Raw genomic sequence first — 72089 nt, 5'->3', positions numbered from 1 at the left:
TTATTACAAATTTGTCTGGCATTATTTTATTAACCAAATAATATTTTTATTAATGCTTTTATAAAATTCCTGCATCGCTCTCTCAATTAACATTTAATAAATTCACGTAAATTTGTGGTAGTGGCTTTCAATATAGGACTTCTGTATTACTAACAACAAATGAATAATTTAGTACTCTTTTATGTGCTTGAAGTAATTGTAATTAATTTCAGAATTGCTAATTGGAAACTTAGTTAAACTGACTTTAAGAAGGAGAGGTTTATTTTTAATTCCACGTATTTTTAGTACGAGTATATTAGATTAATATTAAATAAAAAAGTATCTTTCTTCATCAATGTTTAAGAAAGATTCTTTTTCGTGTCTTTTATTTTTCTTACTGTCGCCGCACACGGGCCACATGCCACAGCCACAAACGCCGCCACGAGAAGCTAAAAGCGGCTACAAAGGTAGCTGAAGCGCGCGACAGCTACTTGTGGCCGGTGGTCGACACTTGCGGTCGGTGGCTGCTACTTTTTTTAACCCTTGCCTGCAGTATCATAATGGACTCTGACGAAGAAGGTTTAATTGCGCTACTTTTGATAAAAAGACGTCGTCGTAGAAGACGAAACCGTAGTTATTGGATACACAGAAAGACATTAAATATCCCCTCACCACAACAGGTCGGTAATCGATAACCATTGAACTATACATGATGAAGCATTTGGCCTCATCATATTTTCATATGATGAGGCCATATTCTGGAAAATATTTGGAAAATTAAAAATAAAACTATCACTTTTTGAATCCCAAATCGCAGGACGGGATTTATCTCTGATATAAATAATTCTATATCCATATTTATCTACCTATATGAAACACAGACTACGTGCGTGCGTTACCGTCGACTTCAGGTTAACTGAGGTAAGGGTGAGAGGGGCGCGGAATCGCGCGAGTGGCGTGTGGCGGCTTCTTGTGTCGGCGTTTAGTGGCCGGTGCAAGCCACAAGAAGCAAGCTGCGACGATTTGTAGCGTGTGGCCGCCACCGGCGCCACCGTGTGCGGCGAGTCCATATAAAATGTATGAAAACTACAGGAAATATGCCAGTGGCGGCGTTTTGTGGTTGTGGCCGGTGGCCCATGTGCGGGGACCCTTAGAGCGAGTGAAACACTATATATATTTTGTACAATCGTACAATTAGTATGACTCCTACTAGAACAAGAGCCCACAACGGCTAGACCTTCGTTATTTTGTAAAAGCTGAAAGGTTTTTTTGAACATGTAAGAAAGACCAGGGACTATAGAGTTTGGGTTGTGGTTACTTGGTAGATAACAGCTAGTAAAGGTGTATAAAATAGTACCCTTAATTCTTTAAACTGTAAAGCTTAATTTTTTTTATTTCATAAATCTTATACTTTAGAAATCTCGTGATCCATTGCCGGACACTTGTGACAGTTGCCCCTGCCAGACACCCCTAAAATTAGGAAAACGTAAATATACAAAATAAATAAAACTTTTTCTTATAGAACAAAATGCATACGAACAGGAGGCTCATCTGATATTAAGTGATACCGCCGCCCATGGACACTATCCCAGAGGGCTTGCAAGTGCGTTGATATACACCTGTGATATCAGGTGGCACTATTTGTAAAATCATACAGCCATTTACCAGCACGCAGAACCAATAAGAAAGGATACAACTAGGAATCCTGTTCAATCCAATATCGTGATGTTAGCAAAATGTTCGAGTCAAACAAAGAATATTCCGAACAAAGGAACTCGACTACAAAGATCCTATTTCACCGAAGATATGAGCCCATAATCGTCCAAGTAATATCTACAAATGTAACATTATAATATAAAATAATATCATCAGTTTGGGTGGCGGCCAACTTCACTTCAAAGTGGTACAAATACCTCGCTAAGTATACGGGAATTCAGGCTATCAGTTGACTGCTCCAAATGAAACCATTAAAGGCGATGGAGTTTATTTAGCTTTCCTTTAAATCCTTGCTTATCTTGGCATATTATAGGTTCTCTACCAGGAGGAAAAACCCTTATTCAATAGCGACTTTGATTGCAACTTCAATATTGAGTTATTTTCATCACAAGATGCTCAGTGGTGGGTTTGACTCACCCTACCACATGTTGTTAACAAATTGTTTCGGATTTACAATAAAACTGTGATGGACATTGTCAGTAGCTCTATAGAGACGAGAGAGTTCTTTCTGCAACCTTCCTGTGTTGATTATTTGCAATATTTTATTCCTACATAATTATGTATTTACATTGTATATTCGCGGATGCTTGGCGGGACCATGCGACTTCTTCAATACAAAGAAAATACGTGAGTTGTGTGCTACTCAATTGTAAGGATGTTGCATGGATCTGGTTTGGGCTGCGCTTACTAAATTCTCATGTTATTTTCCCGTATATCCTTTCTATTTTGATAATTATCTGATTGTCCTCATTTTAACACGTATGATGTTTCAGTGTAAAACTAAAAAAAATAAATGTGCAAAATTTCCCAAGCTAAATATGATCAAGATATGATGTAATTCGTTCGATTCGAATTAAAAGGGCTAAGTAAAGAATTTAGTTAGCACCTCATTGATAGTACCTGTGACCCCAGAGCTGGTGCATTCCTCGCTCAACGAATAAATATAATATAATATCGCAATACAGCGAGGAAATGTTACCATCGTTAAAGGTACAGGGTTTTAAATTTGTTTTAGTTTTCTTTTAAATAATTTTTAATAATTTTTATTATTACTATGTAGGTTAGGAAATTGTAAATAATGTACATTTAATTGTTATGATTAAAAATATAATCAAAAGTTATTCGTAATTATCTATTTAATAATTACGCTACGGATAAATAAACATTCGTATTGCATATTATTCGTTTAATAAATATTTAAGCAAGCTTGTGGTAGGTTATATTTCTATAATATTTCTTAGTCACTGCTATCGTTTCTGTCATTTAAGACTGTTTAAACGTGAAAGGCAAACAGCGCACTCACGACCCACTTTGTGGTTTTAATAACGGCCAACGTCCCTTTCTGTCGCCCCTTTCTTACAAAATAATTAATTGTAGTTAAAACTGTAGTTTATTACAAAAATACGTTTGTTACACGCCTATTCCATTTAACTATTGATAATTACCAAATTTTGATAACCCTTATCATTGCTATAATTATTATGTAAATAAATATGGTCTCTATAATCTATAATCTGTGGTGTCTTAGTCAAGAGACAATCGTGGTAACAAGATAAAAAATAATAGTGTATGCCTTACTAATAAACACAGACTTATGTTAGACCAGGGAATGGAAAAGTAAAGGTACAAAGGAAAAAAAGAGGAGAAGTCACCCCAAAAACAGGTGGATAGAAGAAATAGCAGTGTTAGAAGGAAATAAATAGAGAAAGAGAGCTATGGGCGAAGATATTTGGAAAAGCTTGAGGAGGCCTTTACCCGTAAAGGGGTTCCGATTAACGGTACTGAAGGAAGCTAGGATATTAGGATAACAAGAAAAAGAAAGTGTATATAACAAATCTAAGCTGTATATTCTACTTTTGCAATGATTGGAAATTAAACGGGATTTTATTATTATTATTGAAGTTATACTTCTTTTGGCGCGTTAGGAGAAATTATGAGAGTAAATTGTTTCTATTGTTAGAGTCGTTTTTTATACAAACGTAGAATAAGGCGAAAAACAAAAATTTTTGAAAACATTTTTATCTTGTTACGCCAAATAAGTATATCTAATACCGCGTGCACACAAGTACACACACGTTTTTTTTTAAATTTTAGACCAGGTTATAAGATAAAAAAACATAAACATTTAATATAGCTATCTTTTTCCGTATTTGAGAAAAAAAGAGGACAGGAATAGTTTAAACCTAAAGTAAATTTATTCCGAGTTTGGAGAATAATAGTATAATGCTCTTAGCTATATGGAATTCTCCAATACAGTGTAATAATTCAGTGATAAGGTACGAATATGACAGCCCTCACCTTTCTGCAAATCAAACGTGCATAAATCCAGGCCGTTCCCTTCACGCTATTATGTCAACCAAAACGATTTACGATCGCATCTAGAGGTTTTGTCGAGAATATCGCGAATACAGTTGAGTAAATCAACGTAGAAAAACCATTTCTTATCTCTCGAGTTTTTATAACATGTTATAAATGTGTAGTTTTTTCTTAAAAAATAAAATAAATCAGTGGCGCTACAATCTTCTTTGGGGCCTGTTTCATGATCATTTGTCAATCTAATAGGCAAGTAGGCTATATCCTGTGCCGTCGCATTTTTGGGCCTAAGGCAAGTCACGATGTTTTCCTTCAACGTTCGAACGAATGTTAAATGCGCAGTGCGCACATAGAAAGTAAGTCAGCCAGGAGTCGAACCTACGACCTCAGGGAAGAGAGTCGCATTCTGAAGCCACTAGGCCAATACTGCTCGTTTTCACATGGTGTATTTATAATGTATGGCATATCAAGTTTTGCACTTTTGCTGTACAGTTTTTATCTAATAAGTCTTCTGTCTCTTGCCTGCTGTTGTACTTTACAATTGTAATATACTATTAATTAATAAACGTATGTATTAGTATATTTTCTCCAGAAAGTAAATGTTATGTGCTTAGTAAGAAAAAAATATTTTAATTCGTAATAAGAAAAACGAACCAATTCTATATATATGCGATTTTTAACCTCGAAAACTTTGAACCCCAGTTTAAATGTCCCCAGTTTAGGTTTAAAATCAACAATATCTTCCAAATTCCTTCTGCCAAAACCAACCTAGGAGTTCAGGCACCTCTCGTTCGAATTCTTCGCCATTTCAACAAATTGAACACAGCGTATCCAGAGCTGGATATATTCGGTAGTGGGCTGATCGGTTTTAGAGAAAGCATTGTGGGTTGCCTTTCTCAAACCTAATTTCGATGTTTTGATGATGATTTTTCTTTTTTTTCTGCTCTAAGTGCCAACAAATTTCTGTAATTTTATTTTATTTTATTGTGTGCTTTTACTATCGTATATGTTTTAATTGTAAATTTTATTTCTATTTAAATTTTTTTTTGTGAAACTTATGCTTACATTAATTGTCACACATTTTAGATGTGAGATTTTTTGTAAAATAATTAGTAATTTTAGTACTGTGTGTGATGTTATAAGCTTAATAACTAAATAAATAAATAAATAAATGTATTTACTTGGTCGCGCAATTACCAAATTAAACAAAAAATAAAATCGATGTAGTCTGCTAAAAAAGGTAAGTCTTTAAAGAAGAATAATCTATGGCCTAGGATTACATAATAATAACCAATGAGGAATGATAAAAACTATTTTTTTTAGAACAGGGGGCAAACGGGCAGGAGGATCATCTGATGGTAAGTGATACCGCCGCCCATGGACACTCTCAATGCCAGAGGGCTCGCGAGTGCGTTGCCTGCCTTTTAAGAATTGGTACGCTCTTTTCTTGAAGGACCCTAAGTCGAATTGGTTCGGTAACATCAGTGGGCATCTGGTTCCACAAAGTGGTGGTTAGCGGCAAAAACTGCCTTGAAAAACGCTCAGTTGTGAAACGGCGGACGTCGAGGTGATACGGGTGGAATTTCGTATTCTGCCTCGACGTCCGATGATGAAACTTAGCTGCAGGTATTAATCCGAATAATCCTCTCAACACTCTCCATGGCAAATGCGGTAGAAGATGCAGAGTGATCCCACAACTAATAATAAAATTACAACAAACAACTATATAAATTACTAGCCGTTTCGCGCCCGCTTTGCTGAACGAATTAAAATAAATTTTGTGTTTCATTATTTTATTTTTTTTCATATTTTTATTATTCTTCTTTTTAACATCCCGCTAAGAAAATTGAAATATTTCGAAAATCGAGTTTTTAACAGATGTTGACGTTTTGCGGTTCTAGGAAGCCTCTTTTGTTTTTATTAGCGGGAAAAATTTTCATAAAAGTCAAACAGAAATAAAAAAATGAAGAAACGTTGGAATTATATATATAGCCATAAACCATCTAGGAAAAATTTCGCATCGAATGGTGGTAGTTTCATGTCGATACGATCTGTGGTTTAAGCGTGAAAGAGCCTGAAACGAACACCATTTTCTTTTTATATATATAGAAGATACAGGAATATACTGAAAGCCTATAGTGTACTGTCTAGGATATCTTGTATTAACATTATTACCAAAATACAAACCTAATATAGTAATTAGTTTCTGTGCACTTGAACCTCACGGCCTCCAAAGGGAACAAAATCAAAGTTGGAGGAAAGACTTATGTTTGAGCCGTTTATTATTTTCCGCCTGCGCCAACTTTTGTGCTTGTCCGAGCGAGGTGAGACGGGGCTAACGTGTCCAAAAGTAGCATCCCATACAAAAGCCCGTCCCATCCTCGAAGGGATCAAAGACAACCCATCTGGCGGCTTGACATCGTCTCTAGCGATGTATGGCTTTAAAATAGCTGGTACATTAACAGAGGCAATAGAGTATGTTGTCGTTGAGCGCGGCGAGAAAAATGACCTCTCTATTGGCAATGGATGCCGTGATGTCCAAAGTATAAATAGATAATCAATAATTTGATATCGAAATTTATATATGCAGTTAACATCTCGTTACTATAGAATACTTTTGAAGTGAAACTTCTTTTGGCGCATAAGCTTAATTTTTTACGGATGAAACGCAATAATAATAATATGAGCGTTACGAAGATGACCAACGTTTTTGTCAAAGAAAAGGGAGAGAGCAATTGAGACCGGTTGAGAGAGAGTGAGAAGGGTGAATATAGAAATACCTTTTAGAAATTATATTAGTAAAATTAAAATTTCGTAAAGAGAGTTTATGAAATATTAGCATTTTATATTTTATGCAAAATAATTTACTGAAATCTCAAATGACGAATTGTAATTTAAAATGCCGTGTTTTTACTATCGAAGAAATAAATTCAAAAAAATTAAATTTATAATTTGTATTAATTTTCGACACTTTTAATATTTTAATAACAATTAAATTTCTAACATATCTTCCTTTTCCCTCCCTCTAAGTCTCGGAAATCTAAAGTTTTAGATTTGTATAAATATGAACAAGACGTAATAAATTAGTTTTGCCAAAGAAGTTTCACTTCTGATGTGTACTTTGTACGCATGCACTTTTTTTTAATTACAAATCAAGACCGCAATAATACCCTATGTTTGTCCTCCAGTTCAAAAGTTCGTATAAAGAAAAACGTAAAAGAAATGAGTGACTGCAATATACCAAGAATAATTATGAATATTACAGCGATACAGAGTTTTATTCAGCGCGTCAATATGAAGCTTTCTGTAAAAGCGAGGTTCGTACAGCGCTCTATTGATCAAAAGTTATTGGCCTCATAATAATTTTGATATTATTCATTCCCTCCAATAAAAGAGCCGTATCTTTTACGTTCGATTTTGTATATTTTGCGTCATTCTAGTAAATGAGATCGTATTATTGAATTTGCCGGCTCAGTATTGAATTAACACGTTTATCTCGGGTTCCATTCCCGGCGTACCAATAATAGTACTTTATTGTTATAAATTGTTATTTGAACCAGTTACTCTTCATTAAGTCTACACGACACAAAATATAGAGAAGTCACTAATCGTCAAAAACTAAAGCATATTTCAATAAATTTCTACAGATATTATATATAATATATATAGATCATATAATAAACCATCTTTCACGTGTCAAAAATGATAGTCAACTGTCAATGTAGTTGACGTTTCAAAAGTTACAATGTCAAATGCTAATTGGTGTCAAATCACGGGAAATAATCCTGGGAAATATAATGCATACTCATAATTTAGATACATTTAAAAACGTTTCTATTTCAATCTTCTTTTAGTGTATCTGTGTGCCCTAATTTGGCAAAGGCCTCCTCCAAATCCCGCCATTCCTCTCTGCACTGTGCCCCTCTCTGCCATGTACCACCTGCTGTTTCTTTATTTTGTTCTATCCACCTTCTAAGTGGTCTCCCTCTTTTTCATTTGCTGTACCTTGGGCACCAGTTTAGTACTTTTTTTGCTCCATTTTTCTGTTCCTCTCGCCATGTGTCCCGCCCATTTCCACTATAGTTAATTTTTTTTATTGTATCATCTGTTACCTTGGTTGTTATTCTTAAAGCTGTATTCTTTATTTTGTCTATTCTTTTCTTACCTATCATACATCGTTCCATCGATCACACCTGTAGCTTTGTATGCTGTGATTTAGTGGGCGCCCAAGTTTGAGATCCATATGTTAGTACAGGTAATGTACAAGTATTGAAGAGCTTTCTTTTAATTACCTGGGAAATATAAATAGGTCTTAATGCCGCTTTAAAATAAATTATGTAGCTTACTCATACATATTTAGCAGAATCACTGCTGTATATAGCGTTGTGATTTTTTTATTGTAATATATTAATATTGATAAGGAAATAAAAAGTAAGATATAATCAAACCTATCACAAGTTTTACTGTTAGTAATACCCTTTTGTTTTAATTTACCTTGCCTTTTATTAACAATTATTGCTAGATTCTGCCTTAGAACTTTTTTCTTGCTTAGTTATTTTGCCTAGTTTTTTAAGGGTTAGAACTCTTAATTAAACGCACCTATTAAAGCTATGAATCAAAATAACTATTATTTATCCAATAGTATTAGATATATTGTCATCAAGCAAGAGGCTCTTTCAAAAAATCAGGTGTTACAAAGATAGGAAGGTAGTACAGTTTTTATCCACATGCACTACCCTCATTTTCTAGCAACGCAAATGACTGCGCAGTTATCGCACCAGCTTGCGCTTACACAACAAATACTGAATTTAAAGACACAATTTTGTTCTGAATCATCGTGATAATTAAAGTGACGTGCATGACGCAGAATACAAGCAACATTAACTTCCTTAGTAGCATTACGTTAAAGGGTATAGTGATCATCGTAAATGATGTCGGTGGAAGGAAAAAATCATGACATTTTATCATTAGGGAGTGGACGTGTATTGTGACTGCGGAATTGCTGCATCTGGCCCAAAACAAGACACTTAACGAGAGTGATGGTCAACCTCCAGTGATGGAGAGGTACCAAAAGAAATGGACCGTAAGTTTTTCTTCACATGTGTTGAAGTTATCCAGCCAGCCCTGTTTATAACTAAATAATATTAGAAATTGGTGGTTTAGTTTCAGTACGAACTGTTTTTTTATAAATTGATCTGTGGCACTACAACCTTATTAGGTCTAGGCCTCAGATTTCTGAATCTGTTTCATGATCTTCTTATAGGCAAGTAGGTGATCAACCTCCTGTGCCTGGTACACGTCGTCGTGTTGGGTCAAAGGCAAGCCGGTTATGTGTACGTAACATATTATATTGATGTCCTTATTATAGGTTTTTAAAGTAATCCTTGGAATTAATTTGCTCTAGTTCAAACAATTTGTATGACTCAAAACTTGGCGATTAAAGAGTGGCGAAGAGTTTCTTGCCAGTTCTTCTTGCCTGCTTTACGCCCTTGACTTGCGAACTGGTAGTAAATGTAAATTTAGGATTAACTTAACATCTTTTCTGTTGACCTTCAAAATGTACTTGAGTACCTATATGATAAAAGTTATTTTGAATTTGAGTTATAAGAAAAAATAAGTATTATTTATTATAGCTTATATAAAACGCTTTCAAATCACTGAATACACGCTTCACCTAACAAACAATAACACGTATCTCATTCGGTATATTGATGACGTGATGAAAAAAGGATCACGTATAGTGCCAAATTCATAATCGACCGTTCACGCTAACCCGGGTTTGGGAACTGTATGTTTATGGCTTTATGATATCTCTTCAAATGGAATCTGTAACTTTGTAAGGAAAATGAGTATGTTACAATCTGTGCTACGGAAAATCAATGTATATATGTTATGAAACTTTTGGGTGTGTCTCAGTCTATTTCAATTTCAGAAATGTTAAATATATGAATATTATTTGTAAGAAACATTGTTTTAGTTCAATAAAAATAACTATCTCCTATAATAAAAAATAGGGGTTGATAGTTGAGGGCAAAATTTAGGGTTGTATGTATTTTTGTATGCTGTATCATAAAAACAAATAAAATTCTCCAAAAAATAAAAATATTATACTACTATTTTTTTGGATGGGATGGACACCCCTTATAACTTAAGGTTTTGAAAGATAGATAGTAGCCGAAAAATTTCATAAGAATAGGTCGAGCCGTTTCGGAGTATAACATATAACAGTCGGGTCCGCTAATATAACATACACGTATAAAAAATCTAGGAGCGAATATGAATATGTTAGGTATTTTAAAATAAATTATCTTTTACGAAAACATTTGCAGTTTATATTTGTAGTTGCAGAACGAATTGAATTAAGTTATTAACATACTTCCTGAATGAGTGAAGTTAGACGGTTTCTCGAACTGAAAATTCTTGCATTGATATGAATAAACTCGACAATTAAAGAAACAACAGATCATAAATACAACACTTATACACAAACATCAACAATCCAAGATTAATTAATTTTGTCTATTTTTAGAACAGTTAAAAAGCATTCTTCCTTAGCTTAAGTCTTCGTGTATAAATTTCGTATTCCATTTATCATATTTTTTAGTACAATATTAAAGTCAGAGTAAAAGTAAAAAATCATTTAATCATATAGGTAACACAATGTACATTTATGAACGTCAAAAAAAGAAATGTATATGAAATGCTTCTAACTTTACATTTGTGCCAGTTCTCAAATCAAGGGCGTAGAACGGAAGAGAAGGACAGGTAATAGACTCTCCGCCACTCTTTTTAATCGTCATGTTTTTTTACACAACGTTTGTAAGGAGCTGCAACCATTACACCATGTTCCACATGACAGCTTAAGTAATTAATAGTAATAACATTTAAAAGAAAGACTTGTCCTGAAGCAGAAGGAAGCATGGTGAAATAGGAGCACGCACTAACATTCTCGTGGGATACTCATTGTTTATATATGAAACAAACTACAGGCATATGAAAGAAAATAATTTAAGAATAAAATTAAGAGCCTATAGCGGGCCATAGATGGACCCGGTTTGCTCAGGAACTGCTCGAGCGACCCGTGTATTGCGGATATGAATTTAGTATGGAAACTGCAGATCGCCGTGCGGCGACCGCATATTGCAGTCGGTCTTGATTGCACCTGAGGTCGAAGGTTCGATCCCTGGCCGTGCACCAATGGACTTTATTTAAATGTGCGCATTTAAAATTTGCTGGAACGGTGAAGGAAAACATCGTGAGGAAATCGACATGTCTTAGACCCAAAAAGTCGACGGCGTGTTTCAGGCACTGGAGGATGATCACCTACTTAATTATTAGATTTTAAAAAAATGATCATGAAACAGATTCAGAAATCTGAGGCCAAGACCTAAACAGGTTGTCGGGCCACTAATTTATTTTTTTATATAAATAATAACTGCAGTCAAAAATTTGTCTTAAATTCCATGTATTTTATAAATGTGGACTCCGAATTGAAGTTTTGAAACCTTATCCTCTTAAATGTTGTAGCGCGACAATATTTTTGTTCAATTTTTTTGATAGATTAATGTAAACACAACGATATGGCTTTTTGGTCATACTCATCAGTTGATTAAAAAACCAGGCTAAAATAAAGAAATAAACTTAGAAGTTAATAGCAACTATGTATGAAAACAAAAACCTTTATAATATGTGTTTGTGAGAAAGTAGGTTATTGAAAAGATTATTTACAACGTAGCTTGTAAGGTTAAAAGGTTAGGTTATTTAAATTTCTTTTGATCGTTATATCGGTCATTTTGACAAGGCTGATTTAAGAAATCGTAAAATTATAATTTAATAAAAATACCCTGGGAAAGAAGGAGTAGATATCAAAAGGTGGATATACAAGAGAAGAAGATATAGAAACGTTAGTTGGAAGCGAATGGAGAAAGAAAGACACGTACAGAAATTTTTTGAAAATACTTTAGAAAGTTTTTACCCGTGATGGTGTTCCGATCAATGGTACTCAAGAAAGTTAGGATATCAAAAATCGAGAAAATAAAATTAATGTAACAAATCATATTCATATTGTCAACATTTTTAAAGATTTGTAATAAACGGGCTTCATTAGTATTATTATTTTAATATATTTTATACTTAAGTTGCAACATCCAGAACAATATAAATCACTGTAATATAGTATTAGAAATTAGTTATATTAATTTTTCAATAACATTTAATAACCCCTAATGATGTATTGAGCAACGAGGTATTCAAAAGCTTGATGAAACACAAAGAAACGTAGCTTAGACTGTAAGCATAAGATCATGAAAATGTAAAAAGCCTTTGTGACCTCGGCCGGGTGCGGGGCAGAATAAGCATTAGCCGGCAGTCGTGCGCGCGCTCTCCATGGAGATAGACGTATCTATGAGATTAATATAATATTATCGTGTACGCATACTTATTAGCGCGTGTTCTGTGTAACTGTGTGATATGTGATCAGATAGTGAGACAAATTTAAGGATGTATTTCATTATTATTTTGAGCTTATTGATAAAAGGTATGATTTAGTATACATAATATATAAGGACATTTAAGAATATTTTAGTTTGTAGCTTTTCATAGGATTGGTCTAAATATGAAAATGTGGAAATTGGTTTTGATGTGACAAATTCTATTTGGAAGTTATTTGTGCGTGAACAAATCTCATTTTTATAAAACTTATTTATTGTTTTGAATAAAAAACAATCATGACCAAAATCAACACAAAAAACATGAGTTTGTGAAATCGATTAATTACTTTAGAGTCTTTTTATACAATTTTTTCTTATATACTTAAAATATGTAATAGCTTCCGAAACGAGAAACATTTAATGTCCTCAGCAGGTCACTCGATCCAGTAATGTCGAGCTCAAGGTACTCCATCCTGCGTTGTCAATGGGTTTATAATGATCTGTACTTTGCTATAAAGTTAAAAAGAAATACGCTTCCTACAAGGATTGCTAGGTTTCTAAGGATTTGCGTTTATGCCAACAAATGCGACCTTGTGGGTTGATTAGACAAGTTATACCAGACCAAATGATTTCAATATTATTATATAACAACATGAAAGTTATCAATGCACATTTTTCAACTAATCCTGTAGGGGTACATTTTAAAGCTCTATTTGTTAATATTATAAACCAATATCCTAAAACATAGAAGTTCTTGTAAAATTAGTCAAATTTAAATTAGTTTATTCGTTCTTATAGTGTTTTCTCCTTGAAAAGGTTGGCGATCATCGTGGCTAGTTTGATTTTGGATGGCCAAATCAATGTCTTAGGTCTTTCAATCAAGCGTCTGCAGCCAGGTCTCCTTCTACCTGCCACTTTGCCTTGTACGATTAGTTGAGAGAGCCGCTCAGTTTATTATATATAGTTCAGTTTATTAAGCATACTAAATAAATGTTAAAATTTCGACCTTTTTTCTTAAGTACATTAAAAATGATTCCGAACTTTTTAATGCAGGTTTTATATTTAAAACAAACTTAGTCTTATTATTGTTTAAAAACAATTTAAGTAAACAACAGTATTGGTTATATTGTTTTTTAGTAGTAGTACTAGTTTTCTTTCAACAAATATAGCATTTATTTTTATAGATATACAAACAGTCCCGAGATAATCTAAATATGCTAAATAATTTCAATGGAGCCTCGGTACGGACGCCAAAAACTTCATAAAAGACATTTAAATGATCGCAGAAAATCAGTCATTGCTTTTTACCAATAAGCTACAATAAATAATTACCACGCTACAGCAGCTACACTTCGTAGCTTCTCGTAGCCTTAGCTACGATTTACTACAAACCGTTAGGTTAAAGTTTAACATTCAATGCGTTTCCATGAGTTGAAATTACGAAAATCTAATATATAAAATTCTTGTGTCGCAATGTTCGTTCCCATACTCCTCCGTATCGGCTCGACCGATTCTTATGAATTTTTTTATGGATATTGAGTAAGTCTGAGAATCGGACAACATCTATTTCACAACCCCCTAAATGTTTTTATTTTTTTATGATACAGCATACAAAAATACAAATAACCCTTAATTGTCACCCCTCTACCCCTATTTTTATTATAGTAGATAGATGTTTTTATTGAACTAAAAAAATGTTTCATAGAAATAATACACATGGTAAAACGACGTTTTCCGGGTCAGCTAGTTACGTATAAATTTAATACAGAGATAAGACAATAACAAATCAACTTGAAAATCAAGTTAACAATATTTGCACGCATTTTTGTCAACCCCATGTCACAATTGGTACTTTAAAATACTGGAAAACTCTTCAACCAAAGACTTCAAATAAAAATCAATATGTTAGTAACATGCTATATCAATAAATTGCATAATTGTACAGAACATTGTAAATCCATTGGATGTAGTTTCATTATGTCTTAACATTTCTATCCTTCTCAATTAGTTCTCAACCGCAAATGCTCCACGTCGTTCATATGTTGTCGTCAATTGCGAGCAACTATTCACTGAGAAGCTAATGATCTATTTCGTCAAATAGGGTTTGTAGTGAATAGATCTGGTTCAGACAATTATTATATAAAGCTAATGATACTACAACGGCTGAAATTCTCAGAAATCTGTATCTGTCTATCAATTGTTTTTCTAATACAAAAATGTATATCCTTCTATATCTGACACATGGTGTCGACTTATTTTGGTCTAAATCTCGATGCTTTCATTCACAGCACGAGCGAGTGCACCATAACAATGCGCACATATACAGAAAGTCCATTGATGAACAGCAAGGTAACGAACCTATGAGGGATGAGAATCACACATTGAAGCTACTATTTCAACATGTTCAACTTTTTAATGATATCTATCTATGTAACTATCTAAGTAAATTTATCAACCAGTTTTTCGCGGTCAAAATACTTACACTTTTACAAACATGTAATAAATAGGAATAATTCAGATAACAATCCTTTATGAAACAATTATTTTAATGTACTAATGCCAGATTATATTGCAAATAATGTTATGGTAATAGGACATATTATTTGCTGGTAAATTTTATTATAAGTCAACGCAGACGACGTCTTGGGTTAAGAATAACTTCTTCGGTCGTTTACCTTTGTAACTATAATACCCTATGTAGAACGTTAAAACGTGGAATATCGTTTTTTAAATATTACGGCAATAATCAACATTTTTATATAGTATTATTTATATAATATATATATATATATATGATGTAAAGGTGAAATACCGCAAAAAATATTTATGAACGGACTTAAATTTATATTATGAAGTGTGTATAATCATGTTTTAATATGATTAACCACTTGATTATATAGTTTATCTTATATACATAATAGATAGCTACATATTCATTTAATTAATAATACCATCCTTAACGATTACAGAAATTAATACTCATTAGAATATTGTATAACAACTATATAACCACTAATAAATAATATGTACGTACTGGTAATATAAACAATGAAAACTACTGAATATTTGCGAAACACTGCCTATTTTCTAAACATGAGTACCCGAAGAAATGTATTTCAAAGAAAATAAAGACGTTATTGTGACCTCACAGCATACAAAATTCAGTTTCAAAGGTTAAAAGTGAATGATCGTATTATAAAGAGTGTTAACGTAGTGCGATCAACATATTATATATGAAACTCGGTGCGCGGTGAAAAAAGGGCCCAACATTTCGACCCAAAAATCAGCGGTGTGTGTCCGGAACTAAAGACGTAATCAAATGATTAATTAATATGATGTAGAAACCTGAGACTAAGAGCCTTGATAGAAGATTGTAGTGACCATAAGGTCTGGTTTTTCAAATAAATCGCGTTTACATGAGTTACTAAAGCGGCTTAACTATCATGGTTTTTAATCACAAACATTATCCAAAGAAAACGGCAGCGGCCCTTGCAATTTCTTTCCACGACTAGTCTTATATTCACGGGCTAGATATATGACTAGTTATTAAACTTCATGCATGCAAACTCTATATTTAAACAGGGTTGGTCATTTGGCATTTTAATTTGCGCTAAAATAATTTTGTATCGAGTTACCCTATAATTTAAAGATGAAACAGTCTTTTAATTGACTTTTTATGAATAAATGTTTTATCTGCAAACTTGTGGTTGAAAACGCAATTGTTTTTGCCCAAATGTGATAATACTTATGATATCAAAACTACATGTTAAGGTTAGTTAATCTAATGGCTTACTAGAGGTCTATTAACTAAGTCTCAGAGGGGCTACGAGCGACGCTAAGCGATGACACGTTACGCTCTATTAAATTTTGATTTAGTGTACACATCAATACCTTTCTTGATTCAATCAAAATCATAGCATCAAAACTTAATTAACTAGATTTGTTTATTACGAAACAACCACTTAACTTTAATAACGGTTATATAAGCTACATTCTCAAACTTGAGTTAGTTTGCTGTTTATAGAAAACTGAGCACTTCGTTGTGGGGGATTCCCTAGATTTTACGAACCAGTAAACACAAAAAGTTTTAAATTTCGTCCCAATTAAGATAACTTTGACTATAAATTATTTTTTGTATTCCTTAGTAGACTAGTGCATAAACGTGAACACTATTCCCGTCTGTGAGGAAAAAAAACTCCAATTTCATGTTAATTTAAATCATTATAATTATTAAATATTTAAAGCATATTTAAACTGATGTTCAGAGAATCAAAGAGGTGGTTCTTCACTTCGCCTTAAGCATATGATCGGTGCTGTTAAAATATTATTTGATTATGGTGTACGGTTTTCATCGAGTTTTTTTTACAACCTATAATTATTGAAAGTGTGAATAAAGTACCATGAGTCAAAAATATTATATTCAGTTATATAATTACTAGCTGACCCGGCGAACTTCGTTCCACCTTATAGTCTAATAATATCGTGTTAACTTTAATTACACTTATTTTAGGATTTCATTAAGGTTAACATTAATTTAATTGCAAATTAATTTTCTTTTTTTGCAAATATAGAAATGTTTTATTGCTTGCCATTTTGAAAGATAAATGGCAGTTTTACACAAGGCTTCTTCTCCCTAGCGCCAATATTGCGATACTGCATGTTAAAGCACTTTCTGATATACACGATATATGACGACACGAATTCGATGTAAAATGATGCGTAGTTTTGTCAACGGATTTCACCAAATGCTGTTTGCATTCGTTTAATTATTGTTATTCGATAACTTATCCGATATTCTATAACTTATTCTGCTATTCGGAGCGGAGAAGAATCCATCAAAAAAGAGATAACTAACATCGGTCCAGCCGATCTTGAGTTATAAGTGGTGTAACTAACACGACTTTGTTTTATATATTTATATTGTCTCTATAAATAGTAGTTTTACATAATAACTATTTAGGATATTAAGGGTCTGTTTCACAATGTATGGATAAAGTACCAAATAGCTATGCAACACATAAATTATTTTTAAGATAAATTGTGCTATTTGACATTCATCGGACTCATAGCTTATGATGGACTTTATGTGACGAATAGCGCTATCTGACAGTCGTGAAACGCAACAATAGTGTTTATCCTACCAATAAGTAATAAATAGCTAATATGGAACTTATGTAGAACTTATCCATACATTGTGAAACAGACCCTAAATGTAACAACTATATTATATTAATCTGTAGTAAAATATTTTTATTTATACGTGGTATAAACGCTTGTAAAGCGTAACATAATAACTAGCTTAACTGAAGTTCAGAGAATCAATGAGGTCATTCTTCACTTCGCCCTTAAGCATCAACTTAGTATAATATTCGATATGGCTGCGTAAAGCCACAGACATACTTAAGTCGGTTTTTGATAAGCTTAAATGGGTTCTAAGTAGGCTTTTAGGTTCAAAAGGTTGTTAAAACTCTCAGAAATCTGTATATTTGTTTGTGTAGTGATCGTTTTATGACCATTTCGGAGAACTCCTATTATTCGCATTTTTTAGCTTTTATTCAACAAAGGCTTATTGTATTATTGGCTTATTGTATGCATAGATAAGAATTGTCAAATGTTAGTTCTAGTATAAAAATAATTACTCTTAAATAATAAAGTATTTACAATATTCCTAAGCGACATAGTAATCATTTTAAATAAAAATGGATAAATAGAAACTAAAAACATTAGTCCCTGTGGCAGTTTACCTTTAATGCGGCATTTCCTCCCTGTATTGTGATAAAAAGGTGAAAATATATTGTTTAAATATTTTGTGTCTATGGTAGATGTGAATATAGTAAAAAAAACGCCTTAAACAATGTAACAATGATATTTGTTAAGCACTTGAAACATAATATACAATTACAATATGCTTGCGTTTAAATATTTTAAGGAATTTAATATTTTGTAAAATATTTAGTTTTGTAAACATTTACGAAAGATTTTCGACTGATCTCCGAGCCAAAACAAATGACCTGACGTGACCTATAAATTGATTCAGTAACATATGACATAATGTCCTTGATTTGTATATTTTTAATAAATGCACATTGATTTCTGTATTTCGTAGTTTTAAATATTAAATATCACAAGTAACGCTGTCAATGTAAAAAACAAAAATACTCGTTCAAGTTGCTAAAGTGTAGTAAAATTGATTAAGAGGCGTAGAGATTAGAACCATCCCCTTAAGCGTGTTAGATATATGTTCTAAGACAACGAGTATGCATAAAATTAAAAAAAAAATCAGTGGCGCTACAACCTCTTTAGGTCTTGGCCTCAGATTTTTGAATCTGTTTCATCATCATTTTTAAATCTAACAGTCAAGTAGGTGATCAGCCTCCAGTGCCTGACTCACGCCGTCGACTTTTTGGGTCTAAGACTTGTCGGTTTCCTGACGATGTTTTCCTTCACCGTTCGAGCAAATGTTAAATGCGCACATAGAAAGAAATTCCATTGGTGCACATTGGGGATCGAACCTACGACCTCAGGTATGAGAGTCGCACGCTGAAGCCACTAGGCCAACACTGCTCCTTATGCAAAAATTAAATAAGAAAAAATGACATCACAAATTTTATTTATAAATTTTATTAAAAAATATACATAAAACAACTCACTCTATAATTCTTCGCTTAGGTTTAATAAACTAAATTCTTGATCTATAAATGAAAATAAACTAGAAAGTTACATAAATTGTGGTAAGTTATGAAAAGTTAAAAATGATAGGTTCGTACCCAACTCAAACAAGAGAATGGACGTTGTCACAAATAAAGAACCCTATCAAATATTCAAAGGAAACTGTCCTAACTTTTCTTCACTAAAGCCCCAATATGTCAGCCAATTTTCACCGTCACTCTAAATAAAATAACTATTTATTATCCTTGAATATATCTCAAAGTAACATTGTCTAAGAAAGTAGATATAGTTTTAAAGAAGTTAGTTGAAGAAACTGCAAACCGCCCACTAACATCATTATTCTTCTTTTATTTTATTTTTTGTTTATTATTATTAAAGCTTTATTAATCCATACAACAATTTGTTCCTTTACATTCCTTAATATTAGTATTAGTTGTGTTAGTATAAGTTTTAAAAAATTAAGTTAGTTCGTTTTTTTTTTTTGAGTGGTCTAGTTTTTGTAAGGCCCCTTTAAGGGTAAAAACCTCCTCCATATTTTTCTATTTCTCCTTGTCTTGGGCAATATTCATCCAGGTTTTCCCCGCCAGTTCTATAATGTCATCTGTCCATCTTTCTTAATTTTTTGTTATTGTGATGTTAATAAAGTGTTATTATTATTACCAAAGAAAGAGATAATTATAAGCTTTTAGCTTTTCTACAATCATGAGCGACGTTATGACCAATTTATTTGGTCTTAAAAAACCTACATTGACGCTAGTTATGTAACCAAACATATTATTTTAGTTAAATTACACACACAAAATGTTAGCAATTATCGCACACATGAAGCCAAAATGAGCCCTTTTCCCACACTCATAAATTGTAATATAACATTCTTGTTTCCGAATAACCAATAGGTCGACTACACATATTCTTTATAGGTAAGATAAGACGTGTCACTTAGATTTAAGAACCTTTCAATAAGTCAAGTAAGTTTTTCGTTAGTCGAGCGTCGCAACACCACAGCCTGATTTTATGTTAGTTATAATCTCAAGTTTTATACGATTAACGCCAGTTGATACCCAAAAAAAGAGTTTTATTTTTACATACATTTGAACGTCCCTTCAACAACCACCACCGAACTTAACTCTATATTCATGACGGTATTTTTATCGGGTCAAGTAATTATATCCATTCTTAGACATTTGAAAATTGTTCTACATATTCGTAATTTTACACAATATATGACAGTTATACAATATTAATTATTATGCTCCAGCATAGTTATTAAGGATTGATTTTTATTCTTCAAAAAATAGTACAAGGCTGTCAATAGGAATGAATTTTTAATGTTGTGACGACTAACAGTTGCGCTAACTTTCTTTTGTTATAACTTGTAGTAATTTTATGCAGTAAATAAATATATATTAAGGAATAACTTTATGTAGATTCTATGAATTTTGTAACATCCATTATTATGGTAGTCTATAACCAAACTATATGCAATTTCATGTCACCAGTATTAAATTAACTTTAATTCGAGTTAGCCATCTCGTAATAGGAATGAAAACGTATAGATTTAATACGAAATTCATAAAAAATTAAAGAAAACACTTTTTTAACGGATTGAAGCTACGTATTATTATAAACTTATAATTATTTTACATAATTTTAAATTATTCCCGACGTTTCGCGTGCTCACCCTTCATCTTTTAGTCGATTCCAACTCCGGGGAAATAAATATATAACTTTTTCTACAGCTGTGATACTTTTTGACATTCAACACCTTTTGTCTTCAGGCACCGTGACCACGCATGCTGTACAGCACGCGAAACGTCGGGAATAATTTAAACTAATGTAAAATAATTATAAGTTTATAATAATACATAGGTTCAATCCGTTAAAAAAGTGTTTTCTTTAAATGTGTAAAAGTTATGTTCATAAACAATAATTAATTGTTATTTTTATTTAATAAATGATGTATATTATATTGATATAAACAAAATTGCGGTGTCGTTTGATTTTTATGAAGATTATTTATAGTTATATAATCATGATACAGATGCTTAGAGCATTGCCACTTTGTGATGATATTCCGTGGTGGGTACGGTGACTAACATGGGATTGCGCCAATTTTCTTTTCCTTTGTAAGCCTAGACCCCTTACGTCGGCATTCTACCCAAAGAAGAGAAAGGTTGTAGTAGGTATTAATTAATTAAATAATTTGGTTTTATTAAATATTTATATAAAAACCGAACCGGCAGCGGTAAAACAAAATATTTATGGCAATAAAGGCGTGACTTACTTGACTAAAGTCATATATCCCCCAATGCATCCTGCGTAGGGAACCAGCCTGATTGGTCTTGGGTAGCTCTCTTATTGTCACTCCACGTCATTCCAGCTTCTCTGTCCTCTGCAATGATGCTTCATAGCCAGGTCTGTTTTGGGCGGACACGTTTCCTTTTGTCTTGAGGAGTCCTTAGTAATGTGACTTGGACCCCTTCAGAGCGTTTGCCCAGCGTCTTACCAATTGGCACTTCATTGCATAGCTTCCATGGCTGATGATTAGAGGTTCTCTCGGGCCAGAAATTATTAAGGCGTAGCGTACATTTATAAATTATGTCGGTATTATGAGCTAGTATTATGAAGATAAAACTTATATTCAAGCCCAATAAGAAACTTTGAATCTAGATAAACTGTAGAACATCGAACAATTAGTGACAAACTTAAAACTGTAAGATAAGCCGAAGGAAGTTTAAGTTACGGTCGGTTCAATTAGTTAACTCTTGAACTAGACTTTTCGAAGCAATTTCAATATCTTTACGATACTCAAACTTTTTCTATGAATTTAATTCGTGTCATTCTTCAGAACTTTGAATACCATTAGTGATTAAATTCGAATATAATAGATTACAACGCGTTTCTTTTCTATATTATACAATGTACCGACGTCTTTCAAATACTATTTGCCATCAGTAGCTATTTAAATCAAAATGGATTAATACATAAACCATGTTTCTATGACCAGTAACATGAACAAGCAAAGCAAATATATTTATTTTATCTATTTCTTATAGTAGTTTAAGTAATAATCATTCGTATTTTTTGTTAATTTTTACTATTTTTTTTTCTACTATTATTAATAATATTTTTTCTTTTTTTGCGTCTGAGGCGCAAACTAACTATTGTGGTCTCTGGCAGAATGAACAGCTCTGCGATTCTGTAACTCACTTCACGAACTCACACAGCGGTTTTCGCATCGGCAATCGCTCTGTGTTCGTGAAGTGAGTTACAGAATCGCAGGGCTGCGCTGTGGAACTCGTCTGCTCCACAGCAAAATGCTGAGCCAGCGCCAGTTACAAATACAACATACACACATTACACACTTAGAATAAGGTACATTCTTTTGTTTTCTTTCCATAATAAATGATTTTTCTTTTTTGATTATTATTATTATTATTTTGTGTCTTTCTGTGTGTGTGTTTCGTTAGTAATAAATGTTATGTCTATATCTCAGTTTTGCATTTGACTATCTAGATAAAATTCACTATTAAATAGCACACTCATATAATAAGCAAATATTAAATATTGAAAATGTAGACTCAGAGTTATACAAAACCTATATTCGTTACGCCAATCGAGTCCTTCAGAAGAACTCTCAATGCGGCAAAATATTACAATTTTACGATTTTTTGCCGTTTTTATTTCATCGAAATATTGGATTTAATGTTATTACAGTATGTGTATGAAATATTTTAAATAAATATGAAATGAATATGATAGTATATAAATATTCTGTTCTATAACGTTCAGCGAATTACGAACCAATTTTACAAATTGAAACATGAGTGTGTTGGTGATGCGTCGGATTAGACTGTAGGTCTTAAATCTGTGTCCGGCAAAACAATTATTGTTTCCAGTTGAAGGGAAAATCGGATTTTCTTTTTCATGCTTTTGGGGTCGTGATTTCGAGCATACAGCACCTGCTATTAACGGATTTACTGAAACGTTACAACTTTTAAGTTTCTAAGCTAAGTGAAGAGGTCCATCCGGTGTCCCATGAAGAAATTCTATCCTCGGTTTAACTCTAAGTTTATAAATAAATGTTACCTACCATGAAATTACCCCATTGGTATTTTTTACGGGACAGGTGAGCTACGAGAACGTGGGTCACTTAAAGTTACCCCCGTTACCGCCCAAGATACCGCCACCTATCGACACCTGCAACACCAGTTGTTGTTTTTTCATCCTAGAAAGATATTAAAGCGACTCATGGCCATGTGTAATACCTTTTCAGAATCCATATTAAATGCGCCAAAACTTGTAATACAGGGTCACTTTTCGATAGAGTAATTTTTTTTCACAGTGTGGTCCGAAATAAACAAAAAGTTATGATTTGAAAAAATGTTATATCGTATAACTTAATATTATCTTCAATACACTCAATAAACAACTATAAATAGTATGTCTAACGCAAGAACTAATCAGTACCAATGTAGTGGATATTATAGAAAAGATACAGGATGAAGATATTTTCGAATTTTAATAAGAATTGGTAAAAAAAGTCAATTTTCATATAAAAACCAAAATAAATCATAACTCTGCAGGGGTTGACCTTAGAGACCTCCCGTAGAACAATTTTTTTGCCGCTGATGACCTCATCTATCCCCTATTTGCGTTTGATCCACGACTTTTTGGCCACCCTGTATAGGAATGGTATTTCAAGCCAATACTAATAAGAATTTCATTTGTTTCAGAATGTCTTTTACTACGAATAGTACGCGTATCTGTCCCTACATACCGTGTGAGAGGTCAGCCAGCTCAGTTAGATTGCGAGTATGAATTGGGTGACGACACACTATACTCAGTGAAGTGGTATAGAGATAATGAGGAGTTCTACAGATATTTGCCGAAATATGATCCGCCAAAACACGCGTATAAACTCGACGGTATTAAAGTTGATGTAAGTACTATATTCATAATAAGTTATCATCGCCTAATGGAGCTCTTTACGCAAGCACTTTAACATATTGTCTACTCGAACGTCAAAGGTCTCAAAGTAACTCAAGGTCAACGACCGCACTGTACGACGCGCGAGCCCAAATACCTATAACTGTTTTTGTCTTCTATTTTTAATTTAATTTTATTTTAAACATCACACAAGTTACAAGGAGGTCAATATGTTATAGTAAGGACATGTGTGAAAGTAACATAAGAACTTAAGAATGCGCAGCCCAAACCAGATCCATGCAACTTCCTCACAATCGAGTAGCCCGCAATATCGCAGCACACAACTTTCGAGGGGGACTCTTTGTATTGAAGAAGTCGTATGGGTCCGCCAAGAATCCGCGAATACACACTGTAAATACATAATATAGAATAAAGAAAATAATAATAAAAGCAAATAACACACAAGGTTTCTAAAACGACTCGGCGAATGGCCTCCATGTAGTTGCTCACAATGTAATATTAAAATTTACTTTTACATTTTTAAATCATTTAATCATCATTCTCTCTGTGGCGTGGATTAATCGTTTGGGACGCAGGTCGTCTTTTTTTTGGTGTAAGTAAGATTTAAGAGACGAGACTTACTTAGCGCTTATTATGATTCCCTTATGCCAATCTAATGACTACAATCTGAACTACTTTAGATTACCTTTAAAAATATCGATTTGATATTTTATTTGAGCAGTACCAACCCCTCCGAAGCAGAAATATGCTACTACATGTATTATACTACTGACGGTTTATCCCACTACTAACGGTTTACCCTACTACTGATGTTTTACCCTACTACTGACGTATTACCCAACTACTGACGTTTTACACTACTACTGACGTTTTACCCCACTACACTTATATTTATTTACACTTCGTTACCTTAAAAACCAGGTAACAGGTTAAAACAGGTTACATAAGTCATAGGACAACGGGCAGCCTTATCGCTAATAAGCGATTTCTTCCAGGCAACCCTAGTAAGGAAAAATAAAAAAATTAACACCTACAGAGGGTAAAGTACAAGAAGTGCATAAATATTTTCAAAAAGGACATAAAATAACAAGTAACATAAAAAAAAAACAAATAACATAAAAACGTACAAGCTAATCTTAGATTTAATGAGTCATAATTAATATATATAAGTAGCTAATTACGAGGTAAAAGATAAATGCTCAAAAAGATTTTTAAAAACAGTTAAAAACTGAGCTCGTCTATATCAAGAGTTAATAGACCAGTGCAGATAGCCTTTAAAAATAATAAAAAGTGAAAAAAATTACAGTAGGATGAAACCCATTAGAAAAGCAGGGGAATATGATCAAAATGAAAGGAAAAATAAATTACGGTCGATCTGAGGTCGGGAAGGGGTAGGGGGGGGGGGAGTTTTAAGGGTAAAAAACGGCTTATCTCGATTTCCGGCAAAACTAAAAGTCCTATCGAAGAAAACTAAATAGCAAAGTTGTAGATCATAAAAAGATCTACAACTTTTGTATTCACACATTTTTCACATAACCTCAAAATTTATGTGAAAAATTCAAAAAACCAACTTTTTGGTTTTTTATTTCTATCTTTTACAAATATTTATTTTTTTAAACGAAATTTGGTGAAAACTGACCTTATTATGTCCCAAATATACTGTAATTTATTTGATTAAAAATATTTATTTTTTCACCTTATTTTGAATTAATATCGAAAAAAACACCCTAATTTTCAATCGAAAATTCTGACGTCAAAATTTCAGCTTTTTTCTAAAAGTTGGTGTGATTTCAGTTCGTTGAAATCTCTACTTTCTTACGGTAAAAAAATATATATATATATCACCATAGTAAATCTTCTCAGAAAATGCAAAAAATCGTATGCAGTAACGCCCAGACCCGTCATCCCCTTCCCTACTTCTCTATGAAATACGAAAATTTTAGCCCATCTAAAGGCTAAAAATTTTTTTCTAAGGTCACTCAGGTATTTTAAAATAGTATCTATAGTAGTATAGTAGTAAAGTTATCTTAAAATAGTATTAAATAGGCATCTAATTATAATTTAAAGAAGATTCATAGAGAAGTAGGGAAGGGGATGACGGGTCTGGGCGTTACTGCATACGATTTTTTGCATTTTCTGAGAAAATTTACTATGGTGATATATATATATTTTTTTACCATAAGAAAGCAGAGATTTCAACGAACTGAAAGCACACCAACTTTTTGAAAAAAGCTGAAATTTTGACGTCAGAATTTTCGATTGAAAATTAGGGTGTTTTTTCGATATTAATTCAAAATAAGGTGAAAAAATAAATATTTTTAATCAAATAAATTACAGTATATTTGGGACATAATAACGTAAGTTTTCACCAAATTTCGTTTAAAAAAATAAATTTTTGTAAAAGATAGAAATAAAAAACCAAAAAGTTGGTTTTTTGAATTTTTCACATAAATTTTGAGGTTATGTGAAAAATGTGTGAATACAAAAGTTGTAGATCTTTTTATGACCTACAACTTTGCCATTTAGTTTTCTTCGATAAGAATTTAGTTTTGCCGGAAATCGAGATAAACCGTTTTTTACCCTTAAAACTCCCCCCCCTGCCCCTTCCCGACCTCAGATCGACCGTAATTTATTTTTCCTTTCATTTTGATCATATTCCCCTGCTTTTCTAATGGGTTTCATCCTACTGTAATTTTTTTTGGTTTCAAAAATTATCGGCACTGGTCTATAAGGAGTTTGCATAGTAAAGAAGTGTTAGAATTCAGTTTTATGAGTAGGGGTTTCAAGAATTATATTGTTAAGGAAATTCTTCTCTTCCAGTTTAAAAGAAATTAATTATATTTATTTACATTAAAAAAAATCCAAGTTAAATATAAATTACTAGCATAAATATGTAGTTACAAAACTTAAAAAAAATTACTTCTACCATTTATTTATATCTGTGAACGAGCGTCTCATAAATTATTACTATTCATTAGTTACCCGCCTGTTGTAACATCGATGCGACCTACCTGCACTTTTGTAAAAAAATATTCTATATATTCTTTTATTTTTAAATAGTTTCAAAAAGATGTACATTACTAACCTATAAAATTTCTCACTAAATGAATGTAATTCTTTGAGAAATATAGTATCTTTGAACCGAAGGAAACGCTAAAATAACTACTACATACAATTATGAAACTAGTATTTAATTCCTTATTACAGTTGTTTTCTATGACAAATTGTTACTTTCAACATGTAAATACTACTTACAAATTCAATTGCTATTCACAAAGTAAATAACTTTAATAATTTACTGATTACAAAGCACTTTACGTTATTAGTATAAGAAATTGCTTTTGATATCAAATATGATAGGAAAACATTATTCCGAAAATTGTCATAAAGTCTTCTTGTCATGTGGGTCCCTTGTTATTCTTTAATTTCCGTCTGTATTGTCTAGCCCGCAGCCTCTTGTTGGATAACATTTTTGCGTTTCCATTAAATCTGTATTGAAAATATCAATATAATTCGTCTTTCTTCTTGTCTTTCGGTTATTTTGATTTGTATTACAAAAAATCGCAATCATGAGAAATTAAAAAAGGAAGTCTCCGTTGAAATATATAGCAACAACTTTCTTTGAGAAACGATAAACGATTGAATAGCGATTCAAACTTTTCGCAACGAGGTTGGTCTTTACTTGAATTCATAAAATTATATTAATCCATGTGAAATAAATAAATTGCAATAACAGCCTTGCGATGTAACTCACTTTTCGAACTCTCACAGCGGTTTTCGCAGCGCCGGTCGCGCTCAAATCAGTCGTGACGATTTGACATTCTGATAAGGAGGGAGTTTGTAGTTTATTGTTAGCTACGGTGAATGGATTATCCGGATCCGTTAGTAAGTGTCGGGCCTCATTCGAGCCTTTTTTGTCGGAAAGGGCCCTTTAAACTTGTGGAAGTGGCGTGAGGACGGCAACTTCATGCATTGGGCTATGGTAGGGAGCCCCAGATCGTAGTGGCGATCGACGTTTCTCACGTAAGGCGCTGCGGTCGCTTCTTAATGTAAACGTGACATGAATTAACTTCATACCCGCATCGTCAACTTTTTTACCATAATCCTATTTTGTCCAGGCATTGTATGATGATGAACTACCGTGTATTGAGCGTAATTGAATGTTAACTTAATTGACTCCTAACTATATAAAAAAGCGCCCACTCAAGCAATATATCGTTTGAAGACCGTTTTCGCGCTCAAGATGAAAGCTCTTTGTGGGTGTCCAGTACACGTTCATGGGCACGCAGTAATCACTTAATGTCTCGGCCTACATTTCATGAAAGATAAAAATACTTTATAAGTAATGACAGAATACTTATAGATACTCGTAGAAGATTACACCTTTCTCTTGTGATATAAATGAGTTATGGACTACCATTAAGAACTATCTTTTCAATATGTTTCATGTTATTTCACCTTATTTATTATTTTTACCATCGTTTTCGTAGAAATATAGTCACGAAATTTTGATAAAAATATTATTATATAAATGCACCGACTAATTTATACTAAAATCTGATATCCATTGGTTAAAAAAATATTATCTGACAATTAATTTATATATAATATCATGCTACGACCGAATTAATACACGTAAAGCCGCTTGCAATAACGCCGCGAGCTTGTTTGGTTTTGATAAATTATTACAACTGTATCTATTGTATTGAATAAACCATATATAATTACATATTATGTAAACGTAAAATTGTAAACACCGTTAGATTGTAATCTATCTCGCGAGATTATAAACTGTCGAAAGATTGTGAACCTCAGCTTACTGCTTACAATTTAACGTATTATTATTCGGTAGATTGTACTACACTAACTTAGTTATCATTCAAACTTCTTTGGTCAATTACAGATTAATTTTACTTTCCAACAATTTCATATAACTACCGAATAATAATACGTTAAATTGTAAGCAGTTCGTTGAGGTTCACAATCTTTCGACAGTTTATAATCTCGCGAGATAGATTACAATCTAACGGTGTTTACAATTTTACGGTGACATATACATGTATAAATATATATAATTATCAGTCATTGTCAAACACAATGTACAAAAAAATCTAAAACTGCACTGCAAATAAAGACCAAATGTAGGAACTAATATGATAATATGACGCAGAATCGTAGGAGAATATAAAACCTTAACAGATGAGCCTTTAGAATTTTAAAAATTCTATACTTTTCAACTGTAAACAAAGAGCTAACACATACATCTCTTGAAATCGAGCTCCGATTTGAGTAATAAATCAGTTACATTCGGATTTATGATGCGATTACCAATTTTTGTGTATTGATGTCCCGACGGAGGATTATAGGTATTTTGTAGGCTTACATAGCAGTATTTCACTCTTTATTAACAGATTTAAATTTATAAGAATCAAATTTGCAATGTACGTGAATGTTTTAAGATTTAAATACAGTGCTATTAAAAGTACTTTTAACATCAGCACCTAATACGAGCCAAGGCTGTACATTTTGCTTAATCAGGCTTTCTTAGTTTTATGAGCGTGGCGATTTCCTAAATCGCCGTAGTTACGCCCCGAGTAAAGCCAGACGTAGGCACTCTCTTCAACTGTTACATTGCATTCATTCGTTACATAGCAATTAACATTTCATTATTTCGCTTATATTCTACTGTACGCGAGTGGTTAATATAGAGTAAAACTAAAAACCTCTATTATTAAAGCACCCCGATGACCCAGGAACCGTACCTAAATGTAATGCTTTACTTAGTTTTCACTTTATTTATACCTTACCATGTATAAAATAAATATCCTTTTGATTTTCTTAATCATGATTATTACACAATATTTCAAGTCACAATGCTATTAATTTTTTTTTCATTCAATCTTTTTGTTTCCTTTTGTAAATTTTTGAACCTTTTTTATAATTAAATGTATTCCATGTCTGGCTTTATTTATAGTGTAACTGTTTGTTATTATATATCATTTATGTTAGCTGTAGCATTACGAAGTTAATGTTACCCCTACAGTCTAATTACACTATTTCAATATTGTCTGTTTCTAGCAAATTCTGTTTACACTACCATGAAAGAGACAGAACATGATTTAGTCAGAACAGTGTAATAATCTAATTATTTATATAAACAATTTTTCCAGACCTTCTCTTATAGACTAAGACCGTTTGATTTTTGAAGTTATAATTTAGAAATAATCAAGTTCTTACACTAAACACTTTTGCAGCTTTCAAAGTCAGACGATCGCCACGTCGTGTTGCACCAGGTGACGTTGAAGTCGTCAGGTCTATACAGATGTGAAGTGTCGGCGGAAGCACCGAGTTTCGCGTCCACCGCCGGCGAGGGAAGAATGGACGTCATTTGTAAGTCCACAATTCTTATAAAGTTTTCAATTTTGTTAAATCCACGTCTAGATTAAAATACAAAGTTGTTTCTTGATTTAGATTAAAAATTGTTTGTTGGAAAGTTTCACTTGTGAATCGGTGAAGATTGTTATGCTGGAGTTTGACAAACTGTCTCCTTAACTTAATATCTACTTCCTACGAATAAAGCCCTGACATAGAGAGTTTTTTTATTGTTTAAGGAGACAAATAATATAGGGACGCAATTATGTATGCATATTGCACATTTAAGAGAATCTGTAGCGACCGATTTTGTCGATATCGGGATAGCAGGCAAGGCGTGGTGAGCAAGCGGTTGCAAGTCTAAAAATATTATAACCATATTAGGTCATCTCTTTTATCTTCCGACACGAGTCCAAGCCCCATTGTCTACAATTGTTAGAGTTTCGGATGAGAACGTACAGACTCTGCGCCTGATGTCAAGTACTTCAATAATCGTGGAGCACAGTGTCTTCATCTCCTACGTCTGTGCATAGGGTTTAGCTATCTGGAGTTGAATCGGGGTAGATAAATTTACACAGACCAAAAAAAATGACCGCAGCTGCTTACTGAAGTATTTCCGAATCAATTCGACATAGGGTGCTTCCATAAAAAAGCGTACCAATTCTCAAAAGGCTGGCAACGCACTCGCGAGCCATCTGACATTGAGAGTGTCCATGGGCGGGCGATATCACTTCACAATATCATCAAGTGACCCATACATTTCACACATAAAGATTACACTAATTCATAGTTAATAAATTTAATTGTCTTAATTTGACACCAGTCCAAATACCACTTATTTATTTATTCAAGTCACCATATCATACATAACACTATATCTACGGTATGTAACATACTATTTTATATAAAATATATGAAATTTTTTTAAAACATAAATGTTACATGAAAAAAAAATACAATAAAATTACTTAGCAAATTTTGTTAAGCAGAAAAAAAATTACCAGCAAAACATCGGATTAGGTATGAGATAGGCCCACAGCCCACTACCGAATACAACTTTTATGAAATTTTTTTTACACAAATGACTTATTTAAATAGCCTATAAAAATGAATACATACAGAACAAGGTCTGTTAAAGCCTTACCAAATCAATAGCAAACAGGGCATTAACGGTATGAATTACATATCCCTAACAACCTCCATTATATCAATCAGAATATCATAAATCTCCAATCGTACATTGATATATGGGCTTACAGAAACAAAATAATTACTGTCGAAATAATGCATTGCGTGTCCATTATACCACAGTATACATATATTGTGTGATCAACTGAAATAATTGGTTTCGGCTATCATGGTAAAGCCTATTGTGTGGAATAATGAACAATAAAACTGATTGCATTATATTTAGGACGAATGAGTATTAAATAGCTGTAATTAAATCAATCTATTATCGTGAAAATGGGGTAAACCTGGGTATAGGAATTTATATCATGATATAATAGGTTAAATTTTACGGTGAACCAAATTCTAACAAAACATATTAATGAATATGATATTTAAATATTTTTATTATTATTGCTTAAATGCTATCAGTACCGTCGTCCGACATTTTTACTTAATACGTGGGTAACACTGAACATATTTAGAACTGGCCAGTTTGCAACATTGCTAATGAACCTCTTGTAACCTAATGTAGTATATTGCATTCATTTGTCATTTGTTTTTGTGAATTGGCGGCTATTCTAAAACTCTTGTTACACGTGAAAATGAACCTACTAAACACACGAACTAACTAAATTTTCTGTCAATGCTTTATTATTACTTTCGTTGTGGGCTTACTCAACAACAAAGTTATGATAGGCTGCGATTAGCATTTCTTAATGAAGCCCCATTTCGTGCCACGATTTACAATTGGTTTGAGTTTAAGCGTGGAAGTAGCAATCTCAATGATGATCCGCATGAAGGAACGTCCTTTAACAGCGACTACCGAAGATAACATCAGTGCTGTGCGACGCATGGTAGAGGAAGATAAGAGTGTGACCTAACAGCAGGTACGGGCAAGCCTAGGAATTGGTATGAGTTAAGTTCAAAAAATATTACACGAACATTTAGGCGTCAGGAAGCTTTGTACCAGATGGATTCCGCATACTTTAACCAACGACCAGAAACACATACGCATGACCTGGTGTCGCCAAATGTTAGATAAGTTCAACGGCGGTGACACAAATGCTGTATTTGACATCGTCATAGGTGATGAAAGCTGAATGAATATATTGCTATGAACCCAAAATCAAAAGACCATCAGCTCAGTGGGTCTTTCGTTTCGAGGATCGGCCAACTAAGGCAAAGAAGGGAAGATGTCAAGGAAAAAAGATGATTGCCTCATTCTTTGGTCGGAAAGGTCATTTCGCAACAGTTGTGCTAGAAGTTGGAAGGACAGTTACTGCAGACAGGTATGTCAATCGCTGTTTGCTTGTTGTTTTGTAAAAATTCGACAGCAGCGCCCTCGTAGCAGGATCCTCCTACACCACGACAATTCAGCGCACTCCGCAAAACGGGCTGTTGAATATTTGACTATGGCAGGTGTCGAGATACAGTCCTGACCTGGCGCCCTGCGACTTTCATTTATTCCCAAAAACTAAAGATAAAGTTTGATGCCATAGAAGAGACCCCTGAGGAAAAACGGGCCCACTGCTTTTCTCAGAGGTTCTATTGAATGCGACGATGTGTAGAGAGGAACGGAGATTACTTCGAAAAACAGTATTGGCAACTTTCTACATTAAGCCGTTATTTTTCATTTTCTAAATATTTTCAGTGTTACCTAGGTATTTTAAGACAGTCAGTGCGCACGAACGGCGCAAAGAGCCACTGTGCGAAACGATCTATTATGTAAGATATCTATGATATTGCGTACTGTTGCCATTCTAATGAAACAAATGACATCGTGATCTTTTATTACATAATCTCTGACACAATAACATAGTACATAAATCACTAAGGGTTTAACCTTGATGCCTGAAGGGCTACACCAGAGTACAAATTTTTAAATTCCTTATAAACTAAAGAGTTTAAAAAAAAATACAAAAAATTAAAATAAATAAATCAATAACGCTACAACCTGTTTAGGTCTGTGCGACAGATTTCGGAATCATGATAATTTGTATTATAAGCAAGTAGGTGATCATTCTGGTTCTAAGGCAAGCCGGTTTCCTCACGATGTTTTCAAAAAAAAACTAATTTTAGTGTCTTAATTGTAGTTATCTATTTAATGTAAAACAAATATATAACAACTATAACTATTTTTTTTTAGATCTACCACGAGAGGGCCCGAGAATAACTGGGAATGAGCAAGAAAATAGAGTAGGAGATTCTCTCTTCCTAAACTGCACCTCAGGGCGATCGTACCCTGGTGCGGTGCTCAGTTGGGATATTGATGGTGAAAAGGTAGGTTGACGATGTTATATGTAAACAAAACTCTTCTTCTTCAAGTGTATGACGGATATACTTATCCAATATACTATATATATATAATATAATCATTTCTTAATATTTTTTCCTTTTTGTATTTCTAATTTCTGTGTATGTTTAGGTTAAATGTTAATAAAATAATTGTAAATAACCTTTTATTTATTTAATTTTATTTCCAGAAACTCAAGTTTTATTTATTTATTCAAGTTTACCACACATTATAATACTATATCTACGATATATCTTACAAAATGAAAAATTAATGACAATTTTGGTAAACATTAATATTATTATATATAAAAACTACCAGATTTTTTTGCGGATTAGGTACAATAGGCAATTAACAATGCTGTCTTTAAAATTGAATAGCCCGCTACCTAATATTATATCCAGCTCTGGATAATTTTTATTATAAAAACCATAATCATGTCATAAAGTCATGTCAAAACTAAATCATAAAGATCATTTTCAAAACTAAGCAAAGAACTTATTTGGGTCACTTTAACAGCGTTATTAATGTAATAATTATCTAATAATCTTTATGTCTAAGTCCTATAAAAACAAATTAAAAAAAATACAAGAAAATATATCACAAATTTTACACACATATCAAAAAACATAGGTAAACAGTAAAAACTAAATAGAAACTTAAATTTATAAAGTAAAGAGTGCAATTATTGCACTAATTTATAATTACCAAAAAGCAATCTACTTTTACTATAGCTGCCGTACGATTGTGTATACCTACTGCAATTTACAAATAATAATATTTGATTTTAACTTTGATTTAAAAGCTACCTAAAGTGACATTTACGAAATTACATAAAAATAATCTTACTCTTAATTGAGTTTGACTTAACTCCATAGCAACGGTGAAACGTTAAAAATATTCCAATTTCCTTAGAATTTAATTAGACTCTCAAGAACTTTGGTTGTCTAATGAAAATTATTTTGTGTACATTTTCATTTTCTCTCAACGTGTAGTCATATTTTTACGATACTTTCACTTTTGCTTTCTAGTTGTTTTGATGTTGATTAGAAAATAGTTTAAATAAAAAATATATTGCCCGTATTATGATTTAAAAGCTTTGATAAACCAAAATGGTCATATTTAAATTAATATTACATAGATAAGATGCATATTTATTTTATATGGTAACGTTCTATGAAATGCGCTTATATTAAACATATTATTGTAATATTACAGCGATAACTATTTTGTTTCTATCCTTTTTTAATTCAAAAAACGTTATGACACAATAATTGAATAGTATTTTTTATATAAGACAATTTTTTGCGATTTAGAATCTTTTGTAAAAAATAAATTATTTCCTCCTTCTTAGGTCAGCCAGTAGTCAGTAAGTAATTGTTGAGTTGCAGTATAGCAATTTTTCCCAATTAATTGTGATGACAAATCTAATTTACCCATATGAAATTTAGTTTTTAAAATCCACATTTTCTATTCAGGTGACTGACCCAAATCTTTTGGTCCAATACCCACCAATCCAGCACGCGCATGGGTTGGTTTCAACAGCCTTGGGCTTGCTGGTGCCAACGGGGAAAACCATGCAAGTAAAATGCACGGCCAGAGTGGCTCCTGCTTGGCGGGAAGGCAGTGAAGCAGTGGTTGGTAATAGCCAAGTAGCGGATAGTAAAGAGGCCATGTTATTAGGTATGTATCTGTGAACGTGTTATACTCACTATAATGTAAGTGTAACTTCTATATCGCAATTCCCACTGCTGATAGATCCTAAAGTTTTAATTTAATTTATAATGACTCATTGCTTTATTATGTCATGTGTCAAGAATCCATTATATAATGGAAAACCATTACACCATGCTCGACAAATCAGAATTTGTAGAAGAAAAACCTTTATAGCGTGGGAGTTTCTTACCGGTGTTAAGCTTAGAGAATTATTGAAGTAAATTATAAAAATTATTGAAGGTTTTAAAGAAATTCCAAAAAACTAAAATATTTCACTTTGAGTCTTCTCACATCACAAAGCTTCTTTTTGATCATTTTCTTTCTGACTTGTAATTAGCTCTTCTTATATATTATATTAATTATTGTGACTCAACCTTTTGAGTGCCTTTTAAATTTTTGTTTACACATATATTTGTTTTTACTTTATTTTAGTTATAGTTACGTGTTATTTTGAGTTTCTTTTTTTGACGTGATAACGTCTTTAAAATCGTTTTAGTCGGGTGACATGTTCAGAAACTTGTGTCACACCAAAACCTCACGAGCGCGATCGCAGGTATAACGAGAGAGAGACGGACCGATCTCCCGTCTCATCTCGAGCGCTGCCAGTCATTCCGTGAAACTTGTCACGCGGAATCCTCACGAGCGGAGGCTGGCATAGCGTTCGAGTGAGTTGACCGATCTTCCGTGAATAAAACGATAGATGTAATTTAAAATTTGAAAAAATTGTTATCTTCATTAATTCCTTACTTCCCAAAAACTTATATCACCAATAAGACGTTATCACGTAAACATCTCGATCGTAAACCTACTTTACAAACAACCAATATTGACGTGATAACGTCTTTAAAATCGTTTTAGTCGGGTGACATGTTCAGAAACTTGTGTCACACCAAAACCTCACGAGCGCGATCGCAGGTATAACGAGAGAGAGACGGACCGATCTCCCGTCTCATCTCGAGCGCTGCCAGTCATTCCGTGAATGTATGAAGAAAAATGTATATCATAGTAGAATAAGTAAACTTGTCATTTTACACCCGAAATTTATCATCAAAAGTGTGAATAAAACGATAGATGTAATTTAAAATTTGAAAAAATTGTTATCTTCATTAATTCCTTACTTCCCAAAAACTTATATCACCAATAAGACGTTATCACGTAAACATCTCGATCGTAAACCTACTTTACAAACAACCAATATTTTTTTTTGTTAATTATTATTTTTGCATTTCATGTACTCTACCATATAGGTGTATGGATTTAGGTGTTTCTTTTTCATTGTTCCACATTAGGGTTGCAAGAAGAAATCGCTTGTTAGCGATAAGGCCGCCCATTGCCTTATAACTTTTGTAACCTGCTTTTTTCTTTTTTGACGTGATAACGTCTTTAAAATCGTTTTAGTCGGGTGACATGTTCAGAAACTTGTGTCACACCAAAACCTCACGAGCGCGATCGCAGGTATAACGAGAGAGAGACGGACCGATCTCCCGTCTCATCTCGAGCGCTGCCAGTCATTCCGTGAATGTATGAAGAAAAATGTATATCATAGTCGAATAAGTAAACTTGTCATTTTACACCCGAAATTTATCATCAAAAGTGTGAATAAAACGATAGATGTAATTTAAAATTTGAAAAAATTGTTATCTTCATTAATTCCTTACTTCCCAAAAACTTATATCACCAATAAGACGTTATCACGTAAACATCTCGATCGTAAACCTACTTTACAAACAACCAATATTTTTTTGTGTATGTTTTTGAATATGGTAATAAAGTATAAATAAAACATTCAAACACAATTTGCTCAGTCAACAGTAGGTATATTTTTAACACCTGAGTCTATATTAATGTACATTTTCGTAATTTCAAAAGAGGTCGTTTATAGAAATGTACCTAAAGAACGTTCAAGGATCTCAAGATTCGAATTAAACCAACGCCTTTCTGTCCATTTACCCCATGATTGAACGACACTCTCCGGGAAATAATTGAAAATATCTCCCTAATTTTCATCTCGAGACTGATATTTTCAATTCCAAATACAGTGTTATTATATTTAATCACAGTTCATAATTTCACGATATTTCAGCGAAATGAATTCAGAAATTCACTGTATTCACAAAACCGTTTATATTACAACATTTAATTGAGGTTATGACAGAAGCGTAATTAAATTACATGCTTGTTGGTATTACAGTATCAAAGAATGATAATTCTTTATTCATTATTTTTTGAAAGCTTTTCACTCATAGTCTAGTCGACAAGTTGAAAATGGAACAAAATAGAGATACTACTCCTAAAATTATGTGCGATAGCTCATTGGATCCGGAATGACGTCTAGAAAAATGTGCTAAAAGCGTGTATTAGCACATAAAAAATTGCAAAAGTTATAGACCATTAAAGATGAAAAAATAATGGCATTTAGTTTTTTGCCAATATTTAATAAACTATTAATATTTAAGAAATTTCAAATAAAGATTCTGAAAGAAGAGGAAATTTCCAATAAAAAACTCCAGACTCCCAGAACTCTATCTCCATTATTTATAATGTTAATTTAACGCTGAAAATAGGTCTGCGGGTGACATTTTTAGGAGTCGCGCGTGGCGTCAAAAGCGACTACGGCACATTAATTAATTTATTTAAGGTATTGAATATTTTTTTTTTAATTTGAAAAAATTATGGTGTGTTCTGAACACTATAATTAATTTATTCCCGTTGAAAATTTTACTTAAAGTTAATTTTTCAACAAGTTAAATAATTGTTAACTAACGAAATTTTCTCGAACGACCGTCTTAATTGTAAGTGAAAAAAAATGTTTAAATAATGGTCGTAAAAATATTTCGCTTCGTAGAGCCTTTCTTACATACATACTTGACAAGATCGTGCCATAAAAGTTAAAAAAATATTTATACTTTGTTTATAACAATTTTTTTACTTAAACAAAAACTTAAAAATCCATGTAATGATGTTAAAAAAATTTTTTTTTTTCTCAATCATCATATAATCGTTTTTTTATTAATACAAGATATTTATTGATTTGCAAAAAAAAAAATTCCCGCCATTTGTTGATAATTTTTTTTTAAACAAATTGATTAAATCAATATTTTTAAAAAAAATTTTAACACAACTTTATTACATTAAAATTTTTATGATTTAAAAAAAAAAAATTTTCCTTAATAACAATTTTTTATTGTTTATAATCGTTTTTTTTAATTTTCTATTGTTTTAATAATTAGTTAAGAAATTTTTTTTTTCCTAAAAATCATAATTGACAGTCTTCTATAAAGTAACAGAAAAAAAAATTTTTTTAATCAACAATTCTATTGTTTATTAACTTACCAATTTGTTATAAACAAATATTCAACTTTTGTTTATTTTTTTTCTAAAACTTCTAAAATTAACAAAAACAACCATATATAACAAAGTATAGAAAAAAAATTTTTTTATTTTAAATAAAAGTAATATTCATGATAATCAAAAAATTTACAAAAAATTTTTTTCTATACTTTGTTATATATGGTTGTTTTTGTTAATTTTAGAAGTTTTAGAAAAAAAATAAACAAAAGTTGAATATTTGTTTATAACAAATTGGTAAGTTAATAAACAATAGAATTGTTGATAAAAAAATTTTTTTTTTCTGTTACTTTATAGAAGACTGTCAATTATGATTTTTAAGAAAAAAAATATTCTTAACTAATTATTTAAACAATAGAAAATTAAAAAAAACGATTATAAACAATTAAAAATTGTTATTAAGGAAAATTTTTTTTTTTAAAAATCATAAAAATTTTAATGTAATAAAGTTGTGTTAAAAATTTTTTAAAAAATATTGATTTAATCAATTTGTTTAAAAAAAAATTATCAACAAATGGCGGGAATTTTTTTTTTTGCAAATCAATAAATATCTTGTATTAATAAAAAAACGATTATATGATGATTGAGAAAAAAAAATTTTTTTTTAACATCATTACATGGATTTTTAAGTTTTTGTTTAAGTAAAAAAATTGTTATAAACAAAGTATAAATATTTTTTTAACTTTTATGGTACGATCTTGTTAAGTATGTATGTAAGAAAGGCTCTACGAAGCGAAATATTTTTACGACCATTATTTAAACATTTTTTTTCACTTACAATTAAGACGGTCGTTCGAGAAAATTTCGTTAGTTAACAATTATTTAACTTGTTGAAAAATTAACTTTAAGTAAAATTTTCAACGGGAATAAATTAATTATAGTGTTCAGAACACACCATAATTTTTTCAAATTAAAAAAAAAAAATTCAATACCTTAAATAAATTAATTAATGTGCCGTAGTCGCTTTTGACGCCACGCGCGAATCCTAAAAATGTCACCCGCAGACCTATTTTCAGCGTTAAATTAACATTATAAATAATGGAGATAGAGTTCTGGGAGTCGGGAGTTTTTTATTGGAAATTTCCTCTTCTTTCAGAATCTTTATTTGAAATTTCTTAAATATTAATAGTTTATTAAATATTGGCAAAAAACTAAATGCCATTATTTTTTCATCTTTAATGGTCTATAACTTTTGCAATTTTTTATGTGCTAATACACGCTTTTAGCACATTTTTCTAGACGTCATTCCGGATCCAATGAGCTATCGCACATAATTTTAGGAGTAGTATCTCTATTTTGTTCCATTTTCAACTTGTCGACTAGACTATCACTCATATACCTACAACTTATTGTTTTTGGATTTTATTTTTGATAAATTAAACTCAAACTCAAAATATCTTTATTCATATAGGTAATCAAGTACACTTAGGAACGTCAAAAACCAAGTTAAATTTAAATTAATGGTAAATTTACATTTAATACCAGTTCGCAAGTTAAGGGCGTAGAGCGGGCAAGAAGAAAAGGCAAGAAACTTTCCGCCACTCTTTTTAATCGCCAAGTATTGTCATACAAATTGTTTGAACTGGAACAAATCCATCCCAAGGATTATGATCATTTAAGTATTCGTCTGATTTATAAAAAGCTTTATTGATTAATTTACGTTTAACGAGGCCTTTGAATTTATGTAGTGATAATTCTCTAATTTCGCTTGTGAGTTTGTTGTAAAAACTAATACAATTTCCATATAAGGAGTAGTTTTAGGATTGGTGGGATTAGGATTATTATGTACCTGTCTCTTCATCTTTTTATGAAAACTAAAATCTCCCCTAATACTGAATAACTGGAAGATATTTTTTATGAGCAACATCCATTATCTTATCACCCTAGTATCATTTCATCGCCGTGAACACAACTTAATTTTACTTAAGAATATTCAGAACACGTCGGCGTACATTTGAATGTGATTGGATTGTGTGAAACTAACAAACGTGTGCTCCTCAGTAACTTGTCAACCAAGTTACAACGATACTCGATTTAAAGCACGTACTAGAATATACAATTTAAGATAATATGGAAATGCTGAAATTCTATATGAACTGTTTATCATGTTATATATTCGTACTAGACTTCATTTTATAAACTTTGATCGAGTTTCTTGACCAACCAGCCCTGCGATTCTGTAACTCACTTCACGAACTCACACAGGGGTTTTCGCATCGGAAAAGGTGGGAGCTTGTACTTTATTGTTTATCAGAATGCCAAATCATAAAATGACTGCTTCACGACTGATTTGAGAGAGACCGCCGATGCGAAAACCGCTGTGTGAGTTCGTGAAGTGAGTTACAGAATCGCAGGGCTGGGCACGATATGGACCAATCACAAGCGAAGTTTTCGTATTCTACCCTTGCAAGCTTTTTCATTTTTTTTTTGAAAAAAAAAAGAAATTGTTTGCAAAATACAAATGATTTAGCTGGTTCTAGCTAAATAGGCTATAGCTAAATAGTTCTTGGGAATAAAAATGTTTTGTCTGGAAAAGAAAATCTAATCTACTTGTTAAGTCCTTTCAAGTTTGAATTAACAAGTTTTATCTGACATAAAAGTTGTAGGATAAAACCCACGTAAACAAACATTTTCTCTCCCCTAGACACTTAGAGTCAAAATCAAGGGTTCCAAACTTTTACGAGACTTAAATACTCAAAGATTCATCCTATATTCACAGCATAATTACAAGTTCTTCCATTAACTTGAATAATAATTATTGTTTGTTACAGTGCGAAGTTCAGCCGTGGCGTCTACATTAAGTATAACATTGTTAACACTTTCTCTTCTTCAAATCCTCTTAACACAATCAGAGACGTGATGAATTATCTATTAACTTACTTATCTGTGGAATATAGAGGTCTAAACGTGTGCGGAAAGTTATTGTCTATGATTTGTTTACTGTATTCTGTGAAAAACAAGCCGTATTTATGATTACATTTTAAATTTGGAAAATAAGTTACCGTTATCTGGGGGCCTCACATGACGACTAGCTGACTATTTAACTGTCCTGTTTTCGAACCATAAACGAAAGAAGCCGGCGACAATCTGGCATTCTCTCACCGGTTATGTTTTAGCCCAGAAAGTTGTAAGAATAAATATACTATACCAGAACAATAATTACGTATGATTTGTAAGCGAGAGATGATGTAACTGGTCAGTCACAAATGGTTTCATGATACAAATTAAACCCTGACAAACCTCGACTATAAGTTGACATGTCAGGCACTTGGTAGGTGTTTATTATCTTCATGTTAGGCCTCCTGATGGCCAGATATGTATAAATAATTCAAAATATAGCGTATTCCAAGGTCATTAATATGGACCAGTAGATTTAAGCTAGCTTAAACAGATTTTTGCATTAAATATGTTTTGGCATATTTAAGAAAATGTCATGATAATTTTATCTTTATTTCTGTAAGTAAGTTTGTGATTCATTTAACTGCCGCTTTGTTATCGAAAACACAATCCAACATTATAGAAAAATATAAAGAAGGATCCCATCAGTCTTTTTTAATTGAATAATAGAGAAACGCAAACACAAAGTTGTATTGCTTATGGCTTTAATATAATATATTCTAAATGAATTAATTTATATGTCGCAGCCAACTAGCTTAATTAGCCGTTCAATTAACAGCCTAGCCTTTTAACTAAACGACGCCGTTTAACTAACGGCCTGAAAGATATTCAGCCGTTTGTTACAACATTTAATAAACTGGCTGGCTAATGCTTAGGCCATTCGTATGATAGAGTCATTATTTGGCGGAAATAAAAAGATAAAAATATGACATAAAATATTAATTTTAAAATTAAATTGCTTGAATCAAATTCACATTATTATTGTCACTACACTCTTCAATTTTACTTGTTGTTTTTCATGAAACTGGAAAACAGTATCAAAGTTGTGGTTTGCCGACGCCATATTGACGATTTGAAAAATGTCGTTTGTTTGAGTTTGAGAGTGAAAGGTGGAATTAAATTTAAATTAACAGTCAACAGGCTAGGCAAGCAATGAAACGTCATCGTTCCAAGTCATTTGCCTAGCTGTTTGATCAACTGGCTGAACAACTTTCAGGCCACTAGTTAAATGGCGCCGTTTAATTAAACGGCTAGGCTGTTACTTGAACGGCTAATTAAGTTAGTTGGCTGCGACATATATACATTGTGCGAAATCATATCAGAGATTATGTTAATTATCAGTATGATGATTATTTGTAGATGTCGATAACAAAACGGCCTTATTCGTATGCTCTAATTGTCGTATCATATATAAAGATGGCGGTTTGCGCTGCGGCCATGACATGAGACCGAGACCAGGTACAGAGACAACAAACCACGACGGATGTCTTGGTGCCTTCTGCATGTTCTGTGGGTTAATATCACGAACAAAGCCACAACAGTATTGTACTCTTTCGATGGAGTCAGTTGTTATTATGTATTACTATGTACTAAATTTACACTGTAATATCAATAACTATTCAATTAGACTTTTTTGTGACCATTATCATGAATTATTTCTAACCATTTTCGCTACTTATATAGTATAACTAACATCATATAAGTCAGAGGCATCTTTTTGTCTTCGGTCTCACGTTATTGTCTGCTCCATACAAAGTTTAAAAACAAGTGCCGCTCGCGTCTGTCTTTGTCTCTCTTGTTGCGGTCGCGGCGTGAACAGCCTTAACAACCTTAACGCGCCACGTTTAGAATACTAAGTTATTGCTGCAAGAAGGATACTTGCCGATTCTATGCTTTTGAGGAACATTTTTGCTTTGTTTTATGAAAATTGCGCAGTATACGAATGCAGGTATCCTGTAGATCAGTGTTTCCCAACCTTTTTGTACCATGCCCCCCCTTAGCCAACCTAAAATTCTTATGTAATATGAGACATACATAATATATATGTATATTTTAAAAAAAATCTTTTTCATGTGTCCTTTTTTATCTTAGTTTTTTGTTCCTATTTTAGTTTTGTCTAAATAACTTATTTAATTTAAAAAATTTGTCAGTTTTTGCCTGGAAGAGATTGATAGCGATAAGAATGCCAGTTGCCTTTTTATTTAATTATGTCAATTGTTTTATGTTTGTGCAACGAAGTGTTAATAATTAAATCAAAAAATGGATTGTTTAATTAAATGATAGGTCTATTATATGAAATTGTTAACGAAACATTAAGTAAATTTTCAAAAAATTAAGAAATTCAAATATCAAATAATTTTAATAAAGATTTTTCTATATTCATTTAAGTTCCTTGATGCTTGCTGCACAGAGATTTTATATGGGGTTCCAATTTAGTTAGCTTCAGTCTCAATTCTCCACGTTGTGTTATATCCAGCTGATTTCGATTGCCCCCTGTGGGGGGGCCCTACGTTGGGAAACACTGCTGTAGATAGTTTAGCTAATTCGTAAGCATCGAATACATATTATCTGTACTTATGTCACTATCAATTATTTCATTGGAAATGTGCTAGTAATTATTTTTGTAGATTTATTAGGCCTTGTAAATTGTAAAAAGCTAGATCGCCTTCTTAGGTAAGTGTACATATTAGATAATTCTTTTATAACAATTTTAGTCGTAACTGTACGTAAATGTTATCTATTTTTAAAACTTTAGCAGCGATATATTTCTATTAATTATGATTTGGGTCTTTTTAACTGTTTATAACTACTACTGTTTTAACTACTTACTGTTTAGTTTAAAGTCAGCCCTGCGATGCTGTAACTCACTTTTCGAACTCACACAGCGGTTTTCGCATCGGTAGTCGCTCTCAAATCAGTCGTGAAGCAGTCATTTTATGATTTGGCATTCTGATAAACAATAAACTACAAGCTCCCACCTTTTCAGTTTGAGAGCGACCGCCGATGCGAAAACCGCTGTGTGAGTTCGAAAAGTGAGTTACAGAATCGCAGGGCAGAGCTGTTTTTATTTTATGAACAAGACGGCGAAAATGTGTGCTTAGTTATGTTACGTTGAACTTAAAATTTGGTGCTCAAACAAAATTTACGCAATTTTAACATTTTTATGATTTTTGTTTGAAAATATACGAAACCTTTATTTATATTTGATTAGAGAACTTAAAGTTCCAACAAATTTTATATATGAATGTAAATTGCTCACTGACTGACAGTCAAAGTATGTCAAAAATGGTTTACTATTATTTTTCTTTTTAATTTTTTTTAAATATTTGAAACGATAATTTTAACTGAAAAATGTTCTTCTAAATTTCTGATTAAGTCGCAAAATAGGATAACAGTGTTTTGCATATGACTTAATAGTCATAACAAAACATGGTGACTTTTACAAAGCAGTGGTACTCAGAGTGGTCCATTAAATTATCTCTAATGGATCGATGTATATCTAAAGAACTAAAACCTAGCAACAAAATTTAAAGTGTTAAAGTTATTATTAGGTTTAATTTTCAATTGGATATATAATTTTTATTAACTTATCAAGTTTTCGTTTCTTAAACGTTAAAACTAATACTGTACTGTCTTGTTTTATAAAAAGCCGTTAATAAACGACTCTTAGTACCGTTGCAAAATTTTTAACTACTTTAAACATCATTTTTAAACTAAAGAAAATTTGATTCTTTGTACAAACATTGTAAATACTTAGCACGAAGCTTTGGTTGTTCAACCGTATTGTAGTTAGTCAACTATCAAAACTTGGTTGAAATAAAACAATTTATTAAATCTCCCTTGTTTTATTTGAATACATATCTATAAAGGTGCGTACAAACTTTATAACATAACATGTTATACAACATTGCTATACAACATGTTTCGGATAATGTGGACACTGAATGTTATAAAACATGTTATAATAACATGTTATTGATATGTATGCTAGGATGAACCCAGCATCTACGTTTTTTTGTTTTTCTTTTGTTATTTAAAATGGTTATATAACATTGTTATATTGCATTGTTATTCTAATGTGTACAGTATTGTTTTATGTTATAATGTTGAATAACATAATGTGGACGTGTTATAAAACACAAGTTATATAATATGTAACGTAGTCTGTACGCACCCTAAGGCTAGGTACGCAACTTGTACTATCGAATGCCGGTAGTACACCTTTGGAAATGTTTGGCTGTGCAAATAATATTTATACCATGAAGGAAAATATCACACGCCTGCACACAGATGCAATATTGTGTGTTAGGTACAGAAGTTTGATCATCTACTGGCCAAGTGCTTAGATTAGGACCAGGATCTGAAGGGCCATCATTTTTTTATGATAAGCCTATCTCAAAACAAAGCATTATTTAAATTATGTATGAAAAGCCGTAATGGCTCAATTAGCTAAAGGGTTCTACGAATCGTAAACAATGATCTAATTCTATTGATTGATTCAATCGAAATTCGAAACCAACGTTTACTGTTTTGATTGGTTATTTAAAACGTCAAACTCAAAATAACGTTACTCATATAAACAAGTACACTTATGAACGTCAACAGAAAAGATGTTAAATGGTTCATTAATTCGTGTCGTTACGAAATATTGTTTTACTGATATTTTTTTTTTATGATTGGACAATTCACACCAATTGACCTAGTCCCATGCTACAACAACACCAAATGCTCATCACATCGATGTTTGTCTCAGCCGGGGATCGAACCCGGGACCCATGGATTCGCAGTCAGGGGTACTAACCACTAGACCAATGAGCCGTCAATGTTATTAAATTGACTGGAAATTTTGGTAAGTGAGACATCTATTAATTTTTTGTTGAACATTGTCTACGAAGTTTTGCTCGTATTATTGGTACTATTATATTGCAGAAATGAAACTATTCGACCGATTCGTTTGGTTACGATCTCGTAGCAAAACATTTGTTGAGCAACAAGTGTCAGGGCGGGCAAATATTGGCTTACATGTACACCTACATGATCAAGCTTGTTATGTTCGTTGTATATAGCTACTGAAGTGTTGTTACGTACATTGTATTTCGTATTTACTAATATAAGTCTGTATGTGCCGAGAGAGTATTTAGTTTTCCTTACATATAGAGATCTTTCCATAGAGTACACGGGTAGGCTTGTTAACTTTATGTTAGTTTACCACAGTGGATAATGCCGTAATAATTATGTATATAATAATCCAGATTATATAATATATGAAGAGCCGTAATAGGGTAAAAGGCGTACCTTATTTGCTTCAAGTCAATGATCAAATGTCTGACACTAATTATTATAACAGAAGGAACAACACAAAAAAAAGAACAATAAAAACAATAACTAACCTTAAAATATATTATTAAAATGAGTCCCTTAACGCAAGGTCCCGAAGATATTGGGAACCTTTACCCTTCGAATAGCTAGACTAATTCTCTGTCCGAGGTAGCTGTCAGCTCTTCGGTTTCCTGTGATGTCTAACATTCATTATACATTTTTTGAAGTAGTTTTCCAATCAATATAAATGAAAAGTATAGGCGCTATAACCCATCCAGGTATTGCGAAAATTTCACGTTCCATAAACGATGATACAATACTGTGAAAATGTAAATCATGATAAGTTAATTTATTTTCTATATACTTTTTTTTAAAATGTAATAGGAGGCATACGGGCAGGAGGCTCACCTGATGTTAAGTGATACCGCCGCCCATGGACACTCACAATGCCAGAAGGCTCGCAAGTGCGTTGCCGGCCTTTCAAGAATTCTATATATTATACTATGTAGATTCCTTTTTAAAATAAAAGTAGAAGTAGAAAACTTGGAAACAAAAAATACCAATTCTTTTGTTAGCATTATAAACATACTTAAAATATAATAAAAAGTTGTATGGTAATTTAAATTACAATTTTGTTTAATTTAAAGCAGGAAACACAAAAGGCTTTGTGTAATTTTATTCCGTGTTTTGCATAAGCTGTTGCATGTTCAGACTTCTACTTTAGATGGCTAAATCGATACTAAAGGTAGGTTTTAGCCTTGTACTTTATTAGTGCACTTTATTTGCCTATTATGAGCAGGATTATTTATTTTTATAATAAATAGCTAAGTAGTTTAGGATTTCCAGGACAGATAAGGGAACAACCTAAGACGGTTACAGGTAAAAAATATCTTTTGACACTTTGTTACCAACGCATCCTTAGTTTTTTTGGACATGTAACAAAGGCCCTTACAAGTCTTACCATCACCCAGGCGCAGAGGCTTGCCAAAATAAATAAGTCGTTTGCAAATAAACTGAAAGTGGAAAATTTTAATCAATTAATGAGAAAAATCCTCACAATGATCCATATAAAACTAGGCATGCAAATGTCATATTAATTTTAACATTACTCGTTACAGAATGTCATAAGAATAAGTTGAGTTCCTTATAATTGTTGTCAAACTTATGGTAAATACTCGACCATGCTACAAAGATACCTTGCCTTAAAAATTTATTCACCGACAATTTAATCGAAGACAAGGGAGAAAGGAGGAAGTTGTGCAGCGCCACTACCTTCAGAAATGAAGAGTATAAAGAAGATAATTAGTAGCAGAGAAGTGTTATTTTCCAATTCATATTTTGTATCTTTCAATCTCAGGATTGTTGCTTTACTTGATAAAAATTATTAACAAAAAGGGAACCAGGAGTATATAGTAAGCAAACAGTTATTATACCTCATCTCGACGGAGGTTTTGCGCTTGATAATCATAAAGATCACGTCATTTTTTCATATACTTGAATTATTTTTTTTTAGAAACCGAAAAATGTATAATTTATCCGTAAATCGAATTTAGACCTGCGGGATACTTAGTATAACTAGCTGGTAATTTGGATTAGATTAATATTAATTATAAAATATATAAAATTCTCGTGTCACAATGTTCTCCGAAACGGCTCGACCGATTCTTATGAATTTTTTTATGCATATTCAGTAAGTCTGAGAATCGGCTACTATATATCTTTCAAACCCCTAAGTAATAAGGGGTGTTCACCCTAAAAAAACTATTTTTATTTTTTCGACAAAACCCTTAATTTTATTGAACTAAAAAAAAACTAGATATATTACATACATGGCAAAACAAGGATTGCCGGGTCAGCTAGTAATTAAATAAAATTATAACAAGAAATACTTTAACATGTATTACAAATTCTTATTAGCGCATTCAATTTAAATGCTGGGAAATCAGTATTGCAATACGTGACCATAATATATTGATCAATACAGCCGTAATATCCTTTAGATAAAACAATAACAATTGTTTCAACCAATAAAGATTACGAGACATAAATGGGGTTATTTTTCATTCAGAGAAACCACGCAATAACACAGTCGAGAATTGCTTTATGGAAATTGTGTTCCCGGAAACTATTTCGTTATATTATCTCAAAACATACTGCATAATATTATGTTGTTACGATATGAAAAGATTCATTACGTAGCTAAAATTTGACCGTAGACTTACATAATTCACAAATTAAAATACAGTACTACTACTAGGTGTAGATACGAGTAACCGAAATGGTATTTAGGACGGAATAGATTATGTATGGAAGGGAATATATATATATATATATATGAAACATTCTGTCTTACTGGATCAATACATTGTATACGTCGTTGGTCTTTCAAGACTGAAAGAAAGTGTAGTGTTGATTATAAGTTATTATAAAAACAACATTTACTGTACAATATTATTGATGGGGTTTGGATGGTGATTTTTGAATAGTGGTTCAATATCTATCGCTTTTGTCGCTTAGTGAATGTCATATAATGTAACTTCGATATATTTTCTATTAAATAATTATTGTTTCGGATTGGTTAAATTAACCAACAACGTACGTAAAGACCGTCAACGCACTTGCGAACCTTTTGTGATTGTCCATCACTTAACATCAGGAGAGTCCGCTTGCCTCCTCTTATATAAAAAAAAATCACTTGTCGTACATTACTGTTAACATTCGTTTTATATATAAATATACTCAACGTATAAAAAAAAAAACTTATACGACGGTAATTGGTTTCAATAATCCCGAGTACTTACCAAAATGCATTTCAACTTGTTACCAAGAAAGTCGTTAAGTTAAGAGAGTAAATCCCGTTGAAAGGTTCGCAAAGCACATTTTATCCTGACCATCTCGCACAAATTGCTAAAGCTATCTTAAGATTCTTTTGTCAGCAATCCAGTACACTTGTGTACAAACCCTTTGTCATATTTCGATGATAAATTGAACTTTCAGTATATGAAATTGAGCGCAATAATGATCGTATAATTTTACCATTGAACACGCAATACGTCTTTGCAAATGGGGCAAGTTTTGTACGTTTGTTATAATCTTATTGCATTTACTGTAAAATTAGATTTATGGAATTATTTTCTAATAACGATCCAAAGATTTCCTACTTATTACAGGCCTCTCTGAGTGAACATTGAGTGGTTAATGTTGAATTTAGTGTATTTCTCATGATGCATGATGATCGCATGATGTCGAACGTTTGAGTCCCAGGTTTGCCCTATTTTATTTCTACGCACAAAACGCTGGTATGGTGAAAGATATAGATATAGTGGTAAAACACGGTCCAAAATTATCAAACTATTAATGATAGTATCGTTTAGTAAAACTTCTTTAACGGATTTAAAAGCGAATTTATTACATTATTATATAATAATCAAGCAAACAGTCACAGTCGGATATCTATAGTTTCGTCATTCCACAACTGAGTTTTTTTAAAATCTTATTTATTTTATAAGCCATACATCTAATGATTAAGGCGGCTTAAAAATATAAAAACGTTGATTAAGGTTTAAATATTACTCTAACAGGCTACTAGTTAAGGAGCATTTTTATAGTATTCAGATCTAAGGTTCAATGAGTCTATAATATAACTTATAAATCTATCACTAAATTCGGTAGTGAACCCTGAACTTAATATTTGATGAAGGAAGAAGAGAAAGTCGCCACTAGAACATCGAGTTTCCTTTAGGAAATCCAACCTAGCTTTTTCGTTGATTTTACACTCGAGAACTAAATGTAGGAGGTCCTCTTCTCTCTCACAATTTGGATCGTCTCTTTTTTTCATAATAAAATTAAACTCCACAACTGAGCGTTTCTTAAGGCAGTTTTTGCTTCGCAACACCACTATGTGGAACCAGCTGTACATCTGAAATATTTAAGAACCAATTTTACTAACGGTCCTTCAAGAAGAGAGCGTACTAATTTTTAAAAGGACGGCAACCCACTTGCGAGCCTTCTGGCAATGTGAGTGTCCATGGGCGGCTTCACTTAACATCAGATGAGCCTTGTGCCCGTTTGCCTCCTATTACATAAAAAAAAAGTTTGGAAAAATATAATTTACCAATGTCTCTAAGGGATAAAGTAGCTTTTAATGGTGAAAGCATTTTCAATATTGCAAAAACTCAATAATATAATAATTTATATTTTATTAGCATTTATATGCGTTAAAGATGTAATTTACTCAAATCACATGTGTTAGTACTGGCTGGTTATTGCAATATAAACAAAATCACTACTATATAACATAAGAAATTAACATAGAATAATTTCCTAGATGAAATCGAGGGGATGAGCTCGTTAAAATATAATTTCGCAGTACAAGGGTCACAAAAATAATTATACAGCCATTCTTAATTGAACCTCGTTTCCCTTTGAACGTGATTAAATCAGGATAACGTGCGAAAAGTTTAGGTCACCGTTAAGTGGTCGTGTCAACCACGCATTGTAAGTTAATAACACGCGGCACGCAAAAGGGTGTAACTCCTTTATTAATGCGTGAACTGAGTGCAAATTTATACGTTATGATAATAACTAAGTTAAATGAGATGCTAATTCGAGTTGTCAAGTTTTCGTATCTTTTTAATGTATGAAATAAAAGCTTGATATTTTTGAAAGTTCTTAAAAGATACAAGATTCTTAACGACGCATACTTCGTATAGGCTGGATCCGGAAGGTCTAACATAACATTAAACAACGAAAAGTTGCGTACCTGGGTCACGTGTTGCAATATGACTTCTAACACCTCCTTCAAATAATTATGATATAAAATCCAGGGTAAACGGCGTGTTGGTAGAAGGAAAAAAGAATGCCTTCGCAACGGTAGAGTGTGGACGCGTACTGCGGAAGAGTTGCTATGTCGAACCAGCTACCCACTAAAGTATTTCCGAACCAATTTAACTTAGGGTCCTTCAAGAAAAGAGCGTACCAATTCTTAGCAGGCCGGCAACGCGCTTGCGAGGCTTCTGGTAGTGCTAGTGTTCATGGGTATCACTAAATATTTATTTATTTTCCTTATTTCCTATTTTTACAGTAACTTAATACTAATACAATAGAAAACTAACGTAAAACATAATATAACATAACAAGTAAATACTTAATAACCTAAACCATTTTATAACTAATTATAAATAATGAAATTCTTGTGAATTCTACCAGTGTGCAACTAAATATATCCATCTCACAAGCAATAGTGTTTAGTGTGAACATCGCATGAGCCTCCTCCTGTAACATAAAAAAAATCTGGCACAGGAAAAGACAAGAGACGAGACTGACGGCCAAAAAAGGAGAGGCAACAAAAGAAGAAAAAGAAAAGACAGATACAATTGTCAAATGTCTTTTAAGTTTCATGAAAAAATCCAGCACAAGTCAACTTTTGAGGCACTCCTTTGTTTGCGCAACATATGCCGAGTAGTTAGTAGATGGCTGCGAAAGTCATAGCACTTTCCTTACGATGTTCGTTTAACGGTTGGGACTCGACCGCACGACCCCAAGACCGGATATATTATGTTTAGTCACTAAACTAACCCTTGTCAAGAAAACTTTTATGGACCAAAATTATTCAAATAGCATATTCCAATGTTTAAGGCCTGATTGCGTTGCTTGGGTTAAGTGCGTCTTACAAAGTAAGTACTCGTAAATCTAAGAACTCGCAAATAATTAGGCATCTTGAAAAAGTCAGAAACCTAAGTAACTCTTAAGTGCTAAAGACTTATCCGAAACTTTCGTATTGAGTACATTATGTGGATTAATTACAGATTACAGCGAATAAAATATATTGTTCGTTAATGTATAAAGGTCGTTGTTTAAAAAGATAGTTTTTATATTTATATACTTACAATAAGTTAAAGATTTTGGGGAATATAATAAAATATAAGTTAATGTGATAAAGAGAATAAGTGTTTATTCAATACCACGGTTCAAATTTAACGGTGTGTTTCAACGCTTGCGTTAAAAGTTCTAAGAGTCTGAGACTTGAGAATTTAATGGGTGCCAAGTTCTATAAATTGTCTATTATATATATCGGGGTGGTGGCGTTTAGTGTCAGCTGCCATTGTCATTATTGTCATATTAAATGAATAATGTCAAAAACAAATCAGTGCAAAACCGTTAATACGAATGGTTTATTTCGAAACAACTATTCAATGGACGATAATAATAATGACTCCATAGTCATTATTATTATTAAACGTTATTTATCATAATATGACAATAATGACAATGGCAGCTGACACTAACACCATTGATTCAAAATACTATAAAATTACTACAGACTACCAAATAGCCCGTTAATTTGTAGATCTTAACTGATTTGACTTTGAAGTTATTAATTAATGAAAATGACAGCTGACATCAGCGCCACCACCCCGATATGTATAATAGACAATTTATAGAACTTGGCACCCATTAAATTCTCAAGCCTCAGACTCTTGTTATATTAATTTATGAATACGATATTCTAGAATCATAGAATCCTTTACACCGTTTGCATGAACCAAGCGCCTACGCGCTACAAACACTCTACGTTCGTAGACAACACCGTAGCATGTGCTACGATATTGTCAACCGCCCTAACCGCCTACGCCATTGCATTATTACTATTACCACACTCACGTCCATATATTTTGTCGCAACTACCGAAAGTTTCTCCTAGATCCTTAATTATTTACAAGTTCCTTTTTATTGCTGTACCCGAATGTTTGCGTAGTTTAACTGCAAAGGGTATGATAGTGGACAACTTGGACGAAATGGGCCTGTAATCTGATTAGAGGGTAGCCGTGTTTTGTCACGCAATACTTGAAGCATGTTACGCCTCACTAAGCCGTAACTTGCCTTTTTTTATCTCTTTATTACTCTTACCTAACTACCATTCACTCAATTGGAATAGACCTAGTTTATTTTTATTTTAACTTTTTTCAGTGTATTGCTTAATTCATTCAGACAAGAGTCTTTTGAATTGTTTTTTTTTTTTTTTTTTTTTTTGATTAAAGTTTGCCAACGATTTGCACACTGATACATTCGTAAATGAACCACAATATACAATTTTTAATGTGACAAGCACTAGGTAAACATGACATACACGAAGAGAAAATACAAATACTACAAAACAATTATTAAACAAAACAATTATTAAGCTAAATAATAAATATACAAAAACTAAACGAAAATTGATTTTAAAGTTTGAGGGGAGCAACTATGGATATCCAGACCTAGCTCGTTTATCTGAATGCTCAATCTGCACATCGGTGAGCTTTGACCAAAATCCGTTCTTCGGAAAGGAGGGACAAATGCAATGATAGGATGCCTGGGGTATCTAGAGAGTACACGAAATTTAAATTTTGATAAATGTGTGTCAATGTTTGTAATTTAATATTCCTAGTCCTGTTTTGGGATTTATTTGCAGCAAACGAGTGTTTAATACATAGTTTAGCAATAATTGATATTGTGCCCTAGGAAGGCTTTAATTTAGAAATTGCTTAGACAACTTGGAATGACCTTGATTTTCCTTTCAGAAGATCGCCATTCAAATACTACAATGCAAGACTAGAAATATAAAGAATTAGTATGTATTTTGGAATCACTATTCTATAAATGCTACGTTGTGTCAAGAATGTGCAGCTGACGAGCTAAGGCATTTGAAATACATTTTCAGTACTAAATTGCAGTTTTACATCTGTAATCAAATTCCTTTAAAAACAATTGAACATCAGTAAGAGAATGATAGTCTTACTCCCATTTATATATTAGAGATTGTACTAAAACCCGACAACAGTATCAATTCCAAATTCGAACACCTATAGATAATACAGTAGGTAATTAACTTGCAATACTCAGGGATAGCCACAGACAATAGAGTACTTACTCCATTAATCATGGCCTTAATAGTTGCGGAACAATTAGGATAAACACAGTGGCCATTTGGAAATCGTCCCCAGTGACAAACCTGATAACTGCTTGTAATTAAAGGGAATTAGTTGTATTAAATATTATATTTTATAAAATATGAAAGAAAAAAAGAAACCTTTATTGCACATAATAAAAAGGATGTTTAGTTAATACAGAAAATACTCTTGCCCCCACACTAGGATTCCCTGTGTCGCGGGCAGCTAGTCTCTTGACATTTGACAAATTAAAAGTACTAGACGTAGTAAATTCTACATAATTCTTACTGTTGGTCAATAAGAATACTTGCAGCTTCAGTATAGGACAGAGATGTTGTTTAAGAGTGTTAGTAAATATATAATGTTTTGAATTGTTTGGTTTAAGATAGTAGTTAAAGATGAACGGGCTATTGAAAATGAAAACGCGTTTTTTGTATAGTTTATATGTATAAACGCGTAAACCTACATAGGTTTGCGTTGTATATGCAGCATATTGCCATTAAGTATAGTTGCCTACCGTCTGAAGAGTTGTTTCATTGTACAATTTTGAAACTGAGTACCGAAAAGGTTTCATACAGGATATCTTAAGATTTGAAATTGCTTTGAGTTTTCAGCATTAAATATCATATAATTACAATGTTATACACGGTAGGCACGGTATATAGCACTAGGATTATAACGCATCTATGAGGGCTGAATATTTTTCAGGGTACTTGTAATTATGAACTTAAACTAACCATTATAAAATTTTACTGATACAAACTCAAATTAATAACCACTTGCAATACAACTTTTGACCTTGCTCTATTTCTGTGATCACTGAGAGAGAATACTGATCAAGTATATGGTATATATACTTCTATTCTATGCCCAACACACACTGTGGATTTTTGGGTTTAAGATATGCTGGTTTTCTCACCTGGCGTGCAAGTGACAACACGCACTAACTACTACAAAAGGAAAGGTCATCACAACGCCGTGATTAAAACTAACACAAAGGAAAAAATCATATGAGCTCTAAATCAATGTTTTATTATTAATATTTATAAGAACAACGCACGAAGTATAACGGTTGAAATTCGAACAAATCGAAGTCCTCCCCAAATAAATCCCACGTTCAATCCCACACTGGTTACGAACGCCAAGTAAACGTCGCATTAAAGTAACAAATTGCGTTAGTATGAGAGAGCACACCCCCTCAACGGCGTGAAAAAAAATGTCCTCTATCTTTGAAATGGTGATCAATGTGGTTCGGTCACGCAGACATGATACTTGAACACGCGAAGTGTTTTAATCTTTCTTACTAATGAAGATAACTTAAAAATAGCCGTAATTACCTTGATTAATAACATTATCAGTTCATTATCTGTTGCATACAAAATGGCTATGAGTTAAAAAACCATATATAGAAACATAACATAATATATAACATAAACAATATAAAAATATAAACCACATACAGATTAACTTAAATCTTAAACTTTGCAGGCATAACACATATCATATTGATCTACCTAAAATCAGAACCGAATATGGTCGCACAAATATAACCAGACATGGAAATAGTAGCAGTGGTTTCGAATCTGCCGGCGGAGGTTTATGGTAAAAATAATAGTATACCATGGTGACACGATATTTTTACTGTTTAAATGTTTTTCTGATGCGGCTATAAACTTCTTTAAATTTATTTAAAACTAGCTGCCTCGAACTTCGTTTCGCCATAATATGATTTTTTTAATTAGCCTACCTTTTTAGTAGCTACAATCTACATACCAAAATATAGAACGTTTTGCTATGCTTCCCCATAAAGACTGTACGCATTTCCGTTAAAAACATTAGTACTAAATAAATGTTTTACTTTACTTTTTTTTTGCGTACTTTTAAATGTTTCGATAAGTTTTTATGGAAACATTTAAAAGTAAAAAAGTCATAGTTCCTCTGAATTCTCATAAAATAAATACTCGAATTGTTCCAGCCATCGTGTTTGGCGCTTACCAACATACTTTACGATTTTATATATATATATATATATATACTAGCTGACCTGGCGAACATCGTACCGCCTAACAGTCGATTCTTTTTTTTTTAATATCTACTTATTCTGCTATTCGGGACACCGGTCTAGCTAGTAAGATAAAAAAGGAAGTTGATAATACAACAAATACATTATGTCAAAAAATAAAAATTGACCTTCCCGGAACCCCTCCACTAACACTCGAACTTTATGATATGGTATTAAAGTTCAAATTGCCTTTAAATATTATTACGAATATTTTGTATGGGAATATAGAAAAGTGTTGTTTTTAGACTTTTTCACTCAATTTTTTTATTTTTTCTCTCCGTAAGAACCATCCTCGTACTTCAAGGAATATTATAAAAAAAGAATCAGACAAATCGGTCAAGCCGTTTTCATGTTATGTCGTGACAACGGAAAACGGGTTTCATTTTTATATATATAGATATATACTCGTATATATACAATATGGATATAAAGAAAAGGTATCTGAAACTATTTATTTACAGTATTTTTTTTAGTAATAGGAGGTAAACGAGCGTTGCCGGCCTTTTAAAACGTGGTACGCTCTTTTCTTGAAGGACCCTAAGTCGAATTGGTTCGGAAATACTTCAGTGGGCTGCTGGTTCCACATAGTGGTAGAATACAGTAATACTTCAAGGGAAAACATATGTTAACTATATATTACAAGTTTGTTACTTTTAAATTCATATTGCATGTTAATTGTACATATAAACGTACAAAAACCTTTAATAAAACCCCAAATGCGAGTAGAATTTCCTTACTGAGTTGTCATACATCTTTGGCTCTGAAACTGCCAGATCTTAGGTTCTTGGCATTGTCCACCATCGTCAGTTCTTCTTAAATGTTTTAACAAACCTATTACATTACCTTAGAGCAGTGTTGGCCTAGTGGCTTGGCGACTGTCATACCTGAGGTCGTAGGTTCGAGCCCCGGCTGGCGGTGCACACCAATGGTTTATATAGTTTCTTTCTATGTGCGCATTTAACATTTCCTCAACAAACATCGTGAGGAAACCGACATGTCTTAGAAATAAAATGTCGACGACGTGTGTCAGGCACTGAAGGCTCATCACCTACTTGCCTTAGATTTAAAAATGATCATGAAACAGACTCAGAAATCTGAGGCCAAGACCTAAAGAGGTTGTAGCGCCACTGATTTTATTTTTTTATTTATTACACTACCTATTAAGGTAACAAAATTTTACTGTATATTTTCTATAACCCTTTATAATAATGTTAGATTTTATTTCAAACAAGCTTAGAGCTGTGATAAATCAAATTACGTTAAGACTTATTTGTACTTGCTTCAGTGGAAATGAATCTATGCATTCTGTTGACAACGTTATTGCATACTTCAGTGAGCTTGAGTTTTTTCTGGCAAAGTGCCATTTCAAAGTGGAACTTAAATCTAGGTTGTTAAATGAACTCAATTGTAGCATTAATTAACGAATTATATAACTATGATTATTTACATAGCGAAAAATTTATGTTTTATTTATGTGATTATTTTTCCGACCCTAATGTCGGCCAATAGAATTGCACCATTCGACGTCACGTGGTACAACCTACATGGTATTATACTGATCGGAGTTTCTCGTGTGTGCTCCCAAAGTTGCTCGTTAGAGATCTTTTCAGGCCAGTACATGCCCAGAATACGGCGAAGACAGACAGACAGTTGACGAAGAGTCAGTGAGATATGTCTTTGGTGACCTTCCACGATTCAACCCACAGAGATTTGACGTTGGAACCATAGATCAGCACAGATTTGACGTTGGAACCATAGATCAGCACAGATTTGACGTTGGAACCATAGATCAGCACAGGTTTGACGTTGGAACCATAGATCAGCACAGGTTTGACGTTGGAACCATAGATCAGCACAGATTTGACGTTGGAAACCATAGAGCAGCACAGATTTGACGTTGGAACCATAGAGCAGCACAGATTTGACGTTGGAACCATAGAGCAGCACAGATTTGACATTGGAAAAATTTACCTAAGAATAATAAATGAAATATTAATTAACATTTATACCCACTTCTCAAATCAAGTGTCGGATGATAAGAACTGGAAAGAAACTGTCCTCACACCTCGCTTCACAATGCAGCCGTTACAAATAAAAAACATCATAAAACATTATGAATTTTCGCAAAATCTGAAAAGATAATCACAGTAACTTTTTGTATGACTTTTACATCCACACTTGAGAGCATAAAAGTTTAAATTGAAGCATATTTCTACCGAGCATTTAAAACTAATTTCGGAGTTTCCCGCCGTTTTATAGGGTAATATTTTCAAAATGTGTTGCGGAATTCATTCAAACTTGTACCTGTCATAATAAAGGTGTTTTCGAACAATTATCGTTATGTTGCCAGACCCCAAGATTCTAATTATAACCTGCTTAAATATCTGGTTTATAACAAGATTTTAGCGTGTTAATTTTCTTGAGCTTAAGCGGTTTTTTTAATTAGCAAAGTCTCTTTTTTCATAAATTTGTTAAATTACCCAATTTTAAGAAAAAGAAACAAAGCTTTGTACTTGACTAATAGTAGACTGTATTTGTCTGAATTATGTAGTGAGAAATGGACAACATTCACTACTGAATGGCCAGTAGATGGGAGAAGAATAACAGGTAGACAGTTCAGGGGATGGAGGGATGATCTGCAAAACCCGGGTAGGGCTGTGCGGACTAGAGTTGCCCTGCATAGAAGTGGAGGGTGATACAAGTGTCTACGGACACACTGTAGCCAAAATATTTTGTATTGTGTTGTATTATATTACCGAGGGGAGAGGCGGGTAGACTGTGTCACGAATAACAACTTAAAACGGTGCTCTGTATAAATTTGATCTTTAAAAATAATAAAGTGAGAAAAACTCCGATAATACTGAAATATCGTTGAAATAAGTGTGCAAGAAACCCAATGAACAAATAACAAGTGAAAAATAAACACCAAAAAGGGATAAAACCAATAAAATAGTGCTATTGCTTACACGGTCAATTACCATAAATCTACGTGCAAAAGTTGCTTTTCCGGACAATAAGTCAATAGTGGAACAAATCTGAAGTGAACGTGCGTGACAATTCAATGCAAACTCAAGAATAATTAAACTTTCTATTTAAAAAATTTAAAAAATAACCTAAAATGCGTTGCTAATTTGCTAAGTCAATAAACAACACCATCTAGCGTCAAATAGCCAAATCATCTCAAGAACAGCTACTGCAGTACCAATCGACGCAAACAACTACTCGATACTAGAGGTCGCAAAAGCTAAAAATAACAACTTAAAATACAAAAATCTAAATCAAAATGGAAGAGATAATGGCAGCACTTCGAAAAATTCAAAATGACTTAGATGAACAAAAAACCACTATTACAAAAAGCGCAGATGAAGTGACGGAGAAAGTAACAAAAAATATATACAAAATATTAGACCAAAAATTGAAAACTTTGGAAAGAAATCAGGAAAAACTCGAGAAAAAAATAGAAAACCAAGAACAAAGGTTAAATCAGTTGGAAAGACAAACAAGGCAAAGAAACGTTGTTTTCTTTGGTATGGAGGAAAATGAACGTTCTTATTCACATCTAGAAAACAATGTAATTGATTTTCTGAATAATTATTTTTCTTTAAATATAAACTGCCATGACATAGAAGCTGCTAGAAGAATAGGGAAAAAAGGCGACAAGCCCCGTCCGATCGCGGTCACATTCGCCACTCTAGGTCACAAGATAAAGGTAATGCAACAAAAGAAAGCTCTGAACGATACCAGCTACTATTTAAAAGATGATTACCCATATCACGTCCTAGAGAAAAGGAAGATTCTTCAGGAACAAGTCAAAATAGAGCAGGAAAAAGGGAACAAAGCTACCATAAAATACGATAAGCTGGTAGTAATTAAACTTAATAAAACAGATGCCGACCACACGGACAACAGAAAAAGGCACCTTTCTATCTCTCCACAACAGAGGAAAAATGCCGAGAAAAATACTCTAAATACCAGTACACAAACAGCTAAGAAAAATAAAAACGTTCAAAGTCGCACAACACCTCAACGATCCTCCAGCATCTCAGAAGGAGTGATTAAGCCAGGAATGCTTAACTTTTTAGTAAACAAGAAAGACATGCAGAGCGACGAAGGAAATAAAAGAAACAGCAACAACATATAGCAACTAACAACGCCTCTCTCAGTGTACAAACACAACATAGATAAACTTAACAAAAATGAATCATCACATCTTCCAAGACGGCCGGTCACCGAGGAAGAGTACGACCAAAACCTTCCAGCAACACCATTAAAAACCAACTCATCAACCGAAGAAAACAATCTAATTAACCAGCTCTTGCAGAGGGCGACCTTTCGCACGCTGGGAAGAAGATATTAAAAAATAGCTGGCCCCAAATGGCAGCACATAGCGCAAAATAGAGAAAACGGGCAAAAGCTGGAAGAGGCCTTCACCTGAAGAGGGGTTCCCATACAATAATTAGAATATCAAAAACTGTAAATAATAATACTTAGCATGATAGAAATATAGTCATAATATTTATTCATTTACTAATAGATTTTGTTAAGTTTTTGCAAAGGTTTAGAAAACCACATAAAGAAATGTACCTTATTAATTAACTATATTGGGAAATAAAAGGCTTTTTATTTTATTTTTTATTATTTATATTACCGAGAGTTTTTTACGCCGGCTTTTTCTCTCGGCCTACACCCTGTCTTCTTTGCCGATGAGTAGGGATGTCTACCTATACAAATTTAATGACGTGGAATAAGTGTTACCTGTATCTTATATTCCACAATAAACATATTATATTTTATATTTAAAATTATCGTATCGTCACAGAAATAAAGAAGGCTTTAATGAAACCCAGAATCTTTGTGTTCTATGAGCGGCTATTGAGGCAGATTAAAATTGTTGTTTTTGATGATTACTCTACCTAATCTGGTAAGTTCTATGTAAAAAACATGTGCGATTTTTTAAAGAATTCTATATTATAAATATCACAATTAACTTAAATTGTCTTAATACCATACCCTATTATTTAGATAAAATTAAATATGCATACGCATGAATATGAAAGAGCGTTGCTCAAACCGGAATTTCCTGTTTCTAATTTTAAAACATTTCCCGTATTATCAACATTTTTACAAAATTTAATACAAAATAATATTCTCTCTTTTGTAATTGTATTATCACATCAATATTCACCATATTGGAGTTTTCTATGAACATTATCAAGGCCTTATAACCTTGTGACGTTTCTAAGTACATGGCCTAGTACGCGTTCAATTATGTATATTATGGATTGGAACCCCGGCATATCGTAAATCGACTTGTACAGACAAATAATCAATAAAATGCAGAAGTACTAACCCTTATTCATAAAAATTAAATAAGTCTGATTGGTCTCTTTTGAATACTTTTGTCTCTTTCTATCAGATTAGTTTTAAATATTGTTTCTCAGTACCTAAGTGAATTATGTATGCAATTCTTATAAGGAATAAATTTATTCTTAAACCTTTATTTAGAAAACAATTTAATAGAAGATCATATGGGAAGAGAGTAAAAGAGGTAGTTAGCACATAATATCCCATGTCGTCAAAATTACATCAGGTGTATTCTACATGCTGCTTTCCATTAAAAATGATGAGGTGATGTAGTCAGCCTGCAAAACTCTGTTAATAGTAAAAAAAAACAGTGGCGATACAACCTTTTTAGGTCTGGCCCTCAGATTTCTGTATTTATTTCTTGGTAATGTTAATGACGCACGCACGACCTTTTTGAGTCTACGGCAAGCCGGTTTCCTCAAGATGTTTTCCTTCACCGTTCGAGCGAATGTTAAAGGCGCACATAGAAAGAAAGTCCATTGGTGCATAGCCGGGGCTCGAACCTGCGACATCAGGGATGAGAGTCGCATGCTGAAGCCATTAGACCAACACTGCTCACTGTTAACAGTAATATAATTTCCGAATTATTATTTATACTGATAAAACATTCGACCCACAATGGTGCTAAAAGAATAAACGTAGCAAACAAAATAAAGCTCCTTTGTGCGGTGCTGCTTAAACGTACCTTTACCTTAATCACGTATTCCAACATTGTGGCATAAAAGAAAAGTGTATATGGCGCTTTAAGCCCGCATTTCGCTAATGTTCTCTATCAACATAACTTCTAATGTATAAACGTTTTTAGACATAATCTATTATAATTTTAGTTATAGTATCTTCGTTGTGTAAAGGAGCTGTGAAAAACACCAGTTTTTTTACAAACTTGCATGTTTTAGTGTCAAGTTTAACGAGGTGTTATGCAAAATATAACAAAAAGGTTGTATCCGCTAAAAAATATGCTTAAAATCAAATCATGGGTTTTTGGGCTGGGTTTGTCACCGCTGAATCATAATATTATTATATTATATTATATTATATTATATTATATTATATTATATTATATTATATTATATTATATTATATTATATTATATTATATTATATTATATTATATTATATTATATTATATTATATTATATTATATTATATTATATTATATTATATTATATTATATTATATTATATTATATTATATTATATTATATTCTTTTTTACCTAATATATTGACAATTCAGAAAAGGTTAAAGTTTTATCTGAATAAAGTTGGGAATCACTTAACAATACTAAGTGTATTAGCGCTTAGTAAAAGCTTATATAAGATCAAGAATATATTAAGATTGTAACGAAGCTTGATAAAAGCTCTATCTAATTGTGTCAAATGTGCAAATCCCTTGGGAATAGGGATCATGGAATCATTAAGGCCCCTAAGTCAAGTTGCTTACTACGTGGTCTTTTGTGATCTAATGTAATTAATAAGCGTAATATTTCATACATTCTCGGGGATTTTCACTAATTTTCTAGTTGATACGCAGGTATTTGAGGATTATTCGCGTCGCCACTTTGGGTTCACGAGATTATGAAAGGGTGCTCTTAAAAGCTTAGATTAAGCTAAAACATTCTATAAAAGCATTTATCTGCTTTATAATGTACACAAAACTGGTTTTAAGTTTATTTGCTATAGTGGTTAAAGACAATGAAATAAATTTATATACTAGTAAATAAAATTTAATTTGTGAACCAATTTTTTTATGGCCGTGTCGTCACATAGTGTATACTTCTAATTGTTTTATCCCGATTTGGGCTGAATATTAAAACTTTCATTGCATTAGAAACAAAAATGAAAACAATTATAAAAACAAAACTTAAGTAGTTTCCGTTGTTACGATTTCACGCCTTAATTGTTTATTATGAAACTCTTGTTCAAGACCAAAAGTATTATAAACTACAAAGACTTCAGTATCGTAATAGCTCACTGGATTCTCTGGATATGTTAACAACAAAGTGACTTTGAAGTCACAAGGTCGAATCTTTTATATCGAGGCCTATTATTCGATCGACGCTAAAATAACCTCATTAATAATAGGAGCTTACCGTTATAACTAAGCCAAAGACGAATACTGCTAATCGAAGTCATAAATATATGTGAGATTGTTAATGGTACTTGTCTTGTAAATTGTATTTATAAACAAATTTCCAATACACAGTATTTACAATATTCTTAACCTACGTGTATCAGTTATTTGACTTGAGTAATTTAAAATTGAAGAAGCTATTCTAGGAGAGATTCCCTAATTAGCTAGCGGTTGAAAAATGACGAGGTAGTCAGCCCGAAAACTCTGTTAACAGTAAAAAAAATCAGTGGCACTACAACCTTTTTAGGTCTGGGCCTCAGATTTCTGTATCTGTTTCATGAAAATGTTAATAGGCAAGCTGGTGATCAACCTCCTGTGCCTGACACACGCCGTCGACTTTTTGGGTCTAAGGCAAGACGGTTTCCTCACGATGTTTTCTCTTACCGTTGAGCGAATATAAAATGCGCACATAGAAAGAAAGTCCATTGGTGCACAGCCGGGGATCGAAACTACGACCTCAGGGATGAGAGTCGCATGCTGAAGCCACTGTAATAGCTAATATGAATATTTGTTCACAGCGGTAAATTTTGTTATATTCTTTAATATGTATTCTATTTGAATGGGACGTGTATCAGTTATTTGACTTGAATTATTCTATGAGAGATTCACTAATTAGCTAGCGGTTTCATGACATACCTTTAAACACTGTGCAATTTTTTTTTTCTTTTATGTAATAGGAGGCAAACGGGCAGGAGGCTCACCTGATGTTAAGTGATACCGCCGCCCATGGACACTCATAATGCCAGAAGGCTCGCAAGTGCGTTGCCGGCCTTTCAAGAATTGGTACGCTCTTTTCTTGAAGGACCCTAAGTCGAATTGGTTCGGAAATACTTCTGTGGGCAGCTGGTTCCACATAGTGGTGGTGCGCGGCAAAAACTGCCTTAGAAAACGCTCTGTTGTCCATACTACTAGCCATCTGATGTATTCAGAACTATGTCCAGAGCATTCTTCTTTAAACAAAAGAAAGATTGCAACGGCTATCAACTTCACATTCCAGGCCAATTCCTATAAATTATTTAGTTTTTGGCAGTCACGTTTTTCGAGTAACTCCGGTCTAGTTCACTTTTACATATGAATAAATAAAAAGAAAAACGTCCGTAGCAATTGAGACGGAGGTCGCGGGAATATGTTTAAATTTTATATTGAAGCTGTTTTATAAGTCACCAAGTGCGGTGTCTAACTTTGACTAGATATTTTATAGAACATAGAACAGCCTTGCGATTCTGTAACTCACTTTTTGAAAAATCAGTCGTGAAGCAGTCATTTTATGATTTGGCATTCTGATAAGGTGGGAGCTTGTAGTTTATTGTTTTTAGCGCGACCGCCGCTGTGAAAACCGCTGTGTGAGTTCGAAAAGTGAGTTACAGAATCCCAAGGCAGGGGGCATACGGGCAGGAGGCTCGCCTGATATTAGGTGATACCGGAATTCTTGAAGTACTAAGTCAAATTGGTTCGGAAATACTTTAGTTGGCAGCTTGTTCCACATAATGGTGGCGCAAAAACCGCCTTAATGCTGTTGTGGAACGTTAAGTGCTTTATATTAAAATATAGATGTTCAGTATACAAAATAAAACAATATCTATGCCAAAAGGTCGATAGAATAAGGAAGGTAGTGTTTTCTATAACAGATTGTGATGGTAAATTATGTATTTTGCATTCCAACACAAGTACTTTAAGTAACATAATGTAATTACACTCTTTAGTAAGAGAAATTTTTCTTTTGAACTCAGATTTAACAATGCCGGTTTTTGACATAGACATAACATTTATAACAAACAAAAACACACACACACACATAAACACACAAAATAATAATAATGAAAGAAAAAAAATGAGAGACATCAAAAACAATTTAAAAAAATCCCTTTTCCCATTCGGTTCGTTTCAAGTGTGTAATGCGCTGTGGCTGTAATTGGCCGTGGCTCAGCTTTATGCTGAGGAGCAGAATGTTCCACAGCGCTGGTCATTCTGCCAGAGACCACAGCAGCTAGTTTGCGCCTCAGTCGCAAAAAAAGAAAGAAAAGGAATGTAATAAATGTTAGTAATAAACACTTAATAGAAAAAAAATAATAATAAAAGTTACCAGTGTACGTAATGAAGTCTTGTGTAAAGGTGTAAAGTAAAATTAATAAAAATGTAAAAAAAAATAAATTAAAAGTTAAAAATAAGAATAATTGATAAGAAGTAGACAATTTTTTTGGGCAAATTAAAAATCAACACATTCATATGGTTTCAATACATTTATCTGTATTTATCATGCTATATCTCTTTACTGCGCAATTAATACTTGCTACAATGAAGGAGCGGATCGGGAGAGGAGGGCATGGGGTTATTACCCCTCCCCGTGAACCTGGACATTAAAAAGTATGTCGTGAAATAAAGGTGTATGGTTTTAGCTGAAGTTCTACTAACTTTGTGACCCCCCATGACGCAAATGCTAGATTTGCCCCTCTTGCGTCGGTCAGTCACAAAAGTCTGACCACTTATTGGCGTTTAAATAAATGTAATCAAGTTTCTAAGGCCAAAAAAGGGCGCTAGCGCCTCTAATTAAATTAATTAAAATCATTCAAGAACATCCACACTCTGCAATACTAATATCTAAGCCGATATAGATTCTCGATGTATAGACATAAATGCTGCACAAATAACCCTAAAGTATAGGCTAAGTCGGTAATAACAATCGGAAAGGGGGACTTCGTATTGCTTTCCGAGCAAACAAAGATGCAATAAACCCTGGCAAGACGTTCTATCTTAATAGAGCTTTTATCTATCGGGCGGAGTTACACCATGTCGCTTTGAGCCTTTGTTTCGTTGAAATGTATTTGAAATTCTTCGAATCATGTCACGATTAACGGAAAATTGCTTTATGTTTTAAAGAAAATATCTTACGACGATATAATACATCGACAAATTTAAATAATGGAATTAATAAAGCCTTTAACAATCAAGTTCTTACACCTAATAACTAATCTTATGAATTAATAATAATTATATTGTATCGCAATACAGCGAGGAAATGCTGCCAGCGTTACTTACTGCCACAGGGACCAAACTTTTTAAATTTGTTTCAATTTTCTGTAAAATAGTTTTTATTATAAGTTTGTAGGTAAATACAAATTATACGTATTTTTTTTAAATAGGAGGCAGGAGGCTCACCTGATACCGCCGCTCATGGACACTCACAATGCCAGAAGGCGTTTTCGGCCTTTCAAGAATTGGTACGCTCTTTTCTTGAAGGACCCTAAGTCGAATTGGTTCGGAAATACTTTAGTGGGCAGCTGGTTCCACGTAGTGGTGGTGCGCGGCAAAAACTGCCTTAGAAAACGCTCAGTTGTGGAACGACGGACGTCGAGGTGATACGTATGCATATCTACTCAATCTTTTTAGGTATTTGCTTGTCTTCCCACATAGACCTCCTCCAGATTTTTCCACTGTAGTCTGTCCTGGGCTGTCCTGGGCTCCATAGTGGGCCTGCTACTTTTTTAAGATTATCTTCCCGTCGGATCAATGGTCTTCCTCGGTTTCTTTTCCTTCGTCTTGGATCTCATTCTACAATATCTTTAGTCCATTTACCTGTATTATCTCTGATAGGCAGGCGTGCCTATCGCTATTTTAATTGATTTACACTGTTGTCTCTCTAATCTGTCTCGTCTTTTGATTTTTAACATGCTTCGTTCAATCCCTTGCTGGCACACTCTCAATTTTTGTACATATTTTTTTGCTGTAGACCATGTTTGGCATCTGTAAGAAACGCAAGGTTTTATGTACATATCAAACAATTAAATTCATTAAATTCCTAACATATCTTCCTTTTTCCCTCCCTCTAAGTATCGGAACTCAACGTTTAAGATTTGTATAAATATGAACAAGACTTAAAAATTAGTTTGCCAAAGAAGTTGCACTTCTGACATGTGTACTTTGTACGCACGCACTTTTTTTTAAATACAAAGAAGACACAATAATACATGACGAGGAAGCCTATGTAAAATTACTTAAACATTTCATAAACTGCACTGTGATTTTCCGTTTGTTTCTAGCTAGTGTACATGAAAATTAATTAATATAATTACTGATAATGTTAAGTTAAATTTAATGTTGCTAACGAGTATACCGTGGCGTTTGAGTATTTTGATTGCGTGATGTAGGTATGTAATAACATTTAAGAATCTATTACTTTTTTGACGTTCTGTATTTAAATCGAAAACGAATAAATTAGTATTGAATTACTCAACAAGGCAAAACACTCGCTTTTAGTCTATTTCCTTTTAAATAAATTACTGTGAATGTCAGAGGCTTGCGACAGTTTTTCTTACTGTATATTAATGAAGGTATACGATACGATACCTAGCTAAATAATTTATTACTGAGTTGGCTGTCCTCAATGCTATACAGGCGACGATCTTAAATCTAAATCTTGAGGGCATTTACCCAGGTTTGCAAATGCGATTGTAAATTATTGCATTATGTATGTTTGTGTGGTTGGAATGGGAGCAATGTTGGCTTAGCGGCTAAGCATGGCGGTCTATACTTAGTAAACTGACATTTAAATGAAACTATAGAATATTTAAATAAAACTTTTTTTGAACGGATTGAAGTTATGTATTATTATAAATTTACAACTATTTAAACATAATTTTAAATTTATCCGACGTTTCGCGTGCTTTACAGCGTGCGTGGTCACGGTGACTGAAGACAAAAGATGTTGAATGTCAAAAAGTATCACAGCTGCAGAGAAAGTTGCATTATCTGTATTTATTTCCCTGGAGTTGGTATCGACTAAAAGATGGAGGGTTTTGGCAAAAATGGCTCACGGTATCCTCTATTTTCGCGGATTGTTTTTTTTTTTTTTTTTTCGAAACGTCGGATAAATTTAAAATTATGTTTAAATAGTTGTAAATTTATAATAATACATAACTTCAATCCGTACAAAAAAAGTTTTATTTAAATGTATAAAAGTTATGTCAATCAAAGACAATACTATATAGAATATTTGTTTAGATATCTATACCTCCTACCGATACCTCTTCCCCCCGGATCGCCATAAGGTGTAGACGTGCTGAGTGCTTTATTTTTATTTGTATTTTAATTTTAATAAATTCAAATCGAAAAATAAATATAACTGTCTACTAGGAGAACATAAACAAAGTGAAGTGTAGTCAAGCAACCATCTAATTACTACGTGCGCTCCTGGTACTGCGCCCGATCACCCCACTATCGAAGGTATTGATCCCACTCAATATTAATCTTATCGAATCCCCTAAAGCTGTGAATTTACGCCACGCCCACATCCCTACCAGCGTCACACTCGTGCCCCGCTTACCACCACTACCTGCGTCCTGCGCCCGCGCTGATTGCAACAGGTGACTGTGGCCACGCCCACTAATTATCTATTGGCCTATTTACCTTGAGCCATCGGGAACTTCTTATCGGACATTCCATTGTTTAGTGCATTCACATTTTTTGCAAACATCTGCTTGTACTATCGAATAGACAACTGTTAAACTCATTATAATAAAGGATGAATCCTATTGGAGATAAGTCACTATCTGAATCTGCCATTGATCAAATTGGTATGGAAATGGAACAAATCACTCCTCCCAACTATGTGGCCTTGAGAAACAAGAGAAGAAGAGAAGATGATACGAATGTGGACCGATTTGACGTTTTTAGAGAAGAGATAAAAACACTCATTTTAACAATGTTTAAATCGCAAGAAAGTGGCTCCAAAAAGCTTGAATCCACTCTTACCGAAATAAGTAAGACAAACACAAATATCCAGACAACTATGTCCTTCCTCGCTGAACAGAATGTAGAACTTAAAAAGAAGTTAGAACTTCTCGAAATAGAAAGGAAAAAGGACAAGGAACATATTTCTATTTTGGAGGGACAGCTAGAAGACTTAAAAAGAGATAGATTGAAGAATAACATTGAAATAAAAAATGCACCCAAGGCTGATAAGGAAACAAAAGAAGACCTTATAATTATGACCTTAGAGTTGGCTAAATCAGTCAACTGTCAGTTGAGTGAAAAAGACATTAATGATATTTACAGGATAAGATTTAAGAGGGAGGGAAATGCTAGTTCCCCTATAATAGTTGAATTAAGCACTACCTTATTAAAAATGAAGTTTCTACAGGCCTGTAAAACATACAACTTGAAGAACAAGGATAAATTACGAGCTAAACACCTAGGATTAAAATCACAAGGTCAAGAAAATATCCCTGTCTACGTAGCAGAACAGCTGACCGCCTCCAGGGCTCGGCTGTACTTCCTTGCTAGAGATCTAATGAGATCAAAATCTTATAAGTTTTGCTGGACTTCCTATGGCCGTGTCTACGTCAGAAAATCTGAAAATTCACCCATTATCACTATAAATAATGAAGCAATCGTCCAAAAACTACTAGGAGAGCAATGACTAGACTTAATTCTTGAACCTTGTTATCTCTCTCTGTCTTTGCTTGCTCGGCCCATTTTATATTTTTGTTTTACCATATTATGTTATTTCATACTAGTTTTACATATTGCCCCAATAACACCCAAACCACATCTTTTTAACTACATAGTAAAATATCTTATGTTATTCTTTTATCAAATTTTGTTCCCGATTGTACACACATTACTCATTACTACTACCAAGACACATAAATACTTTATTATCAAAGGCTTGGATTCGGCCCTACACTACTACACACACACCTTCTCCAAACATATTCACACATTATCAGTACGCGATACTTTCATAATAAGTAGACTATTTAACACACTTCATAACCAACAAGCTAATAAAATGAATGGTTTATTTAAAATTCCATCCAATTATGGATAACGTAATCTCATTGATAACAGAAATTGACAATAGTGAGGTGGCTAATTCTAGCTTATGTGATGTTCATGACATATGTAACCAATCCCCTAAATTTCATAAAAATGATTTAAAAATAATTTCTCAGAATATTGTGTCGGTATACAGCAAGTTAGATGATTTCCAACTCACCCTTGCCCAGCTTAATTTTGAAGCAGATTTGATAATTTTAACTGAATGTAGAATAGATAGTGATAAACCAATACCCCAAATGGAGAACTACACTTCTTATTCGACTACAAACCATATAAACCAATGTGATGGTGTTGTTATCTATGTTTCTAGAAAACACAGTGTCAATGTCAAAGAAATTATTCTAACACATGCATCCTGCCTCCAAATTTTATTTTGTGGAGTTACCGTGCTAGGAATATACCGGTCCCCTTCACATACTAATTCCGAGCCCTTCACGGACTCATTAGACCGACATTTAACATCTTTGAAAAATTGTATTAATTTAATTATAACCGGGGATATTAACATTAACCTGATTGACAGAAATGATGCTCCGCAGCAGGAGCGTAATAACCGGCTTTACTATTTAAACATGCTGGCTATGCACGGCTTG

General features: G+C 32.9%; 1 protein-coding gene across 1 annotated transcript; it reads left to right on the top strand.

Annotated features, from left to right (window-relative positions):
• Window positions 1-12388: 12388 nt before the first annotated feature.
• LOC125056234 lies at window positions 12389-43915 on the top strand. Its single transcript, XM_047659267.1, has 6 exons — window positions 12389-12544; window positions 23843-24048; window positions 30311-30446; window positions 33745-33878; window positions 35370-35574; window positions 41727-43915. Exons 1-6 carry the CDS (start codon window positions 12508-12510, stop codon window positions 41813-41815), a joined length of 807 nt encoding a protein of 268 aa, XP_047515223.1. The 5' UTR covers window positions 12389-12507; the 3' UTR covers window positions 41816-43915.
• The last annotated feature ends 28174 nt before the right edge of the window (window positions 43916-72089 follow it).

The sequence above is a fragment of the Pieris napi genome, chromosome 14, assembly GCF_905475465.1.
Source record: "Pieris napi chromosome 14, ilPieNapi1.2, whole genome shotgun sequence".
NCBI classification, from domain to species: domain Eukaryota; kingdom Metazoa; phylum Arthropoda; class Insecta; order Lepidoptera; family Pieridae; genus Pieris; species Pieris napi.
This window is presented reverse-complemented; position numbering and strand designations above follow the sequence as displayed.

What these genes read in the sequence shown, in the direction of transcription:
- LOC125056234 (XM_047659267.1), top strand. Translation starts at nt 12,508, where the DNA reads ATGTATTTCATTATTATTTTGAGCTTATTGATAAAAG. An exon ending in GGGAAGAATGGACGTCATTT is followed by an intron (nt 30,447 to 33,744) that starts GTAAGTCCACAA and finishes ATTTTTTTTTAG; the next exon opens with ATCTACCACGAGAGGGCCCG. An exon ending in GGGATATTGATGGTGAAAAG is followed by an intron (nt 33,879 to 35,369) that starts GTAGGTTGACGA and finishes TTTTCTATTCAG; the next exon opens with GTGACTGACCCAAATCTTTT.